The 72089-nt window shown below is 44.9% G+C and overlaps 2 protein-coding genes across 2 annotated transcripts; both read left to right on the top strand.

Moving 5' to 3' along the window:
- The first annotated feature begins 18989 nt into the window (after window positions 1-18989).
- LOC102403381 (cytochrome P450 2G1) lies at window positions 18990-31833 on the top strand. Its single transcript, XM_006046064.4, has 9 exons — window positions 18990-19465; window positions 20281-20443; window positions 22173-22322; window positions 24184-24344; window positions 24595-24771; window positions 27262-27403; window positions 29401-29588; window positions 29717-29858; window positions 31450-31833. The coding sequence occupies exons 1-9, from the start codon at window positions 19286-19288 to the stop codon at window positions 31629-31631; spliced, it is 1485 nt and encodes a 494-aa protein (XP_006046126.3). The 5' UTR covers window positions 18990-19285; the 3' UTR covers window positions 31632-31833.
- A 24810-nt stretch (window positions 31834-56643) lies between these two features.
- LOC102401344 (cytochrome P450 2A13) lies at window positions 56644-64542 on the top strand. The gene is made up of 9 exons (XM_006045081.4): window positions 56644-56857; window positions 57371-57533; window positions 58623-58772; window positions 59006-59166; window positions 60498-60674; window positions 61919-62060; window positions 62753-62940; window positions 63595-63736; window positions 64253-64542. Exons 1-9 carry the CDS (start codon window positions 56678-56680, stop codon window positions 64432-64434), a joined length of 1485 nt encoding a protein of 494 aa, XP_006045143.3. The 5' UTR covers window positions 56644-56677; the 3' UTR covers window positions 64435-64542.
- Window positions 64543-72089: the final 7547 nt, after the last annotated feature.

Raw genomic sequence — 72089 nt, 5'->3', positions numbered from 1 at the left:
GAGGGTGAAGGCAATGCATGTTTTTCACCAAGAACGGATCACACCTAGGGAGTAAATCTAATAATACCATGCAGCACATTTCCTCCTCATTGGCTTAAATGTTTTTGATCCTAAATAAGTCCTTGGCTTTCCTTTTACAAACCTGAAGCCTCTGCTGAAGCTTCCCTCCCACCCCTCAAGAGAAGAGAGAGAGGAAAGGAGGGAGAGAGGGCTGGGGAAGGTGAGAGGCTCAAAGATGAGAGAGACAGCCCCTGATCCTAAGAGTCTGAGATCGAGTATGGGTCTTCTAGAACGTTCTAGAACAGGTCAGCTAAGATGGTAGCCCCTCTTCAGGGCAATACTTTGGCCACCTGATGCAAAGAGCTGACTCATTGGAAAAGACCTTGATGCTGGGAAAGATTGAAGGCAGGAGGAGAAGGGGACGACAGAGGATGAGATGGTTGGATGGCATCACCGACTCAATGGACATGAATTTGGGTAAACTCCGGGAGTTGGTGATGGACAGGGAGGCCTGGCCTGCTGTGGTTCATGGGGTCTCAAAGAGTCGGACACGACTGAGCGACTGAACTGAACTGAACTTCAGAGCTAATCGTGACAGCCATAGAGGCGCAGAAAGGCCGGAAGGCTGTGTCTGGAGCCCCGCCCTCTCACCCCTACCCCCGCGCGCCCCAGGTCCCTCATCTGCCGCCAGCCAGCCTTGCAGTTGCAGCCCTTGTCCCGCAGGGAGCACCGGCCCCAAAGGTGACCAGCTCCGGGAGCAGAGCCACGCGCTATCAATTCACGCACTAGGCACTGGCGAGACCTGTCCGACCGGGTCACCACACTACCACCTGAGAATCAGCTCTCTCCTGCCAATGCCAGATCTGTGGGTGGATGGGTGGGTGGATGATGAAGGGGCCGGCCTCGCCAAGGTTAGCATTTGTTTTGTTTCCAAAAGAAACACTTTCAACAGCAGGAACCAAAACTGAGGTTATGCAATCAGAGGTCTGGCCAAGTGGGGAATGGGTGAAGGTGGTGGGATGGAGAACGGGAGGGAGTAGGGAGGAGAGCAGAGAAAGGGAGGAGGGGGAAGGAAGAGGACGCTGCTTTCAGCCCTGAACTTTTCTCCAGCCCCAATTCTGGCCTCTCCCCCAGAAGGCTTCCCTAGCCTGTTGTCTTTTTAATTGTCTTTGAGTATTTATTGACTCACCTCTCAAGGGGTGGGGACACTTCAAAGACTGAGACGGTTCAGTGGGAGCAGCACCTGCCTGGGAACAGTGACAGTCAAGAATCATTTCCCAGCTCTAAATCCACCCAAGGGCCAGGCACCAGACAACCAGGACAGCCCCCATGACCCAAAGCCCAGTCCTACACTGCTGACTCTGTCCTGCCTCTCCCAGTGAAGACCCAGGTCTGCACGTTCCTCTCATTCCTTTCTGCCTCTCTACCAGCGCTGCTGCCTTTTCCTGTGGCCCTGTGCGCAGGGCCTCACGTTCCTGGGGATGTAGCCAACATTCAGTTTTTCTAGTATGGCATTGAGCTCTCTGTGTTATCCCTCAGTCACCTCCATCAGTTGGAATCCTGTGAGTACAAATGAGACAACCCCCAGAGGCTGGGGAATCTTGTCACAGTGCTGAGCCTGGTCCATCACTCCAGGCCTGGGGGTGGGGGACAGGAACACACAGGCTCAGGTGATCTGCGGGGCAGAGCGGTGAGCAGCAGGGACTGAGCCACAGAGGTGAGTTTGATCATGACCCTGCCATCATCCAGCACTGTGAATTTGAACAAGTTTCTTAAGCTCTCTGTCCCACTTTCTCCATCCAGAAGCCTTTAAGTGAGTTAATATATGGAGCATGGGGCGTCTAGTGGCCTGTGGGGAGTGTGATACATGGGTGAGGTGTCATAACTGATCGACAGGGGTTTAGTGAGCACATACGTATTAGTCGCTCAGTCATGTCCAACTCTTTGCAGCCCCATGGACTATAGCCTGCAAGGCTCCTCTGTCCATGGAATTCTCCAGGCAAGAATACTGGAGTGGGTTGCCATTCCCTTCTCCAGTGGATCTTCCTGAAGGGATCAAACCCAGGTCTCCTGCCTTGCAGGCAGATTCTTTACCGTCTTTACCTTCCCAGGGAAGTTTAGTGAGCACATGTGACATGTTAACATAGGCGCAAGGGCTCTAGCAAATAACACGAAAATCCAAGTCTCTCTCTCTCCTCAGGGAATTGTTAACTTCTAGACTGACTTAAGCAGACAGCATATGGAATAGACAAGAGGACCTCTGCCAGTGATAAATGGCACAAAGCAAATTAAATGAGGAAACAGGATCAATAGTGACTGGCAGGGGCTGCTTCACACTGGGTGATCAGAGAGGGCTTCTTGGAGGAGGTGACTTCTGAGAGTCGGCCATGGGAAGCTGTGGGGGGATGTGCTCCTAGCAGAGGGAGTGGCAGAAACAATGGCATTGAGGTGAGAGCAAGCTTGACAAACTCCAGGAGCTATCAGACGTTGCCTCTGACAATGAGTCCTCCTACCCAAGGGACAGCTCTGAGAGGAGAGGGACTCACTGATTTTGTTGTTGTTGTTGTTATTGTGATTATTGGCTTTGTTTCCCATGGATCCTTCATCCTCCAGAACTGCCTGGCACATAATAGGGTTCATAATAACCATGCATGCATGCTCTTCCATCATGTCCGACTCTTTGTGACCGTATGGACTATAACCTGCCAGGTTCCTCTGTCTATGAGATTCTGCAGGCAAGAATACTGGAGTGGGTCGCCATGCCCTCCTCCTGCAGGGGATCTTCCCAACCCAGGGATTGAGCCTGCATCTTTTATGTCTCCTGCATTGGCAGGTGGGTTCTTTACCACCAGCGCTACGTGGGAAACCCTCATAATAACCACGTGTGAAATAAATAAGAATTGGCGGTCCAGTGGTTAAGACTCCCTGCTTCATTGCAGGTGGCATCATTTCGAACCCTGGTCCAGGAACTAAGATCCCATGTGCCTAAAAAAAATACACACACACACACACACACACACAGCTGTATCTTCCAGGGATCCATAATACTTGCGCATCATTTCTCCAGGTGGGCATGAGGTCCACGTTGCACAATCATTTCAGGGCATCCATGGTCTCTTGCTATCAATCTTTGGATTCCAGGTAAAGAACCCCCTCTTTTCTCCGAATTTGGAGGGCCCACATCCTTAGGGACTTCCCAAGTGGTGCTAGTGGTAAAGAACCCGCCTGCCAATGCAGGAGACATAAGAGATGCAGGTTTGATCCCTGGGTTGGGAAGATCCCCTAGAAGAGGGCATGGCAACCCACTCCAGTAGTCTTGCCTAGAGAATTCCATGGACAGAAGAGCCTGGAGGGCTACAGTTCGCAGGGTCGCACAGAGTCAGACACGACTGAAGCGACTTAGCATGCACGCGAGCCAGTCCTTAGAGTCCCCAGCTATTTCTCTCTTGGGAGTGGAGGTATTGAAACAAGGGTCTGGAGCCAGGTTGCCTGGGCGCTGCCTCCTGGCTACTAGCTGGTAACCCTGAGAAGTGACTTTATGCCTCTGCATGCCCTCATCTCCCCGTCCATAAAATGGAGATAATATCTGCACTTACCACATAGGGTTGTTATGAGACCAGGTGAGAAATGTGCAAAGGATTAAGAACATGCATGGGAGATAGTACAAAGTATTAGCTGAAGTCATCATCAGGGCTCATTACTGGGATTAAAAGATTAGGTGTGTCAGAGCCTGATACCCAAGACAGGCTAGAAAAATACTGACTGAGCTGGCTGCTCACAAGGCTTGGTCAGGTCGCCTACCTTTTTGATTAGTTTGTATCTCTCCTCTCTGTTGTGCCTGTTTCTACCTCAGGCAGATCTGTGTCCTTCATTGGACTGTTTCTCCTTTTCTTTCTGTCTCTCTGTCCCTCTCTCAGACTTTGAATCCCAGTCCTTCTGTATTTCTCTGGCTTTCTTCTCTGAATCTCTGTTTCTTCCTTCTCTACATCCCTCCTGTCCTTTCTGTCTTTACCTCTGTCTACAACGGTCTTCGTCCCTGTCTACACATCTCTGAGTATGTGTCTCTCTCCAGCTCTAACTCTTCTCTTCTCTGTGTGTCTCTCTCCATCTCCGGCTCTGTCCTCTCCCTCTGTGTCTTGTGTCATCTTCTGATGCTTCTTTTCGTGTGTCCCTGCGTGCATGTGCGCTCAGTTGTGTCTGACTCTTTGCCACCCCATAGGCTGTAGCCCTTCAGGCTTCTCTGTCCATGGGATTCTCCAGGCAGGAATACTGGAGTGGATTGCCAAGTCCTCCTCCAGGGGATCTTCCCGACCCAGGGATTGAACTCGCATCTCCTGTGGCTCCTGCATTGGCAGGTGGATACTTTACCACTGTGCTATCATGTTTCTCTGTATCCTAATCATTCGCTCCCACCTCCCTGCCTCATCCCCCACCCCCACTTCTCTCTTTTCATCTCTCTGACACTTTACTCTTTCTCTCGCTCTTCTTGGCTCTTTTACTCTCTCTCATCCTCTCGCTCCCTCACTGTCCCCTCTCTGCCCATTGCCCCTCTTTCTTTCTCTTGCCTTCTGTCGCTCTGAAATCGCTCTCACTGCCTTCTTAATTACGCGTGGGTTTTTTTGTTTGTTTGTTTTTGTATTTTTGCCCAGCTAAACCCCCATCTGGCTCACTTCCTACAGGAGGGAATAAGATGGAGCTGATTATGTAACCATTCGTTATGAATTCAAAGGGCTGAGGGAGGAGGAGGTGGCTGGGAAGGAACATTTTTTTCCTTCTCACCTTTCTTAGCCCGCTCCTTTGTCCTCAACCCATCAACCTGGCCTCAGACACGCCTCTCCCAGCTCCACAGAAATCAGATTACTGGCCCCCTCACCTGGAGACAACCAGAGACTAAACAGTACACAGACTGGAGGGAGTGGAGTGTGGGGGAGACTCTGAGGCTGCAGGCGAAAGAGTTTCCCACGAAAGACGGGCAGGCACTCAGGCGCTCCTCTGGCCCCTAGGAAAGGTACAAAGTCACAGAAACAAGGTGTAGATGGAAATTTGGGGGAACCATCCAGTGCAGCTGGCTGAGATCTGAGACATCCAGTTTCTGAGACCAGAGACCGAGACCTCTGAGGACAGAAGGAGGGAGGCCTGGCTCCTCCCCACCCCACTGGTTTGGGGCTTCAACAAGGGAGAAAATGCTTTGCTATTTACCCCCTTCTTGGGCTTCCCTGGTGGCCTAGCCAGTAAAGAATCTGCCAACAATGCAGGAGACCTGGGTTCAATCCCTGGGTCAGAAAGATCCCATGGAGAAGGAAATGGCAACCCACTCCAGTAGTCCTGCCTGGAGAATCCCATGGACCGAGGAGCGTGGTGGGCTACAGCCCATGAGGTTGCAAGAGTCGGACACAACTGAGCAACTAACACACTGGAGATTCTTGGCCAGCAGGGTGCTGCTGAAAATTCTGGAGGTCACTGCTACCACCCACCAGAGGAATATATCAGGCACCTTATCCTCCCAACAACTACGCCTAAGCAAGCACCTCACTCACAATCACTACTTCTTGCCCCTTGTGATACACACCATCTGGCCCCATCCGTTTCCCTCCATGCCCAGTGCAGCCCAGGGAAAGGAGCCCTAGGCAAGTCGCCGGTGGAAGAGACTTCCTGAGGACCAAACTGGTGCGCTAACCCTAACCCTGCCCCTTGAGAGCCCAGGGACCTTGGGCGAGTCTCAGTTTGTTTGAGTGTGTAATGGGGATGACTGCAAAGACGTGAAGATCCATGGGACTGTGAAAGTAAAAACTTGGCACGGAGGCTTCCCTGGCAGTCCAGGGGTTAAGAATCCGCCTTGCAATGCAGGGGATGCAGGTTCGATCCCTGGTCAGGGAATTGAGATCTCACATGCCTCACAGTGACTAAACCCATGAGCTGCAACTACTGAGGCCCTCACTGCAACTAGAGTCCACGTGCTGCAGGGAAATTTTCCGCACGGCACAACAAAGATCCTGCATGCCACAACTAAGATGCAATGTAACCAAATCAATCAATAAATAAAAAAAATTAGCACAAATCTGGCGCTGAGAACAGGCTCAGGAACATGCCATGTCCCACTCTTCTTTTCTGCCTCCCCTGCTGGTCCAGCACCCAACTGACAGTCCATGCTGTTGTCTGTCCACTACCTGCCATCAGCCCCAGTCTATGCTCAGCCCTGCTCTAGCCATCAGCCCCACTTATGGCAAATTCCTCCCCGAGGACAGATTTGAAAGTGCTGAGGATAGGTTGCTGAGTGATAGTTAGGACACCATGCTCATGGTGTCATAGATTTCAGTACATTTAATCCATACAACAACTTTTTGAGGGAGGTTTTATTTATTTATTTTTTTTAATGGCTGCACCACTTGTCTTGTGGGATCTTAATTCCCCGACCAGGGATCGAACCCAGACCCCAGCAAGAGCCAATTCCAAGACCACCAGGGAAGTCTCAGGGAGGTACTTTTATTGGTATTCTCATTTTTCAGAAACGAAAAGAGATACAAAGAAATGAGGTGTCTTGTTCAAGATCACATGCACCAGGAAAGTTGCAGAGATGGGACTTCCTTGGCTGTCCAGTGTTTAAGATTCTGCCCTTCCAAAGTAGGAAGCGTGGGTTCAATCCCTGGTCAAAGAACTAAGATCCCATATGCCTTGTGGCACAGCAAAGAAAAGAAAGAAAGAATGTTGTAGAGGCCGGACTTGAACCTGGTTCTTCCTGACTTTACAAAGATCCTGGGACTCAGCTTCCAAAACTCAGACTGTTCTAAAACCTAGAAGAGTGAAAGTGTCAGTCTTTCGGTCATGTCTGAATTTTTGTGACCCGAATGGATTGTAGCCTGCCAGGCTCCTCTGACTATGGGATTCTCCAGGCAAGAATACTAGAGTGGATTGCCATTCCCTCCTCCAAGGGATCTTCCCAACTCAGGGATCGAACCTGGGTCTCTCGCATCACAGACAGATTTTTTACTGTCTGAGCCATGAGGGAAGCCCTCCATGCTCTCATCCATCTCAAAGAATAAAGTTGGAGTGTGTGGACATGAATAAGGAGGGGACTGAAGGGACAAAGTGGAGAGAATTGCCTCATGAGCTCGGCACTCAATGATCATTCAGAGGAAGGACTAGAAGTTATATAAACTCCGCAGCATGGCAAGCTCCCAAGTGAGATCCAACCCCCAGGAAATTTAATCTGAAAGTGTTCAGGTTACCAAAGAAGCTGAGTCCCAGGATCTTTGTAGCCAGGGCCCATGGCCAAGGTCAATTCCTTCTTCCTGGTTACATGGAGATCTGAGAGGGCTACACCCTCTTCCTGTTTGCCACATGTCCATCCTGGTGACCTTTATATTCTGGAAGCACAAGAACAAAAGTGTCAAGATACCCAAAAGTATCTGTCTCTGCTATATCTGGCATTGGGACCCCACTCCCCATCCCAGTCTTTCATAATGAGGAGTGCATTAGCTAGATATCAACTCTGCTCTTTGCAGAGTGTTTTCCTTTTGTTTCATTATCAGCCTGGAGTCAGTCCCTATGGTAGACACTGTTAGTTGTTCCTCTAATTTCTTCCCTCCTTTCTTTGGTGATAGAACATTAAATCTGATCATCCAAAATGTGCATTTCTCTGGTGTCCAATGGTTAAGACTCCACCCTGCCAATGCAGAGGGTGTGTGTTTGATCCCTGGTCTAGGGACTAAGATCCCATATACTGTACAGTGTGACCAAAAAATTTAAAAAAACCTTCTTATCTTTTAGGACTTCCCTGGTGGTCCAGTGGTTAAGACTCCAAGCTCCTAATGCAAAGGCTTGGGCTCGATGCCCTAAGATCCCACTTGCCACTTGGCCAAAGGAAAGAAATGAAAAGAAAAAAGATCATCCAAAATAAAGACTATGTTTCCCAGACTCCATTGCAGCTAGGCAGACACTGAGACTGGGAGCAAATAAGATCTGAGGGCAAGCCATGTCTACCACTTCCAGGTTGTGCCTTCCATTCCAGTACAGTGTCCCATCACCCCACTGGTTGGAACACAGACCCAGCACATGAGCTGGTAAGCCATCTTCAACCATGAGGACCAGGGCAATGCACTGGGAAACCATGCCGCTAAAGCAGAAGAGATCTGCGTTCTTGGTACTGGAACTGCCATATCAACCTCTGAATGCTTGGACTCAGATAGACACTTTGGAGACAAACTGTTATTTTTCTGAAGCCACTGTTGTTTTGAGGTCTCTGATACAATCAGATACAACATCCTTTCCTCTTATGACTTCCTAATTGAACACTCCTCCCAACCAAAAGTCTATAGGAACTAACCTCACAGAGACTTGCCAGTCTCAAATTCATCACCAACTACCCATGTATCAATTTCAAAAAGCCCTCTCTCTCCATGGTGGTTCAATCAACCTTTCCTTCTGCAGTCTATCATTCAGTCATTCTTTAAACTATTCACATCCAACCAGGCAATTATCTCAAATTCTAGTTATGTATCCTTCCAAAAGCACCCATCCTTTAATCCTTTGTCCTCTGATACATTCATCCATCCCTCGTTCCTACCGTGCATCCATTTAACCATCCATTCACTCTTCCATCACTGTGTCCTCTCATCCACTTATCAATACAGTTATTTATTCATCCTTAATTCACTAGCACATTCAACCTTTCACCCATTTGCCTTCTTCCCATTTATTTATCCATTGACCCATTCTCATCCAATGATTCCTCTTTCTGTTTGTCCACCCATGCAGCTATTTATCTATCCTCCCATCTATTAATTTTTCTTTCCATCATTCTATCATGCCTCCTTCCATTCAGTTCTTACTTTCATCCATATTTACCAGTTTCAGTTCAGTTCAGCTCAGACACTCAGTTGTGTCCGACTCTTTGCAACCCCATGAATCGCAGCACACCAGGCCTCCCTGTCCATCACCAACTCCCAGAGTTTACTCAGACTCACGTCCATCGAGTCAGTGATTCCATCCAGCCATCTCATCCTCTGCCATCCCCTTCTCCTCCTGCCCCCAATCCCTCCCAGCATCAGAGTCTTTTCCAATGAGTCAACTCTTCTTCGCATGAGGTGGCCAAAGTACTGGAGTTTCACCTTCAGCATCATTCTCTCCAAAGAAATCCCAGGGTTGATCTCCTTTAGGATGGACTGGCTGGATCTCCTTGCAGTCCAAGGGATTCTCAAGAGTCTTCTCCAACACCACAGTTCAAAAGCATCAATTCTTCGGTGCTCAGCCTTCTTCACAGTCCAACTCTCACATCCATACATGACCACTGGAAAAACCATAGCCTTGACTAGACGGACCTTTGTTGGCAAAGTAATGTCTCTGCTTTTCAATATGCTATCTAGGTTGGTCATAACTTTTCTTCCAAGGAGTAAGCGTCTTTTAATTTCATGGCTGCAGTCACCATCTGCAGTGATTTTGGAGCCCAAAAAAATAAAGTCTGACACTGTTTCCCCATCTATTTCCCATGAAATGATGGGACCAGATGCCATGATCTTCATTTTCTGAATGTTGAGCTTTAAGCCAACCAGTTTGGACCCTTCTAAACATCCACTTCCCCTCTATCCATGTCATCCTCATCAGGAAATTCCACACTGGTTCATGCATTTTCACTTCCTCCTAGTATAACTTTTTCAATACCTGCTCTATTAATTTTTTTTCAGGAAACGAGAGGTTGGGATCTGGTCTCCTTGTCCAACTTAAGAAGAAAAGGGGAAAGGAGGAGAGAAGAGTAACTGGGCCCTTATGGGGAAAGAAAATAGCAGGAAGCCTCAGGAATGGACTTCCATGCAGTTCCAGATTTTGTTATATTTAGAATTGAGTACTTACATTTTCTGGGTGCTAACTTACATATTATTTAAAATTTTTTGAGATTCCAATTTTTCATTATTGTTATATAAAAATACATTTGACTTTTGTATGTTGACATTATAGTCTGTGACCTTGCAAAATACACTTATTAGCTCCAGTTTTTTGCATAGTTGAGGGTTTTCTACAGAGACATTCATATCATCTGTAAATAAGGATAGTTGTATTTCTTCCTTTTTAATCTATATGATTTTTTTCTTGCCTTATTGCACAAAGTAGACAACAGGTACGTGAAAAGATGCTCAGCACCACTAATCATCAGAGAAATGCATATCAAAATCACAATGAGATATCACATTACATCTGTCAGAATGACTATCATCAAAAAGTCTACAAATAACAAATGTTAGAGGGGATGTGAAGAAAAGAGAACCCTTGTACACTGTTGGTGGGAAAACAGTGTGGACGTTCCTAAAAAACCTGAAAAATAGAAATACTATAAGGCCCAGCAGTCCCACTCCACGGGCATGCATTGAAAGAAGATGAAAATATTCATTTGAAAAGACATATGCATCCCAGTGTTCACAGCAGCATTATTTATAATAGCCAAGAGATGTAAGCAACCTAAGTGGCCATCAACAGATGAATGGATAAAGAAGATGTGGCATATATACACAATGGAATATTACTGAGCCTTAAAAAGAATGAAATTCTGCCATTTCAACAATATAAATGGACCTAGAAGGTATTATACTTAGTGAAGTAAGTCAAAAACAAACACTCTTTGATATCACTTTTATGTGAAATCTAAACATAAAACAAATGAATAAGTATAGCAAAACACAAACAGACTCACAGATACAGAGAACAGAGTAGTAGTTACCAGAGAAGGAAGAGGGTGGGGCAAAGTAGGGGTAAGGGATTAAGAAATACAAACCACTATGTATAAAGTAAAGAAACAACAAGGATATATTATATAGCACAGGGAAATATAGCTATTATTATGTAATAACTGTAAATGTAGTATAATCTATACAAATATTGAATCACTATTGTATTTCTGAAACTAATATAATATTGTAAACCAAATACACTTTAATTTAAAAAGAGAGAAAGAAAAAGCAAACAAGAAAGAGATATGACTGGACTAAGCCACAGATAGAGGAGACCTTCAATTTAGAAAGGAGTTGGGACCTCCCTGGTGATCCAGGAGTTAAGACTCTGTGCTTCCTCAGCAGGGGCCATGGGTTGATCCTTGGTCCGGTAACTAAGATCCCACATGTCATGTGGTATGGCTAAAAAAAATGTTAAAGCGAGGAGTCCCTAATGATTGCTGTGCTGTGCTTAGTCACCCAGTCATGTTTGATTCTTTGTGACCCCATGGACTGTAGTCTGCCAGGCTCCTCTGTCCTTGGGAATGCTCCAGGCAAGAATACTGGAATGGGTTGCCATGCCCTCCTCCGGGAATCTTCCCAACGCAGGGATCAAACCCAGGTTTGATCAGCAGCAGATTCTTTACCATCTGAGCCACTAGGGAAGCCCAAGAATACTGGAGTGGGTAGCCTATCCCTTCTCCAGGGGAACTTCCTGACCCAGGAGTCAAACCAAGGTTTCCTGCATTGCAAGCAGATTCTTTACCAGCTGAGCTACCGGGGAAGCCCCCCTAATGATTAGCAATGCAAACATATTCACACATTTTTTGACATGGAGCTGATAATCAAATTATCAAGCTTATCTGTATTGGAGATGATCATAATAGAATGCCAGATAATTTTGAGAGCCATAAACACATTTGTGACACTGTAACAACAGACTGGTTCCAAATAGGAAAAGGAGTACGTCAAGGCTGTATTTTGTCACCCTCTTATTTAACTTATATGCAGAGTACATCATGAGAAACGCTGGGCAGGAAGAAGCACAAGATGGAATCAAGATTGCGGGGAGAAATATCAATAACCTCACTTATGCAGATGACACCACCCTTATGGCAGAAAGTGAAGAGGAACTCAAAAGCCTCTTGATGAAAGTGAAAGTGGAGAGTGAAAAAGTTGGCTTAAAGCTCAACATTCAGAAAACGAAGATCATGGCATCCGGTCCCATCACTTCATGGGAAATAGATGGGGAAACAGTGGAAACAGTGTCAGGCTTTATTTTGGGGGGCTCCAAAATCACTGCAGATGGTGACTGTAGCCATGAAATTAAAAGATGCTTACTCCTTGGAAGAAAAGTTATGACTAACCTAGATAGCATATTCAAAAGCAGAGACATTCCTTTGCCAACAAAAGTCCATCTAGTCAAGGCTATGGTTTTTCCTGTGGTCATGTATGGATGTGAGAGTTGGACTGTGAAGAAGGCTGAGCACCGAAGACCTGATGCTTTTGAAGTGTGGTGTTGGAGAAGACTCTTGGGAGTCCCTTGGACTGCAAGGAGATCCAGCCAGTCCATTCTGAAGGAGATCAGCCCTGGGATTTCTTTGGAAGGAATGATGCTAAAGCTGAAACTCCAGTACTTTGGCCACCTCATGCGAAGAGTTGACTCATTGGAAAAGACTCTGAGGCTGGGAGGGATTGGGGGCAGGAGGAGAAGGGGATGACAGAGGATGAGATGGCTGGATGGCATCACTGACTCAATGGACGTGAGTCTGGGTGAACTCTGGGAGTTGGTGATGGACAGGGAGGCCTGGCGTGCTGCAATTCATGGGGTTGCAAAGAGTCGGACACGACTGAGTGACTGAACTGAACTGAACTGAACTAGACCTGTTCAGATCTTAATCATGTACTGTGACAAATGTAGCCTTGGAAAGGGAAGATATTTGGAGTTCTCTGGGATTAGTAGATGTGATGAAATGTTGTGGGAATATGATAATTAAGTTCCTGTGTATATATTGAAACATGGGTCTTACAGATCTGTGAGACTGAGTAGGGGAGATAGGTGAATGTTCAGTAGATGGAGGTTCTCCTGTGTCAGGAGTATCTGTGTCAGGAGAGTCTGGGCATGGGGACCAACTATGGGAAAATACTGAAAGGAGAATAGTTGTAATTAGAGAAAGAGGGTCTCTGATCATTGATGTGTGAGGGCATATCCAGGTAATACATAGACTCAGTATTTTCCCTTCAAGAAAAGCATGCTTAGGAATTTGAAATTCAGAGAATACAGATCTAAGTTTAAATTTTAGCTGTGTCATTTTATAGCCAAGTTGTTTTTTTATTTTAATAAAGATGTCTGAACCTAAAAAGCAAACAAAAAATTCTTGTAAAATTTGTTTTGTGAAGCTGAACTCCTTAACTTTTGCTTATCTGTAAAATGTTTGCTCTCTCCATAAAATCTGAATGAAAGTCTTGCTGGGCGGAGTATTCTCGGCTGTAGGTTTTTCCTTTTCATCACTTTAAATATATCATGCCTCTCCCTTCTGTCCTGCAGGCTTTCTGCCAAAAAGTCAGCTGATAGCTTTACAAGAGTTCCTTGTAATTTGTTGCTTTTCCTTTGCTGCTTTTAATATTCTATCTTTGTTTTTAATTTTTACCATTTTAATTAGAATGTGTCTTGTTGTGGTCCTATCTGGGTTAATCCTGTTTAGGATTCTCTGTGTTTCCTGGATCTGGATATCTGTTTCCTTATCCAGGTTAGGAAATTTTCTGTCCTCAAATATGTTCTCTGCCCCTTTCTCACTCATTTCTTCTGGGACCCTTATAATGCAAATATTAGTACACTTGATGTTGTCCTAGAGGTCTCTTAAACTGTCCTCAATTTTTAAAATTATTTTTTCTGTTCAGCTTCAGTGATTTCCACTCCTCTGTCTTCCAATTTGCTGATCTGTTCCTCTGTATCATAGTCTACTGTTGACTCCTTTTAGTGAATTTTTAACTTCAGTTATTGCACTATTCAGCTCTGTTTGGCTTTTTAAATATTTCCTAATTCTGTTAAAAATTTCTAGCTTCTCACTCTGTTCATCTAGTCTTCTCTTGAGTTCTTTGACCACCTTTATCATCATTGACATAAACACTTCATTGGTAGATTACTTATCTCTGCTTCACTTAGTTCTTCTAGGATTTTATCTTGTTTCTTCATTTGGAGTATATTCCTCTCTCACCTCATTTTGCCTAACATGCTGTTTTTTATTTCAATGTACTTGGTAGGTAGGTTATATTTCCCAACCTTGGAAAAGTGGTCTTTTGTGGGAGACAACCTATGCATCCCAGCAGGATACTCCCCCTCTGGTCACAAGTACTGTATGATCTAGGGTGCTGGCAAGTGCCATTTTGAAATCCTCTCTCTAGTTTATTAGCTTCAGGACCCAGATCTGCCTCCTGCCCATCGGACTTTAGGCACCATTACTGGGACTTCCCACATGACACAAATAACTGGGTGGGGAAACAGCCCACTACTTTGAAGAATCCTTTTCAGCCATTATTTCTACTAATATTTCCACTGTCCCACCATCTCTTTCTTCTTCCTCTGGTATTCCACTCATGCACGTTATGCCATTTGATAGTAGCATAACTCTATCTTAGCGTAACCACTAAGAAGATTCTTCTATCCCTATGGAAGAAAGGAGAGGATAAAGAAGGAAGGAGGAGAGAGGAAAAAGAAAAGTAGTGGTAGGGGGAGATGAGAGGGAGAGATGAAGGAAGAAAAAAGGAAGACATTGAAGGGAGAATCTTTGAAAGAGGGAAGTGAGGGGAAGAGAGAGAAAGGGAATATAGAGAGAAACAGATGAGGAGAGAAGAGAAGGGGCATGGAAGGGGGGCGGAAAGGTGAAGGGAGTTAGAAAAGAAAGAAGAGGAGGGAAATTTTTAAAAGATGATTCTCAAAATGATTAAAAACCTAGTTCTCAAAATATGTGCTGCACATGTGTCAAGATTATTTAATTCATTAATGAGGGAACTAGGTGTAAAGAAAGCTAGTCCATCTAGAGAAGGAAATGGCCACCCACTCCAGTATTCTTGCCTGCAAAATTCCATGGACAGAGGAACCTGACGGGCTACTGTTCATGGCGTCACAAAGAGTCGGGTACGACTGAGCAACCAAGCATGCATGCATATCCCACAGATACACTTACATACATGCTTTGCAAATGTTTGGCATTGTTTGCAACAGTAAAAAATAGAAAACAAAACTGCCTACCAACAGAGAACTGGTTTAATAGACTATATATCTACACAGTATAGTATGCAGATATAGTATGCAGATATAATGAAAAGTAAGGAAGATTTCCTTATTGAAATGGCAATATTAATATCCCCAAGACATATTATTAAATGAAAAATGCAAGGTGAAGAACAATATGTGTGTGTGTATATATAAATATAAATTTTGTAAAAATATATAATGAATTTTATGTAAGGAGAATGAGAATAACCATATTTGCTTATATTTGCATAATGTCACACTGGAAGGATAAAAAAACAGTTGTCTGGGGGAATACAGGTGAAAGTGAGGCTTTTCTGTGTTTTTCTTCTTTTTTGCATTTTTAAGAGTTTTGTTTTGAACATTCTACCTATTTTTAAAATAATGCTGAATAATACCCAATGTTGTGTTAGCATTTATTGATATCATAAAATTTGTTTCTCTATTAATTATTTTAATAAAATGTATTATATGTTAAAAAAAAAAAAAAAAGAAAGCTAGTCCCCAAGACAAATGAAACACTAGGATTTTTATAGTCCAAAAAGATGGGAAAGAAATACTGAGTTAACTACAAAACTAGCTAATGTCTAATTTTATTGCATTTTTTAAAATCTGGGGGAAATGTCACCTTCTCTAACAAACAGAAAAAGATAGTCATCATGAGTTAACAGTTTTGTAGAACAGTAAAATGCTTAGACTTCGATCAACTATGTAAACAAAATGACATCCTATTTTGAAATGAGATTATCTTTAAATAGACCTGTAAGAAAATGAAAAAGACCCATAATTACTTTTTTTAAATTTCCATGTTTTGGATAATTTTTCTCGGTGGAAGGGAAGAAATTCAGAGGCCCCATTCACTGTCCTTTTCACTCTTCAATAGAAGAATGACCCCTATATCAAACTCAGTCCCTAGATTTTGGTTCCCTTAAGTTTGGAGGGGTTTTGGTTTTGTTTGTTTGGTTGGTTGGTTTGGTTTTGGAACTGGGAGAAACAGCTATGCACTACTGGCTGTACCTTCCTATTCCCACTAAAAACATCTAGGAGGAGGTAAAAGACTGAAGGCAGGAGAAGGGGACGACAGAGGATGAGGTGGTTGGATGGCACCACTGACTCAATGAACATGAGTTTGAGCAAGCTCCGTGAGATGGTGAAGGACAGGGAAGCCTGGCATGCTGCAGTCCATGGGATCACAGAGTCAGGCATGACTGAGTGACTGAACTGAACTGAAAGGACATTCTGCCCTTCTCCCCATAGCTCCCAACTTTCTTAATGCTGATCCCCACTCTCCACTGGAAGAATCCATAGAGCACTGAAAACTTGTGTGTATTAGTCACTCATCATATCTGACTCTTTGCAACCCCACGGACTGTATAGCCCGCCAGGCTTCTCTGTCCATGGGATTCTCCAGGCAAGAATAATGGAGTGGGTTGCCGTTTCCTCCACGGGATCTTTCTGACCCAGGGATTGAACCTGGATCTCCTGCATTGCAGGCAGATTCTTTACCATCTGAGGCGGCTCAGATTGAAAATTTAAAATTATAGAATTCTGGAATCCTCAAACATTACAGATTTGGAGAACCACAGAATCTTAAAAAAATGACAGCTTGGAGAAGCCATTTAGCTCAGTCTTGCAACTCAGTCTTTAGCTCACCCTTCACGGTATAAAACACCTTTTATAATGAGTCTTCTTAGACTGTGCACAAAGATCTCCCAGACTCATTCATCTTGCCTCCCTAGGGAAAAAAAAAAAAAAAAAAAAAAAAACACAATTCTAGCTATCCTCCCTTCTGCTGAAGCCAGAATAATACTTTCTCTCTCCAACCTGTCTGAAGGGGAGGACCAAACTCACAACCGTCACCATTACAGATGATTAAGAGTCTAGGGACTTCCCTGGTGGTCCAGTGGTTAAGACTCCATGTTCCCAGTGCAGGGGTTCTGGGTTTGACCCTGGCCAGGAGACTAGATCCCACATGCTGCAACTAAAGATCCTGCAGCTCTTGCTGCAAATAAGACCCAGTGCAGCCAAATAATTTTTTTTTTTTTTTTAGTATCTAATCCTGAATGAGTATAAATGTGTGCATTGGGAGGTGGTCAGAATGGAAAAAAGAGGCAAAAGATGTGAGAGTTGAAAGAAGCAGCCTAGAGCTTACTCTTATTCCATGAAAGCCATTCTAGCAGCAGATCCAAGATGGAGAAGGTGGTGCTGTGTGAATCGCTCAGTTTTCCCAGAGTTCCTACCATTGTGATCACAGGACACCTCAGCCTAGACGGCCAAGCCTTAATCCAAGTCTACAGGCTTCCTAGGAGATTCAATTCCCAAGCCTGAGAATCAACACACAGGAGAAGGGCTTTTGAGTTGTGTTTAATAACATGTGTAGGTAGACTAAAATTCCCAGGAATTTTGTTTCAGGTCAGTAAAGAAGGTTTACAAATATTTGGTGCAAAAAAGGATGGAAAATCATTATGTAGAGTATTACAAAGAGCAATCACTCAGTCATGTCTCTAGAGATGATGAGACTGGGGCTCAGAGGTGGTTCCTACATCTCAAACTTGGAAAAGGAATACACACACACACACACACACCCCAATAAAGTTCTGATAAAGTAACACAGGTAAACTTTGGTTATTATTATTTAATATTATCTTGAGTAAAAACAGTAGAAGTTGTTGAATTAAACCCTTTCAACTGAGTTGTTTCTCTTACGGTTCTAAATCTTCATCTTTCTCTCTCTCTTTTTTTTTTTTTTTAAGGAGACAATCTTCAAAATGTTTATTACAAAATACAGTACAGGCTCGCCAAATGTTTTCCAACGTTCTCCAATACATACACTGTGGGATGAAGCACTGCAGATACCTGGCAGGCGCCCATGTGAATCTAAGGACGTCTATAATGATTTGAATCTCCTTAGAGGTACAGACGGAGAAGGTGATGGCACCCCACTCCAGTACTCTTGCCTGGAAAATCCCATGGACAGAGGAGCCTGGTGGGCTGCAGTCCATGGGGTCGCTAAGAGTCGGACACAACTGAGCGACTTCACTTTCCCTTCTCACTTTCATGCATTGGAGAAGGAAATGGCAACCCATTCCAGTGTTCTTGCCTGGAGAATCCCAGGGACGGGGGAGCCTAGTGGGCTGCCATCTATGGGGTCGCACAGAGTCGGACACGACTGAAGTGACTTAGCAGCAGCAGCAGAGGTACAGACGAAACCTGTAACCGGCAGTGGAATGGAGACGGACAGTCACTGCGACCACCGGGCTCCTGCCTGCCAAAGAACGACATCGTTTTCTCCAGAGGTTGAAATCCACATCCAGGGCTGACAACCTACTGAAAGCTGGGGCCCAAGTTCGTACAGAGACGAGGCAGAATGGAGAGAAAACTCCAGACAACCCACAGGTCTCCAGACACTACATCTTATTCCTGGGTTTTAGCTCTTCAGCTGCGTTGGACATCTATGCGGTTAATGGAATTGCGTTCCATCCTGCCCATGGCACCCTTGCCACTGTGGGATCTGATGGTAGATTCAGCTTTTGGGACAAAGATGCCAGAACAAAACTAAAGACTTCAGAACAGTTAATCAGCCAATATTGGCCTGCTGCTTCAATCTCTCTTTAAAAAAAAAAAATTAATTAGGGTCTAGCAAAGAGAGAGGGGGCTTCCCTGGTGGCTCAGATGGTAAAGAATCTGCTGCAATGTGGAAGACCTAGGTTCGGTCCTTGGATTGGGAAGATTCCCTGGAGGAGGGCATGGCAACACACTCCAATATTCTTGCCTGGAGAATCCCCATGGACAGAGGAGCCTGGTGGGCTACAGTCCATGGGGTGGCAGAGTTGGACACAACTGAGTGACTAAGCACACAGAGAGAGGAGCCATCTCTGTTTTTTATCAAGACTTTCTAAAACCGTATGCTTACCCTATTTGACAGATAGGGAAACTGAGCCCAAGAGAGTTATGTGACTCACCTAATGAAGAAAAGATGGAACTCAGATTGTATGATCCCTAAATGAAATAGCCTTAAAAATGATGTTCAACTGCTTCTCATGTCCTACCAAGACAAGCTTAAAGCTGAGCTGAGAGAGAACTGAGAGACTGGAAATATGAAGAAAGGGGAATGTCCCCAGTAGATTCCCCTGGGTGAATTCGATCCACCTTTTTACAGGTGGGAGATTATAGATTATATAACCACCCCCCCAGATAAAGCAATCTCTTCCCTCATGACATCTGTACCCGGAAAACTTGAATCCCAGGGTGTTCAGATTTCTACACAGTTGATTTCCCAGAAGGTATTTAGGTAGGATCTGGTGCCCTGGGTGCAATCCTTCAACCTGGCACCATGGAGCTGGGAGGGGCCTTCACCATCTTTCTGGCACTCTGTTTGTCTTGTCTTCTCATCCTCATCGCCTGGAAACGGATGAGCAAAGGGGGAAAGCTGCCGCCTGGTCCCACACCAATACCTTTCCTAGGGAACGTGTTGCAAGTTCGTACTGATGCCACTTTTCAGTCTTTCATGAAGGTGAGTCTGTCTACTTTCGCACAGCTGGAAGCAACTAATTCTATAGATAGATAGTGTAGACATTTCTGAATTCTATAACAAAGGCTCTTGGAAACATAACTGTAGATTTCTGGAATTCCAGAATCTTAAACTCTTGTAAACACAGACTCCTAGCACATTGAAACTTAAGACCTTCAGGACTTTGGAATAACAGTACCTTCTTCTTTAAAAAGAAAAATATGTTGCATTGCACTACTTGTTAAAGATTTTTTTTTAATGTGGACCATTTTTAAAGTCATTGTTGAATTTATTATAATATTGATTCTGTTTTTCTGTTTTGGTTTTCTGGCCACAAGGCATGTGGGATCCTAGTTCCCTGAACAGGGATCAAACCCCCACCCCTTGCATTGGAAGGTAAAGTCTTAACCACGGGGCCTCCAGGGCAGTGCCTGGAATAAACCAGTTACCTTCTATCCTTAGATACAAGAACTCTTGCACTCTGTTGGTCTTCAAACTTTGACTCGGTATCATGAAATCTTAGGATTCTAGAAAGTTAGCAGTTCACAGCGAGACACATGTATCTTGGAATTCCATCTCATCTAGGTCCACCGTTTTACAGATGCAGAAACCAAGGCTTGTAGCAGCATTGGGGGATCTTGCCCAGGATCACAGAAGCCAAGACTTCTGTGTTTCTTTATCAGCAGTCTTTCCAAGCCCAGGACTCAATTTTATCTGTTATTCCCATGCTCCTTGAGATCGCCATCTCCTAAAATCCTTGACCGGTTGTTACTTGATGCTACACTCAGCCCCCTCCTCTTATGTCTTCCTTCACTCAGCTCAAGGAGAAATACGGTCCAGTCTTCACCGTGTACATGGGGCCCCGGCCAGTGGTTGTTTTATGTGGACATGAAGCAGTGAAGGAGGCCCTGGTAGACCGAGCAGATGAGTTCAGTGGCCGTGGAGAACTGGCTTCAGTAGAGCGAAACTTCCAAGGTCATGGTAGGTAACAGCAACAAAAATAAAAGCAAAATGTAATCACAAAGTGTAATGTACTTCTATGTCCCAGGTTCTTTGATAAGTACTCTAAACGAATTACTGATGTGAATTCTCTGAGAGCTATTAATGTCTTCCTAATTTTGCAAATGAAGAATTTGAGAATGAGAAACGTTAGTAGTAACAGTCAGTGGTAGAATCATTTTACTTTGAACCCAAACCGTCTGACTCTAGAGGATCGTCTGTGTTACTTGTGTTATTATTTTTGATGGAGGAGTGGCACTCTTGTAATTCACTAAGCTCTCATAGCCAGGCTTACTGTTTATCTTCCTATATACACACACAGACCCAACCCATAGGTCTCTGCATCCTCCACAGATATCTTTTTAATGTTCCCTACACATCAATCTCTAATGGCCTGGAGGCAGAATTCCAGAATTCTTGCCTGGAGAATCCATGGACAGAGGAGCCTGGCAGGCTACCGTCCGTAGGATTACAAAGAGTCAGACACAACTGAAGCAACTTAGCATGCACACATATCTCATGCACTGCCCACATCATTCAATTCCAAGCAGCCTCACACCATTTTTTGATACTTTCACTCACCCACCTATCCCTATGCCTTTCCTTCCATCCATCCATTTTTCCATTGACCCATGCAGCCACCAAAAATATCCATTAGACTTTCTATACAAATATCAGTATCTTTCCAACAAATTGATCTGTACATCATCTATTAATTAACTTCTCATTTACCCATATAGTCTCATGTCATCTATCCATTCATTTTTCCTTCCATCATTCATCCACCTATTAATCATTCAGTCATCCATACATCCTTCCAACCATTTAGCCATACATCTCCAACCATCCATCCATTAGCCCTTTACCCATCCAGAAGTCTTTAATCCATCCATTCGTCAGTCATACCAGTCACAAACACTTCCTTCCATTCAGTAATCTATCAAAATCATTTCATCAAATTTCCAAACATTAATTCACTGATGCATGCACATCCGGGAACTTCTAAATACTGTTTACTACATGGTAACTCCTTTTGTGTGGGTATATTAGTGTACAGATATGATCTTCTGTGAACACTTACAGGTATGTCTAGAGAATACAAGTAGAACATAGAATATAGAAGAAGTCTCCCCATTCCAACGTACTCTATATGACATTCTATCTATGCTTGTATACTAAATTGCTTCAGTCATGTCCAGCTCTTTGCAATCCTATGGACCCTAGCCCACCAGGCTCCTCTGTCCATGGGATTCTCCAGGCAAGAATACTGGAATGTGTTGCCATGCTGTCCTCTAGGGGATCTTTCTGACCCAGGGACAGAATTCGCATCTCCCGAGCTCCTGCATTGCACGCAGATTCTTTACCACTGGGCCACCAGGGAAGCCCATTCTATCTATATCTCCCCCCATATTCCTAGGCATCCATCCATTATATGCATTTATCCAGTTCCAGGTCTCTAGCCTGTAAGAAACTCTCCTTAATCTCCCACAGTCATTATTAGCCTGATTTCTTTTCCTTCATCTCAGTCCTGGGCTGTTTTGGGGAGTCCAGTAGGGAGGGAACTTTAGTTTCCCCATTAAGCCTGGAAGGTTGAAAGAGGCATCCCCAAGGGGAAAGTTTACAGCTGTCATATCCTGGCACTCTCCCAGTCCAGCACAGAGCTGGGCACAAACAAGAGGGGAGACAGGAGCCTGACCTGAAATCCCGGCAGGTGTAGCTCTGGCTAACGGAGAACGATGGAGGATCCTCCGACGCTTCTCCCTGACCATTCTTCGGGACTTCGGGATGGGAAAGAGGAGCATTGAGGAGCGGATCCAGGAGGAGGCTGGCTTCCTACTAGTGGAATTACGCAAGACCAAAGGTATATGTGACACTGGTCGGGAGGGCTACAAGGGGATTTGGTTGGGGGGGTGCGGGGTTGTGTGTAGACAGCTCAGTCATGAGAAGATGGACTTTAGTGGGAGAAAGTTTGGGAATGGGAAAGGATGAAGAAGATGAAAGATTTACTGAGATTTCTAGCCAGATTCCATGTTAAAAGTTAACATGAAAGACCCTTAGAGATCCCTTGTCCAGAGACTTGAGTCAGTGGATCTTAAGGAGTTTTTGAGCTCTTCGTATCCTGTACAGACTTTGGCAATATGAGTTTATGCCTTTTTGTGGCGGTAGGTTTAAATTTATATAACGAGGTATACATTCACACATGCACATACAAAAACACGTAATTTGGGTAAAAACCATATAATGCAAAAATTTGCCACTCTAACTATTTCTGAGGGCATGAGAGGATGAAATGGTTGCATGGCATCACCAATGCAATGGACATGAACGTGGGCCAAGTCCAGGAGATGATGAGGGACAGGAAGGCCTGGTGTGCTGCAGTCCATGGGGTCCCAAAAAGTGGGACATGACTGGTGACTCAACAACAACAAACTGTTCTAAGTGTACAGTTCAGTTGTGTTACATATATTTACATTGTTGTGAAAGATTTTTAAAACTTTTTCAACTTGGGAATCTGAAATATTACACCATTTCATTACATTTTTAAAGAGATCCATGATGCACCCAAAAATAAGATCTGGAATGTCTGGGGTCTAATGAAAAAAAAAAACACAGAGGCTGAGAAATACAGAGATGAATAGATTAAAAACAGAGACAAATTTCTCTACATTAGACTCCTCCCTTGGGCTCCATGGATGCCAAATGGTCTGCATAAAGACTCTGTATACTCAGGTACCCCTAGAAATTATTTGCAAAGCTAACTGTGATTATATACATTGCTTTAGGGAAATTGTTCCCATATCCACTGGCCTGACCAGCATCTCGTTTTATAGATGGTGCAGCTGAGACCAGGGGAAGAATTTTATTTTAAATAGTGCAGATGGAATCATTGGTAGAGATAGACCGAATCTAGCCATTCTTTTCTATTTTTTAATGCACCCCTTACCTCCACTTCTTTCCAAAGTCTGTGACTCTCCAGGACAGTTAGCTTCTTTTTTTTCTTCTTTTTTGAATATTTTTGGCTGCACTGGTTCTTCATTTCTGTGCAGGCTGTCTCTAGTTGCAGCGAGCAGGGATCACTCTTTGTTGTGGTGTGCAGGCTTCTCATTGCAGAGCACAGGCTCTTGACGAGCGGGCTTCAGTAGTTGCAGCGCACAGGATCAGTGGTTGCAGCTCTCAGGCGCTAGAGCACTCAGGCTCAGTAGTTGTGGTGCTCTGGCTTAGTGGCTCCTCAGCACATGGAATCTTCCCAGACCAGGGATCGAACCTGTGTCCCCTGCACTGGTAGGCAGATTCTTATCCACTGTACCACAAGGGAAGTCCCAATTAACTTCTAATACAATTAACTTCTAATAACAAAAAATAAGGATTCAGCTCCACCAGCATCTCTCACATGTTTATTACATGTCAGGCACTGTGCTAAGTATTTTACATGGATAATTAACATTGAATTTTCATGAGCCGATGAGGTGGCTATTTTTTTAATCTTCACATATTTTTATGTATTTATTTGGCTGCACCGGGTCTTAGCTGAAGCACACAGGATCTTTAGTGGCAGCATGTGGGATCCAGTTCCCAAACCAGGAATTGAACTCAGGCCCCCTGCACTGGGAGCGTGGAGTCTCAGCCACTGGACCACCAGGGAAGTCCCTCAGGTGCTTATTAAATCAACCTGATGTCACATTCCATGTTCCTACTCATGGCCTCCAACTTCCATTATTCAGGGGCTCGCATCGAACCTACTTTCTTCCTGAGCCGCACTGTCTCCAACGTCATCAGTTCCGTCGTCTTTGGAAGCCGCTTTGACTATGAGGACAAGCAGTTCCTGAAGTTGCTGCAAATGATCAACCAGAGTTTCATAGAAATGAGCACATCCTGGGCCCAGGTGCCCATCAGTCACATCTCTGTCCACCCCCCAACCTCTGTTAACTAAGCCCCTGCCTTTTCCTCACTAACTCCTCCCCACAATCTTGGGAGGCAAGAATCAAGATGCCCTGGGTCTCCAAGAAGCAAATAGCCTCATGCATTCTCAGACCCCGTGCTGGATGCTAAGCCCAGCTGTTGGATTCCAGACTCAGCCCAGGCTGGCCTCTGGTGCACATTGCTAACAAACATCCTTTGCTTATTCCCCACAGTTATATGACATGTATTCTGGAATCATGCAATATTTGCCAGGAAGACACAATCGCATCTACTACTTGATAGAGGAGCTCAAGGACTTCATTGCCTCCAAGGTCAAGATCAACGAAGCATCGCTTGACTCCCAGAACCCTCGGGACTTCATTGATTGCTTCCTCATCAAGATGCACCAGGTGCCTCTTCCTGTGCCCCCAGTCCTTTCCTCTCATCTCCCCAATCCTTAGCGCCTACAACTTTAGACTCATCTGTAAACATATTGGTGACAGTATGTCAAGGGCCAAGCATTGTTTCACCAGGTTGACTCATTTATAGATGAGATATAGAAACTGTTAAGGTATAAACTCTTACACAAACTTTGAAGCTAAAACTTCTAAGAACATGGAAACTTAAAATCGTACACCTTTCTAATCCGATACACCAGAAACTTGCAAATACAGAAAAGTAGAATGCATTTTTAGAGTCTTAGAATTTGCCGAGCTGAAACATTTAAAGTCTAAGCTTTGGAGTTTAAACTTTAAAATTAAAAGTTTAATGTCTTCCCAGCTTCCAATGCAGGGGGTGTGGTTTCTACCCCTGGTTGGGGAACTAAGATTCCATATGCCAAGTGGTGTGGCTAAGAAATCAATTTTCACCTTTTTCTGAAGTGTACATGGAACCTTCTCCAGGATAGATCACATTCTGAGCCATAAATCTAGCCTTGGTAAATTAAAAAAAATTGAAATCATTCCAAGCATCTTTTCTGACCACAATGCAGTAAGATTAGATCTCAATTACAGGAGAAAAACTATTAAAATTCCAAATATGGAGGCTGAACAACACACTGCTGAATAACCAACAAAGCACAAAAGAAATCAAAATATGCATAGAAATGAATGAAAATGAAAACACAACAACCCAAAACCTATGGGACACTGTAAAAGCAGTGCTAAGGGGAAGGTTCATAGCAATACAGGCTTACCTCAAGAAACAAGAAAAAAGTCAAATAAATAACCTAACTCTACATCTAAAGCAACTAGAAAAGGGAGAAATGAAGAACCCCAGGTTAGTAGAAGGAAAGAAATCATAAAAATTAAGGCAGAAATAAATGCAAAAGAAACAAAAGAGACCATAGCAAAAATCAACAAAGCTAAAAGCTGGTTCTTTGAGAAGTTAAATAAAATTGTCAAACCATTAGCCAGACTCATCAAGAAACAAAGGGAGAAAAATCAAATCAACAAAATTAGAAATGAAAATAGAGAGATTACAACAGACAACACAGAAATACAAAGGATCATAAGAGACTACTATCAGCAATTATATGCTAATAAAATGGACAACTTGGAAGAACTGGACAAATTCTTAGAAAAGTACAACTTTCCAAAACTGAACCAGGAAGAAATGGAAAATCTTAACAGACACATCACAAGCATGGAAATTGAAACTGTAATCAGAAATCTTTCAGCAAACAAAAGCCCAGGACCAGATGGCTTCATGGATGAATTCTACCAAAAATATAGAGAAGAGCTAACACCTATTCTGCTCAAACTCTTCCAGAAAATTGCAGAGGAAGGTAAACTTTCAAACTCATTCTATGAGGCCACCATCACCCTAATACCAAAACCTGACAAAGATGCCACAAAAAAAGAAAACTACAGGCCAATATCACTGATGAACATAGATGCAAAAATCCTTAACAAAATTCTAGCAAACAGAATCCAACAACATATTAAAAAGATCATACATCATGACCAAGTGGGCTTTATCCCAGGGATGAAAGGATTTTTCAATATCTGCAAATCAATCAATGTAATACACCACATTAACAAATTGAAAAATAAAAACCATATGATTATCTTAATAGATGCAGAGAAAGCCTTTGACAAAATTCAACATCCATTTATGATAAAAACCCTCCAGAAAGCAGGAATAGAAGGAATATACCTCAACATAATAAAAGCTATATATGACAAACCCACAGAAAACATTATCCTCAATGGTGAAAAAATTTTTTTTCAAAAATTTTTAAATAAAGTCTTAGAGATATGGCGATTTAGAAGCTTAGTAACTCTGCATCATGGATTCTTAGGATTTTATAAAGTTACAAATTTCTATTTTTCTACTGTAGACCCTCTGTACTCAGCAGGTTTTGTGTGTTTTTTTTTTTTTTTTGGACAGATATTTGATTGAAATTTGACCTTTATTTATTTTTTATTCATTGGTTTGGCTGTGTTGGGTCTTAACTGCAGCATGTGCACGAGAGCTCAGTAGCTCCAAGGCACTTGGGATCTTACTTCCCCGACCAGGGATAAACCTGCAACCCCTGAATTGCAAGGCAGATTCCTCACCACTGGACCACCAGGGAAGTCCTTCAGCAGTTTGAAATCATGTACCCTAATGTCTTAGAACTTTCAAATCTGACAAGGCAATCTCCACTTCCCTCTCCCTCATTCTCCCCATTGTTCACTACACTCCAGCTATCCTGACAGCTACACTGGCCTCCTCTTTGTCGTTCCTCACCAGACACACCTCTGGCTCAGGACCTTTGCTCTGACTGTTTCCTCTCCCAGATACTCACCTGGGTCACCCATCTGTTGTGCTTTCACAAAGCCCTACCTTATACACAGGGAGAAAACGAGATGAAGGCAGAAGATGGTGAGTCTATTTATCATCTCTCTCATTTTCAGGATAAAAACAACCCCCACACAGAATTCAACCTCAAGAATTTGGTCCTGACAACCCTCAACCTCTTTTTCGCTGGCACTGAGACAGTGAGCTCTACACTCCGCTATGGACTGCTGCTCATGATGAAGCATCCTGAGGTGGAAGGTGAGTGTCCACCTGGGCCACTTACCTGGCAGACCTCATTCCCCACAGGAAAGAAGACATCATCCTGAAACTTTAGAATCCCACAGCTTTCAACTCTTCACACTTTAGAACCTCAAGATGTGGAATCTTAGAATCTCCGGCTTGGAAAGTCATTTAATTTCATCTTCTGCTTGGTGCCTGTCATGGTGTCTTATCCAATACTTTGGCCACCTGATGCAAAGACCCTGATGCTGGGAAAGATAGAAGGCAAAAAGAGAAGGGGGCGGCAGAGGATGAGATGGTTATAGATAGCATCACTGACACAATGGACACAAATCTGAGCAAACTCTGGGAGACGGTGAAGGACAGGGAAGCCTGGCGTGTTATAGTCCATGAGGTCACAAAGAGTCAGACACGACTTAGTGACTGAATTACAACAACAAGATAGTTTCTTATGTGGTGAGTTATGAGAAACTTAGTAGCTTAAAGCCACAATAATCTATTATCTTACAGTTCTGGACTTCAGAAGTTCAAATAGGCTTTCACCGGGTCAAACCAGGGTTGATCTGACTCCTTGCCTTTTCCAACCTTTAGAAATGTATTTCTTGCATCCCTGGGCTCCATTTCCAAAGCCAGCAGCATTGCATCTTCAAATCTCTCTTTGTATCCATTGTCACATCTCCTTCTCTGACTCTGACCTTTCTGCCTCCTTCTTATACAAACACTTGTGGTTACTTTTAGAGCCAATATGGATTATTCAGAATAATCTCCCCATCTCAAAACCCTTAAGTTAATTATATCTGCCAGGAGTCCTTGGTCATGTAAGGTAACATCCCCAGGTTCCAGGGATTAGGAGGTAGTATCTTTGATGGCCATTATTTGGCCAACTGTAGTGGCAGAATCAAATAGAATCCATCCCCAGTAAACTGTAATCTGGTCTTGTTGGGTAACTCCAGTAGTGAGAACTCATTTACTACCAAAGGAAAATTCCCAGTTTTGGCCCCTGTCCCTTTTAATGTGGCTTCCCCAGTGAATCAGCAGTAAAGAATCTGCCTGCAATGCAGGAGATGCAAGTTCGATCCCTGAGTCAGGAAGATCCCCTGGAGGAGGGAATGGCAACCCACCTTAGTATTCTTGGCTGGAGAATCCCATGGACAGAGGAGCCTGGCAGACTATATAGTCCACAGGGTCACAAAGAGTTGGACACAAGTGAGGACCTGAGCACACCTTCTAATGTAATTCAAAACAAACAGATTTCTCTTGCTACAGAAAATGGGAGAGACTAACATTTCCATTCAGACTCATCTAGTTTCTCCTTCATTGTCTGAGTTGTCTTTTACTAATCTAAATCATCCAATATCTAATGGATACCTCAATTACTTGCATACTGGATTACATGTGCAATTTACAACTCCATGGGCTTTATGAATTGTTGTTGTTTTTCAGTCACTAAGTCGTGTCTGACTCTTTGCAACCCCATGGACTGCAGCGCACCAGGTTTCTCTGTCCTTCAGTATCTCCAGATACGTCTTTCCAGAGTTTACTCAAATTCATCATTGAGTCAGTGATGCAATCCAACCATCTCATCCTCTGTTGCCCCCTTCTCCTGCCTTCAGTCTTTCCCAGCATCAGGGTCTTTTCCAATGAATCAGCTCTTTGCATCAGGTGGCCAAAGTATCAGAGCTTCAGCATCAGTTCTTCCAATGAATATGCAGGGTTGGTCTCCTTTAGGAATGACTGGTTTGATCTTCTTGCTGTCCAAGGGACTCTCAAGAGTCTTCAGCACCACAATTCAAAAGCATCAATTCTTTGGCACTAAGCCTTCTTTATGGTCCAACTCTCACATCCGTATGTGACTACTGGAAAGAGTGTTTATCAGCCCCACCAATGTGTCAGGAATTAAGAATAAAGAGACAGTCCAAATACATATGGAGCTGAAGACACAAACCTATGACCCAATCCTGGCCTCCAGAAATACCTCCTGCGTCTTTGTCTGCTGTGTGTTCTGTTTTTTCCAGCCAAGATCCACGAAGAGATTGACCAGGTGATTGGACCACACCGGATCCCAAGTGTCGATGACCGGGCCAAGATGCCCTACACAGATGCCGTGATCCATGAGATCCAGAGACTCACAGATATCGTGCCCATGGGCGTCCCCCATAATGTCATCCGGGACACTCATTTCCGAGGCTACCTTCTGCCCAAGGTGAAGCTGCACCTCCGTTCTCATCCCTCCCTCCTCCTGTACCCCACTGTACCCCACTCCTCCTGGGTCCCTACCATTTTCCATACTCCAACGCTGATTTCTCCTAACTGAGCCCATCTTCACCCCAGGGCACCGACGTCTTTCCTCTTCTTGGCTCTGTCCTCAAAGACCCCAAGTACTTCCGCTACCCAGATGCCTTCTATCCACAACACTTCCTGGACGAGCAGGGCCACTTCAAGAAGAATGAAGCCTTTGTGCCTTTTTCCTCTGGTAGGTGTCTATGGTCTGAGTCCCCCACCCCCACCAGCTCTGCAGAAACACGCTAGATATGTCCCCCAATCATTGGTCTGTATTTGACATTCAGGTTTGAATGGGAAGCTGGGTGCTATTTCATAGACTCATACAATACTAGAATCCCAGGATTCCAGAATGATGGAATATCAGGACCATGGACTCTGATAATAAGAAAAGTAATTGCACTAAAGAGAGGCCAGCATACTTTCTGTAAGGGCCAAAATATAAAATATTTTAGGTTTTGCTGGTCTTTGTGTGAACTATGCAGTCTACACCATTGTGCTGTGAAAGCACCCACAGACATTCATAAACAATGATGCTGATACTGAGTTGTGTCTGACTCTGCAACCCCATGAGCTGTTGCCCACCAGGCTCATCTGTCTGTGGAATTTTCCAGGCCGGAATACTGGAATGGGTTTCCATTTCCTCCTCCAGGGGATCTTTCCATCCCAGGGATTGAACCCATGTCACCTGTGTCGCAGGCAGTTTCTTTACCTGCTGAGCCATCTTGGAGAATTCCCTGGTGATCCAGTTGTTAGGACTCCAAGCTTCCACAGCATGGGGCCAGGTTCAATCCCTGGTGGGGGATAGAAGATCTTGAAAGCCGCATGGCATGGCAAAAAAAAAAAAAAAAAAAAACAATAAAAAGAAAAAAGCATGTCTGTGTTGGATGCAAAATTTTAAAAACTATGCACATCAACACTTGAATTTTAATTTTCACATGTCACAAAATATTATTTTTCTCCTGATTTTTTAACCACTTAAAAATGTTAAAAGATTCTTATTTTTCAGACAGTATAAAACAGGTAGCAGGAAAGATTTACCCAATAATCAGCAGCTTGGTTAACTCATAACACAATATCTTTGAAAAATCGTATTTTAAGTGTAAGCTATATTGAACCTGGTATCAGTGCAGCACACTCCACCACTTAAAACACCATCAGTAGGGCCATGAATGAGTTACTTCAGCTCCCTGTCTGTAAAATGGAGATTAATCTCTCCAAAGCATTGGAAGAGTGATTGACAAACAGCCAGCACTTTTTTAAAAAAATCTGTATTGGAGTATAGTTGATTTACAAGGTAGTGTTAGTATTTGCTGTACAGCAAAGTGAATCAGTTACACATATATATACACATACACCTCTTATTTTTTGTAGATCCAGCACTATTTAAGTGTGAGTTTTTGTTTTCCCTCACTAGTGTCTGGCACCTTGCAGGCACTTCCTAAACCTTTAAAAGAATCAGAAATGAAAAGACTTTAAATGCATGGATCCTTTTACAACCGTTCTGTCTTAGAATCTGTTGGAATTTGCGCCATCAGAGAAGTAGCTTCCACGTGTTCAGTCCCCTATACATGGAAGATCCTAGCAGAGCATTAACTGTAGAAACCCACTGCATCTTTATAACCTTACAAAGTGGGTGTTATCATGACCCCAGAGATGCAGAGGAGGCAGCTGAGGCTGAGCGGTGGTGAGACCGGAATCCTCTCCATGCTTCTGTTAACCCGTGCGGGTCCGCTTCTCCCCACTATTCCCCCACCCACTTTCTCCCCTCTCTGTGCCCACAGGAAAGCGCATCTGCCTGGGGGAGGCCATGGCCCGCATGGAACTCTTCCTCTACTTCACCTCCATCCTTCAGAACTTCTCCCTACGCTCTCTGGTGCCACCTGCTGACATCGACATCACGCCCAAGGTCTCAGGCTTTGGCAACATCCCTCCGACCTACGAGGTTTGCTTCATGGTTCGCTGAGCGCCTCCTATTGGACGTGGAAGGAACCGTCGGAGAACAGAGCTTTGCTCAAGTGTCCAGGCGCACCCAACCTCTTCATCCCCCTTCAGTTCTCAAAACAATCCTAAGAGAAGACACCATTACACTGTCACGGGACACAGGTCAGCAGGGGTCACCCCAAAATATGGAGCTGTGTATCTTCTACATCCAGCAGAAAAGCAATGCCCTGGCCAAGACTTTGGCAAAAGCTTGCAGATTTTAAGTTCATTTGTTCACCTCCACCTAGGCTTCTATCTGTACCAAATTCTTATTGTAGACGTCCATGTCTTTATGCTGTTCCGTTGACCTTTCCCCGGTAATGACTAAAGGTAGATAATGAAGAATAAACATAATAAAATTTTTAAATGGTGTGGTGCATTAGAAAAGCAAAGTAGGGATTTCCCTGGTAGTCCAATGGCTAAGACTCTGAGCTCCCAGTGCAGGGGAGCTGGGTTCAATCTCTGACCAGGGAACTAAATCCCACAAGCTACAACTAAGAGCTTGCGTGCCGCAACTAAGACCTGGTGCAGCCAAATAAATAATTTCTCAAAAAAAGGGAGAAAAGAAAAAGAATTCCAGAATTGGAATTTTAAATCGGTGGCATGGGTGGTTTCACAAGGCCATAAGGAGCAAGCTGTTCAGGTATCTGAGGAGGGAATGTTCCTGGCAGAACAATTAAAAAAGGGGAGAGCCGTAAGGCAAAAGACTGGGTGTGTGCTGATGAACCCACAAGCAGACAGGTATGGCTGGAGTAGAGGAGGAAGGTAGAGCATAGGAGTGAGTGAAATGAGGGCAAAGGGTTAAAAGGCCAGATTATGTGGGGCCTCGGTGAGGATTTGAGTGCAATGGAGGTCTTTGGGAAGGCTGGGGAACATAGGATGGCATGTATTGACATGTTTTAAATGGCTTGTGCTAGCTGTTATTCAATGAATAAACTGAGGGAGGGAGTAAGGACAAGAGCAAGGACCAACTAGGAAGCTATGACAAGCAGCAATGTTGACTCAGATGCAGTAGAACCAGTGGAGGTGGGAAGATGACAGATTTGGAATTTCTTATGGTGCACCAGACTGCAGGAGCTTCCCAGATGGCTCAGTGATAAAGAATCCACCTACCAACACAGGAGACACAAGAGACACAGATTCAATCCCTGGGTCAGGAAGATGCCCTGGAGGAGGGCACAGCAACACACTTCAGTGTTCTTGCCTGGAGAATCCCATGGACAGAGGAGCCTGGAGGGCTACAGTCCATGGGGTTGCAAAGAGTCAGACACGACTGAGAGATTAAACAACAAAAACATGAGAGTTCGTTTGCTGCTGTATTGAAGGTAGGGCATGAGAGAAAGAGGGGGTTCGAGTATCACTCTACGGATAACAGCTCATCCTTTACAACTTCCTTCTCACCATGACACCCCCCGCCAGAGACTCCCAAGTCCCCTAACAGCCAAGGTTCCTATTTTTAATCAACATCAAATGTCATTGGCTATTTTAAGTAGAAAAGTCTGCTGGCTACTGGAAGATGATTGGTTCGCTCACAAAATCTATGTGAATTCTGGAAAGCCAGGCTAAGAATATAAGTAGCAAAAAACAAAAACAAAAAACAGCTGGGTCAAGAGAGCATTACCCAAAGGAATGGCCAGAATCATCTGGCGAGGGGCTGCTGTTGCCATTGCCACCCACCCAGCCCCCGGGCACTGAACTGCCTTGGAACTCTTGACCCATTGAAACCACTGTGGACAACTTCCTAATTGTGTCTGTGTTTCTGTGTCACTTCCTCCAGCAAGAGTCAAAGTTCCCAGCAGGATGATCCAGTTAGCCAAGCCACAGTCAGGATGTGGCGAGGAAGAATTCATGGTACCCATTCAGCTGCTGTGGTGGGAGACAAAGACTTTCCTCTGATAAAGAGGCATCCAATAGGGGGTTTTCTCAAAACTGGAAGAGAGTTTTGAGACAGGGTATAGGCTTCCCAGGTGGCACCAGTGGTAAAGAACCCGTCTGCCAATGCAGGAGACAAAAAAGACATAAGTTCGATTCCTGGGTCAGGAAGATCCCCTGGAGGAGGGCACAGCAACCTGCTCCAGTATTCTTGCCTGGGAAATCCCATGGACAGAGGAGCCTGGAGGGCTACAGTCCATGGGGTTGCAAAGAGTCAGACATGACTGAAGCGACTTAGCACGCATGCACACCCACATGACAGAGAACAAAGGCCGTGATGGACAGGAGGTAAACTGAGTCCTCTGGGAAAACAGAGGTTTAGACACAGCTGCATCATTTTATTGGAGGGCAATGTGTGTGAAAGACAAAAGAGGAAGAAAGTAGAATGGGTCAGGAAAAGTCTTCAGACCAGGATATAGATCTGACATCTATGAAAGGAAAGATGGGAGGAAGAAGAGCTGGGCAGTAAGAGACTAAACCATCAGTTACCGGAAGGGTAACTTTGCTCCACGTTGCTCCGAGACAAGGTGGATCCTGAAGGTGCTGCAGCTGGAGGCAGTCAGCTCACTGCACTCCTTGCAGCTAAATGGCAAGTTCTTTCTTGAAGGGACATCTTAATGGCTCATCTCCATGACCACCACAGACACAGACACACAAACACACATCATTAAAGCTTTGGTACATCTTTGATGAACATAGAACTTCAAAGCTACAAATACCCTTATAAGTGTATGGGCCAGTGGTCATCTAACATTTTTAGTTGTGAAAAATCTTGCTCAACTTATCTTATGTACAAGTTTAATACATGAAGCAGGGCAGAGAATTGCTGGACTTTCTCTGGGAAGAACTCAAGACCCTCAAGAGAGCCTTCATTTATTGGTGAGGAGAGTCAAATTAGAAACTTCCTAGAAATTCCAAGGGCTATTCATTCAACATTCAACACACATCCCTATTCTAAATAGGCCCCTGTAGAAGGACCTGATTACATAATGATGACAAGGTTACATTCACTCAGTGACCACACAGGGCTCACAGTCCAGTTAGACAGACTGACTTATTTCGGGACAATAACAGCCAGAGTGGCCAGGACTCTGACGAAAGGACAGGATAGTGTCAAAGGCTATGATATAAGAAGAGAAGCCCAAGGGTTTGAGGTGACACCAGGTAGTATGAATAAGGTTTGAGAAGGGACGTCCCTGGCAATCCAATAGTTAGGTCATGCTTCCAATACAGGGGGCGAGGATTCCATCCCTGGTCACGGAACTAAGATCCCATATGCCAAACGGTATCGGTTCAGTTCAGTCACAAATGGCAAACCACTTCAGTATTTTTGTCTTGCCTTGAGAACCCCATGAACAGTGTGAAAAGGCCAAGCGGTATGGCTAAAATTAAAAAAAAAAAAAAAGATTGGAGAATTGATGTATCTTTTTATTTCCTTGGAGTAAATTCTTCTCAGAAACTAGGTGAATCAATTGTCTTTATATGTCACTGGTAGGAAGAATCAATCAGGATATATGACTCAGAGCAAACATTTTCTTTGCTATTTTTTTTGGGGGGGGGGTCTGAGAAGTTTTTTTTTTCTTCTTTTATAATTTATTTTTGGTTGTGCTGGGTCTTCAATGCTGTGAGTGGGCTTTCTCTAGTTGTGCTGAGCAGGAACCAGTCTTCATCGAGGTGCGTGGGCTTCTCACTGCAGTGGCCTGTTTCGTCCTAGAGCACAGCCTCTAGGCACACAGGCTTGCAGTTGCACCTTGTGGGCTCAGCAGCTGCAGCTTGAGGGTGCTAGAGCTTGGGCTCAGTAGTTGTGGCGCATGGGCTTAGTTGCCCTGTGGCCTGTGAAATCTTTCCAGACCAGGGATGGAAACTTCATCCCCTGCTTTGGCAGGCAGATTCTTATCCACTGTACCACTTCCCTAGTCCTGAAAGGTTTTACTGAGATATTCACAGGTCATAAAAATCCACCCACTTAAAGTGCACAATTAAATGTTCTTTGATACATTCATAGATAGATGCAATCATCACCACAGTCGATTTTAGAACATTTTCATCACCTCAAAAATAAGGAACTCCCTGCTGGTCCACTGGTTAATACTCTGTGCTTCCACTGCAGGGGGTACAGTTTCGATCCCTAGTCTGGAAACTTAAGATCCCACATGCCTGCCTCACAATGTGGCAAAATAATAATAAACTTCATACCTTCTAGATGTCACTCCTCTATTCTGTCACTCCACTCCCCATCCTAAGCAACAATTAATCTACTTTCTATCTCTGCTGCTACTGTTGCTGCTAAGTTGCTTCAGTCACGCCCAACTCTGTGCGACCCCATAGATGGCAGCCCACCAGGCTCCCCCATCCCTGGGATTCTCCAGGCAAGAACACTGGAGTGGGTTGCCATCTCCTTCTCCAATGCATGAAAGTGAAAAGTGAAAGTGAAGTTGCTCAGTCATGTCCGACTCTCAGCGACCCCATGGACTGCAGCCCACCAGGCTCCCCCGTCCCTGGGATTTTCCAGGCAAGAGTACTGGAGTGGGGTGCCATCACCTTCTCCGACTTTCTATCTCTACAGGTTCTCTATTCTTGACTTTCATGTAAATGGAATCATACACTCATGTGATCGTTTGTGTGACTGGCTTCTTTTGCCTAGCGTAATGTTTTCAAGTTTCCTGCTAGTGATAGCATGGAACAGTACTTTATTCCTTTTTGTGGCTGAATAAAATTCAATTGTATGGATATACCATATTTTTATTATCCATTTTTCTGTTAATGGATGTATTAACTTGCTAAGCCTGGTAGCTTCCTAGTGTAAACAGAGTTGGTCCCTCAGCTGTGTCCAACTCTTTTGACCCCATGGACTGTAGCCCACCTGGCTCCTCTATTCATGGAATTCTCCAGGGAAGAATAGTGGAGCAGTTGGCCATTCCTTCTTCAGGGGATCTTTCCAACTCAGGGCTTGAACCCAGGTCTCCTGCATTGCAGGCAGATTCTTTATTGTCTGAGCCACCAGGGAAGCCCAAAGAACCAATGGAAAAGCTTCCTAGGTACCAAGTCAAAGTATCACAAACTGGGTGGCTTAAAAAAGAAACCCAGAAACTTTGGCCATGGCTCATGACTTGAAGTAACCTCCACTGGCCTTCAAAGTCAAACATTCTGGGGACTCATCTTCCTGCTGCTGGACTTCCTAGTTGGGGAGTTTGAGGTTTGGAACCCCTTGGTCCTTGGTAAGCATCTCTACAATTGTAATTATCCTCCTGTTTGTGGGTTGCCCACCTGGGGGTATAGGTCTTGACTACACTACATTTCTGCCTCTCCTACCCACCTCATTGTGGTTCCTTCTTTATACTTGTAGCTGAAGATCTTTTCTGCTAGTCTTCAGGCCTTTCTTATCAATTGTTGCTCTGTAAATAGTTGTAATGTTGGTGTGTCTGTAGAAGAAGGTGTGCTCAGGGTCTTCCTGCTCTGCCATCCTGGCCACTTCCGCAGGTGTTCTATGAACAGTTGGTTAATAAATGAACCTTTTGTCCAAATTTTCTCTCCATTTCCCAGTCCTACACCAAATAGTCTCTCAAGAGCACAGCTCTTTTTCCTAATACTCTCTCCAATGCAAGTTACTCATTCAACCACTATCAAAGAGTCTCAGGATCAGAATTATAGTCAATACCTCTTGTATCTCAACACCATTTTGACATCCTTGAGCATAAGACATAACCGGTGTTTTTTTAAGTTTTGTCTGCTAAACTCCAAAATTAGGGTCATGCTAGGGTTGTTCTCCATCAATTGCCTTTTCTCTTGAGTATGGTTATATATATATATATATATATATATATATATTTTTTTTTTTTTTTTTTTGACAATGGAGTGCAGTTTATTACACCGGTGGGCCCAAGGCAGAGTCTCCTCTCAGCCAAGGACCCTGACCAGCATTTGTGAAAATCTTTTATACCCCATGTGTACGTGTCTGAACCCACCACTCCAAATTCCTTGAGACTTACATAAACCAAGGAAAATACAATCCCAATAACCCCATCATTCACGTGCTATGTGCTCATGTGTTCAAACAGTCAAACAATTAGCCAATAATCAATACACCCAAGGTTACACTCCGATAGATACAGAAAAATTTATGGCCTGTCTGGAGGAAGGGGTGATTAGTGTATGTTTTCTCTTAGGCGATAAGTAACCTAGATATGATCTTCAAGGTTCCCCGGTTTGGAAGGGGTCTTATCCTTCTGTTGTTTTCAGAGGCACTAAACACAGAGTTCAGAGTCCATTGGAAAGGTGGCCGAGCATGATCAGCATGAACAGGCCTAAGATGGAGTCCAGGCCCTATGAATTCCTTCTTCATTCCCCTCTCTTGATGCTCTTAACTCATATTATGAGCATCATTCACAGGGATATATTGCACCCTGGCTCTCCAACCGCCAATTTGGAAGAATGACATCAACCTTCGAGTTCATGGTGCTGCTAAGTCACTTCAGTCATGTCTGACTCTGTGCGACCCCATAGACGGAAGCCCACCAGGCTCCCCCGTCCTTGGGATTCTCCAGGCAAGAACACTAGAGTGGGTTGCCATTTCCTTCTCCGAGTATGGTTATATTTTCCTATATCTTCATATACCTAGTAATTTTGGATTTTATCCTGAATGCTGCAAATGATACATTGTAGAGACTCTGGGTTCTGTGATGTTCTGTTGAAGAATATTGATTTGTTTCATTTTCAGGGAGCAGTTACCTTGGCTGAGTTCAAATGTTCAGCTCTGAATCTTATTTCAGTTCTTTTAGTCTTAGCTGACACCACTTGGAATTTTCCAGCACATAAACAGTTCAAAAAGCAGTCAGAAATTTGGACAGTGTTTATACATAGAATTTGGGGCTCCCCTTCTCTGTCTCTCTCCTCTTACATTATTTTGCCATCACTACCATCAGATGTTATAATTACCCTAAACTCTGTTCCTTGGTCCTTCAAGTCAGAAAAATTCCAATGTTTCTATCTGGGTTTTATCTGCCTCCATGGCACCTTCCAGAGCACCTGCTTTCAGGCCCATAAGTGTGTGTGTGTGTGTGTGTGTATATATATATATATATATATATATACACACACACAAAAAAAAAAACAACACATGAAATTATCTTCCTCTGGCCCCCTTCAGTATCTGCCTGCTTTATTCACTATCCAGAAATTTCAGGGAATTGGGTTTTTTAAGTATTTTATTTTGAATTTATAGTTGTTATTTTCAGGATGCTTGATCTTATGTGTGTGCTCAGTCACTCAGTCATGCCCAACCAGGCAGCCCACCGGGCTCCTCTGTCCATGGAATTCTCCAGGCATGGATACTGGAGTGGGTTGCCATTTTCTTCTCCAGAGGATCTTCCCAACCCAGGCATTAAACCCACCTCTCTTGTGTCTCCTGCAGTGGCAGGTAGGTTCTTTACCACTAGCGTCACCTGGGAAGCCCTGTTTGACCCCATAGAAGCTATTCAACCATTACCAGAATCAGAAACTCCTCAGAGCACTTCCAAAGTATGACCACTCAATCCAGTTGTAAATTTTGTTTTTCTTTTTTCAAGTCTGCCTCCTTCATCCCTGTTGTCATCTAGCAAACTTTTCCCCTCTCTCTACTCCAAGACCTGCTATTCTTTTGGGAAGGAGGCATTTCGGTGGCCATAGGTGTGAGCTGTCCAAACAAACAAAAAAAACCTTGACTTTCTTTGACCTTCTCTTGCACTGCATTCCAACCAACACTCCTGTCCAACCCACCCTAATTCCTATCATCACTGAAATCTGAAACACAAACATTTCACTCCCTGACCAAAGCCTCTTATTCTCCAGGCTCACTTACCATTTCACTGCCCATGACTTGGATGGTAACAACTGGTTGACCAAGTCTTTGGTTAATGTTCCAAAGAATGCAAACTTGATAGAACATTAAGTATCCTTCCTATCAAGATACCTTTTAAACATATTTTTTAACATTTTTTTCAACCTTAGGGGAAGTTTTTTAAAAATGACAGGCTATCAGGGGCAGTTTTTTGATCATTCATAAGGAAAAAAAGGTAGGATTTGGCAGTCTAGAGTGGTGGTGAAGAGTATGAAATTTAGAATCACACAAGACCATGTCCAGATCTATCTTTATTGGCGATAACACCCAAAGGAATTCACTTCCAACTCTGGGTCTTACTTAGCTCATTTGCAAAATGGAAATGACAAAACCAACACCATAGGCTTGCTATGAGGACTGTAATAAGATTAGACTCATTAAAAATTTCATACATTAAGATGATAAGTTCAATGAATGATATCATTATCACAGTACTAATATATAAAGTTTAAAACAAGAAGGCTCACTTAAGCTTCTTTTGGGGGAACTCCCTGGCGGTCCAGTGCTTAGGATTCCGTTCTTTCACTGCTGAGGGTGCAGGTTTGATCCCTGGTCAGGGAACTAAAATCCCATAGGCCACATGGAGCAGCCCCAAAAGAGAAGAAAAAACAAAACAAGACTCTCATTTGCAACTCATTAGAAGCAGTGGTTTCTCAATCCTGTGACTGTCCCAAGTGCCGTTGAACTGTTTGCTTTAAAGGGTTCATTTTATGTTCTGCATATTTCACTTCAACTTTAAAAAAAGACTCCCTTGTGGGCATGAGCCAGGTTTTTCCTAAGAGTTTTGGGTCAGGCTAGCAGGTAGAGGATGGAAAGTTGATGGATACGGTTGGGAGAAAGAGCAAGAGGGGTGTTGCTGTGAAATACATCTGTTTTGCTCCATCTATCTCATACGTCCAAGACCTGGCTTGGACCACCCAGCTTCCGCTTGGACCACCTGGCTCTCTTCCCTTATTGTGAACTCATCCCACAATACCCAGTTTAAATGACACCTCCTCTACCAAGCTTTCCCAATCCTCAAACCTAAGTAGCAATTTATTACTAAAAATTACTAACTAATCCTAATGGCATCATTGAGGACTTTAATTTATCCAGGTCTGCTCTGCCACTAGTCTTAAGAAATCCCTAAGCACAGGGACTATGCCATGGTTCACCATTCCAAAGTTGAGCTCATTTTTCTTTTGCCTCAGACCTGTTCTTGACCTGTCTCCCCAAACCAATAAATGACACTACCATCTCTCCCCCACACTAGATTCTTCCCTCAGCCTCACCCCAGTACAGCCAACACAGAATCAAGGAAGAAATAGTTCTTCCTTCTGTATCTTTCTCCACCCCATTCCTCTCTCTCCATCCTCATAGTCCTGTCCTCTCTCACCTGGTTGCCTGTATGAGTGACTTCCTCATCTCCAAAAATTTGAAAAATCTTTCTAAAACACAAATCTGACTATTTTGTTCCTCTGCTTAAAAGCCTCTGTGACCCCCTGTAGCTTCAGGACAGAGTCCAAACTTCCCACCCCCACACCCCATCCCCAGATTCGACTCCTGCTCATGGCTCCAGACTCATCAGTGAACACGGCCCCGGATCTCTGTGCTCGTAACAGCTCTCATCCACACTTCATAGGCCTCTGGCCTTTATACAAGCTGACTCTGCCAGCAACTCTCCCCTCCCCACTCTTCCTATCCTCCCATTGAAAAGTCCCTACTGAGGCCTCTAGTGGCTAATCCAGAACCTACAAGGTTGAATCAAATGCCATTTCTGGACTCCGACAGACACTTCTGCCTCCTTCGTCCAAGCCCTGACTCCTCTGCCTGTGTTTCCATCTTGACCTTAACTCCTCTGCCTATGTCCCCCCATCTCGACCTTGACCCCTCTGCCTGAGTCCCCCTTTCGTGGCCTTGACCCCTCTAGCTGTTCCTCCTCCTCCCAGCACTATCCATTCTGGGCTGTCAGTGTCTAGCGACTGATCTGTCTTCCCCTCTGGAGAAAAAGCTCCATGAAGGCAGGTCCCAGGGCTGTCTTGGCCGCCCCCGTGCCCTGAGCATCACCCAGCATAGGCTGGCATGAAGCAGTGGGTTCTGTGAACACCGGTCAAATGCCTCTATTAAAAGGCTTATTAGGAGCCTGGGGATAATACCGTGGGAAGGAGAATTTCCTGAGAAGCTGATCCAATGGGAGTAACCTACCTCAGAATGATCTCAGGACACACACCTGTCCTATGGAGGCTTTTTCTACCCAATTTGATACTTAAAAACTGAAGGAAGTAATATCCTGAAAAATAAGGGAAATGTTTGTTTGTTTTTTAAGAAGAGAAATGGAGCTGGGCCAGGGCTCTTGGAATCCAAACACAGAGAAGCACAAGCAGAGCTGACATTTCCATGTTTGCAACGTGGTTCACATGCTTACATACACCAGAATACACACACACACAAATCCATACACTCATGTATGGTCATGAGTTCTACAAGCACAGATGTGCACACACAGTCAAACATCAAGCTGAACCCAGAGACACACATGTAAATATCCCCTATCAGACATATCCCAAAGCAGGCACTCATGTTACCCATAGACAGATGCAGAGACGGGCGTGCATTCAGCCATACTGGCAATAGACATGTGCACACCCCGTCATGCACTCACACACATAAACACGTACGGATACTCACTTATGCACAAACACACACTCCACAAAGATGTATAAAGTCATACATCAATTCGGACACACTGAAACATACATGCACACACATGCACAGACACCTCAAGCATGCACCCAGAAGTACACACACATTCAGATGTATAAATAAGGAGACATCAGAAAAGCTCCATAGAACATTCTACAATATATCTGACCAGTCCTCATTTAAATTACCAAGGGCATCAAAAACAAAGAAACCAGAAATGTCTGAGAAACTTACAACCAAAAAGAGCTGAAGGAGACATGATAATCAAATATAATGTGGTATCCTAGAGGATAAAAGGGGCATTAGGTAAAGGAAGGAAATCTGAATAAAGCATGGACTTTAATAATAATAATGTATTGGTTTATACTTTTAATACAAAACATACTAACCAGACTTCCCAGGTGGCTCAGTGATAAAGAATCCGCCTGCCTTGCAGGAGACGCGGGTTAGATCCCTGGGTTGGGAAGATCCCCTGGAGAAGGAAATGGCAACCCACTCCAGTACTCTGGCCTGGGAAATCCCATGGACAGAGGAGCCTGGAGGGCTACATTCCATGGGGTCACAAAAAGAGTTGGACATTGCCGGGGACCAGCCCCGGCTGATCCAGGGTATTCGAAGGAGAGACGGCTAGGCGAGGGTCAGGGAATAACTGCTTAATTACACTTTAATTAAGGATACAAAGAGTAATAGAATAAGGATAGCTCAGTGAGGAAATTCAGTGGAGAAAAGAAGCTGAGTGGCTTGGTTTACGCGGAAAATCAATATAACCCGTGACACCAGGTTAGCTCTGACCACGGAGGCCGCAGGCGCCCTCTCGAATAGCGGAAGGTGCCCCACCTTAGACACCTTCTCGAGTGGGTCTTAGAAGCCCAGGCAAATAAATGGTCGCAGAGGACATCCGCGCTCCAGATGGACGCTCAGCTGGAATTTGGGAGAAAGAGTGACATGGGGAGACCAAGTTTCAGTGAACAAGGCCCGCACTTTATTTTCCAAAGTAGTTTTTATACCTTAAGGTATGCATAGAGGATAATGGGGGAAGGGGTAGAGTCATGCAACAAGCCAGGCTTTCTTCCTGCAAACTTATCATATGCAAAAGTTCAGGTGATTGACATCTTCTGGCCCGGAGGCCTGTTAACATTTTAAGAAACTTATCTTTCTCTAAAGGTGATTATTCCAAAGTCAGGCGCCAGCCTTCCAAAAAGCACTGGACAAAGCGGCATTTTACATTTCTATACACCCATTATATCAATCAATACACTGCCAAGGACACAGTAGGTAAGGAGTATGGAGACTTAGCAGCAAACATTGGCCCAACAAGTGAAAAACCCTTCACCAATACATTTTCTAATCAATCTTTTAACTACTCAAAGGAATCTGTGTTTAGGCAGTTTAGAACATCTCCTGCCTCTCACAGTTGGGAGGCTCTGAACAATCACATGTGGCCAGAAAAACCTATTCAGGCAGGCTAGAGGATTTCCAAAGGAGTTTGTAGGTTAAACACTGTCACATCCAAGAATTATTAACTGGAGCTATAAGCTAACTCTTTTTTCAGAGAGAGGTAGTGGGAGACAGCCCCCCGTAAAGTCAGAGGTGTAGGTGAAAGCACAAAGCAGAAAGTAGGCAGACTCTGGTTTTGGGGGTAGATGCTCGAGAATTTCCAGGGGGACTCCTGAGGCTCGATCCCGCCTTTGCGTATGCCGAGCCTCCTTCCTCATGACCTTTGTCATGGGTGGAGTGCCTCACGCTGGCTCTCAGCAGTGATAGAATTCCAGTTGAGCTATTCCAGATCCTCACTCAATATGCAATATGCCGGCTCCCAGCATCTCCCCCTTTTTTATTTCTTAAAAACAGCCAGATGCAGCTCAGTCGCGAGCTTCTGAATGTTCTGCCGAAGAATCCTGACAATACAAGGAAGAATGAATATGAGAAGCAAAATTAAAGCACCAGCAGCGATGTATCCAAGGATATTAGACAGAATGTTTTTTCTTGAAATGAAAGTTAGAGAAGGTGTGAAAAAAGTCATTAGCTGCGGTAAAATCCAGTCAAGAGTGTTTCAGGGTCTGTATTTGATTATGAAGTTTCCCTAAGTCCAGGCCAATGTCAGAGCTGTTCCAAACACCTGAGATATGATTTTTGATTTTTTTCCATTCATAATCTGTCTCATTTACCTTTAAAGATGTCACGCATATCCACCGGTAATCAGCGTGGCAAGACAAAGCCATTTTCACTTTTAAAGCCTGTAAATCAGTCCCAATATGCATTATTGCCTCTTCTAAGGCGTCTACTCTCATCTCTAATTTCCTATCTATAGCTTCCTGTGTTGTTAGAGTTAGTGAAACATTTTTAGACATGGTATCAACATATTGGGCAGTATGCACTTGTTGAGTCAATGATATTGCTGCCACAGTAACAGAAGTAATTGCGGTTATTAAAGCTGATATTCCTAAAATAAGTAAGCCCACAAATCGTCGCAATCGCATTAAATCCTGAAGTTGTTGTAATACAGCAAGACTATAGTTATATCAATAAGTGGTTACATTATAAGATAAGGTGGACGTTGTAACACTACAAAGGAGCAAACATTATATTGAGGGTTTAAACAAGATGAGAGCATACATTATTCACAGGTCACTACATTGGGTCCACCAGTTTAAAGTCACATGTACATTAAGTTTTCCAGAATCGTTGGTAAAGAGAAAAACATAAGGAGAGGGTAGACAAGCCAAATCAGAATAAGTAGAATTATTTTCTGGTTGGAGTTCGCGCTGCAGCAGCCCCGTCGGTCCCGCCGGGATCTCGATGTTTATCTTGCCTCCCCTTCTGGCGGGCTCCTCTTTTGTGATCGAAGCAATGGGTGAACTGGATGTCTGGGGGTCTGCAACATGGTGAATCAGCCTGTCTAAATTGGAGAATCTGCATCCTGTGGAAAAATATAAGCACATCCTCGACCGATAGTTAATAATGGGTCAGGACCCTTCCATTGTCCTGAGAGGGCCTTCAATTTGACTAATGGTTTTGCATTTAATTGCTCCAGGCACCAATGACGAAGCATTGCAATAGTTCTGGCTGAAATCAGTATTTAAAATATTTATTACGAAAAGAGCATGTTGCAAGATTTGATGGGGAGAACTATACTTAAACTCCCCTTCTTTTAGTTTTTGAATTTGGATTTTTAATGTTTGATGCGTTTTTTCAACAATGGCTTGTCCCTGTGGGTAATAAGGGATGCCTGTATTATGTTTAATTTGAAACTTTATACAAAATTTCTGAAAAGACTTAGAAGTGTAAGCAGGAGCATTGTCAGTTTTCAGAGCTTTTGGCAGGCCCAAATATGAAAAACAAGTAAAGAGATGTTGTATCACATCTTTACCTGCCTCTCTGGTACGAGCAGTTGCAATAATAACGTGAGAAAAGGTATCTACAGTTACATGAACAAAGGACAGTTTTCCAAATGAAGAAACATGAGTTACATCTGTCTGCCAGAGTACGTTAGGTTTGAGACCATGAGGATTAACTCCCATAGGTAGATTATTATAAACAGTGGGGCAGTGTAAGCAAGAACGCACAATCTCTCGAGCAGTCTCTCTGGGAATTTGGAATTGATGTCTTAAAGCAGTAGCGTATTGATGATGAAGTGAGTGAGAGGCTCTGGCCTCCTCAATCACAGTAGCCACTGTATTTCTGGTTAACAAGTCAGCCAAATCATTAAAGGCATTTAAAGGGCCAGGCAATCTGGAATGAGCCCGAATGTGTCCAATGAAAAATATTTTTTTTTCCAAATTTGTTGCTGTAACTTAGTTAACAAATGAAATATGGTAGTTTTATTTTCAGGCAAAACCGCAGTTTCAATGTGTGGAATCAGCCTGACCACATACTGAGAATCAGAGTAAAGATTAAATTCCTCATCTGTAAACATAGCAAAAGCCTCTATGACTGCTGTTAGTTCAGCTCTTTGAGCTGAAGTTTCCTGTGTTTCTAAAACCTTTTGGTGATTTTTAGTAACTATGGAGGCTTTACCATTTGCTGACCTGTCAGTAAAGGCTATCTGAGCATTTGGAATAGGAGACTGTTTACATCTGACAGGAAAAATAACTGGATGTCTGGATATAAAATTCAGCAAAACATGTGAAGGAAAATGATGCAAAAATTTTGACCAAAATAGTTTCTTATAGTAATCTGCCAATTTTCAAACATTAGAAGCACATCAAGTTGTTTTTTATTATATGGAATTACAATTTCTGATGGCTCTTTACCAAATAATTCAATGTTCCGCTTTTTTCTTTTAATATCAAAGTAGCTATTAATCCTAGATAAGAAGCCACTACTTTTTTAGTTTGAGCGGGAAGATGGACCCACTCTAGGGAGCCGTTTTGCCATAAAACCAATTTTTTGCCTGGCTTCCCCAATTACACCTATGGGGGTTTTATGGCAAAGGAATTGTCAAGCAGTTGTCAATTTAATTTTTTAATTTTTAAAATTTACATTTTAACAACATGAATTTAAAGATATGTTAATTTAGGTCTAATGTTTAGTTTAGGTCTTTGTATAAATTTAAAAAATAAATGTATAACCTCCTTATCTCATTTTAGTATACAGATATACCTAAATGTAAAATGTATTTATATAGTTTATACTTGTTACCATATAATATATATAAATCGATATACTTGAATTAATCTTTATAATTAATATATTAATATATATATTACAGCAATACAATACGTACACAGCTAATACCAACCAACACAAACCAATGTACTGCAATAATACATGTCACACATATATAATTATACGGTATATAGAACATATATCATCACAGCACATCAATCTATACCAATTAATATCAGCCACTCACACATTATATTACTGCAATACATATTTAATTATACAGTATATATATAATATGCATATATGGCATACATATTTATATACAAATTAATCAAGTATAGATCTATAAATAGAATTAGGTATACCTTTATTATATTTTATTTATACCCATACCTAACTAGGCAAACTGTAATTATGTAAATATATTTATATTATGTATTTATAACAACATATAAAGTATTGTTAATTGTACCGCCTGTTGACAACTAAGAAATTGAGAAAACCCTTCTCTGAGTATCTCCTATTTGAGACAGCACGTCCCTCCCCCATAGGGTAAAGGGGAGCATAGGAACTACATAGGGTTGGAAAGTTTCACAGGTATCCTCAAACTTCCAATCTAACATTTTTGAACTTTTAACTACTGTGGGGGCTTGAGGGCAAATGAAACAAAATTTGACTCTTGAAATCTATCAGGGCAACTTGCCAATCATCACTATTTTGTAAAAGACTTGCAGTTGATCCTTATTGAGTGAAATTATTATATTTGTTACTTTTTTTCTAAAAAGTTTTACACTTCTTTTTTCTTCCTTTTATAATTAATTGTGTCACCAGGCTGGGAAAAGATAAAACTATTTTTCTTGGGGTCACTGATAGATGGAACCAATGGGCCTTTTTGTCACAAGCGCCTTGTAGGTGTATGTTTTGTGGCAAGAATAATTTAATCTCATCTTTTGGTAATATTAATCCTAATTAACTGATCATTTAAAGTCTCATCTACTTTAACAAGAGCTGACTGTCTCATTTAGTCAACTTTCTCTTAGAACTGGAATTAGGATTGCTTTTTAAGTAATCAAAGGCTTTAAATCTGCAGTAGTCAGTTTTAAATGTGGGCGTATCCAATTAATGTCCCCTAATAATTTTTGGAAATCATTTAAAGTTAGTAAACAATCTTCAAATGGGCATTATCAATTTTTAAAACTTTTGGCACCTAAATATGAGAAGCAAGTAAAGAGGTGTTACACAACATCTTTATAAGCTTCTCCAATTATCATTTTGTAAACTAAATCTGGTCTATAGCTTTTTATATGACAAGTAACCATCTAATCTTTGCTTGAATACTTCCAGCAACGGGGAACTCACTACTCTTCAAGGCTTTAAACGCTTTCTCACCTTTTTCTCTATAGCATTCCCACTCTGCTTTTTCTAATCCCACCAACTCATTTTCAGTAGTATGTGTTGGCCAGGAGCTGGGTCAGTCTTTCCCAGAAATGTTAAGAGACGTCTGTTCCTGTGTCTAATAGCCCTGAGATTTTACTTTTTTGAATTAAAAGATCTTTTAAAGGCCTTGGAGCTGTAATTTTCTGCACCCAAAAAGCTAGATCACTAAATCCAAATATTCTGTGGCTCTTAGCTTGAGAAGTCAAGTTTTTTCCTGTCTGATAAGGTAAAAGCAAAAACTGTGTTATTCTTTGACCTTTATTAATTTGCAGTTTTGGTAGGCTGCGAGATCAAAACTAATTTCTCCAATATAATCAGAATCTACTACACCATGTACCACCGAATTTTTTTTTTTTTTTTTTTTTTTAAGAAAGCGAGCTTCGCCCTAGCACAAGTCCTACAATGCCCTCAGGCAGGGGGCCAGCCACTCCCATTGGAATTGGAGTAACCAGCTAGTCAAGGGTTAATATTGTTGTTAAATCCCCTTACGGTTTTTCTCTTAGCCTGGGTGAGACCCCCCTGAGGGGGTTTTCTCCAAGGAGCACGCTCTGCATATCGTGCAGGCAGTCTGTTTTAAAAGCTCCACTGTTTAAAAAACTTTTTTTTTTTTTTTTTTTCTCAGGCTTAGGTAACACTTTGAGAGGCTTTGGGGGCAAAGTGGGGAACTCTTGAGCCCTGAAAGGCGCAAACGGAGGCGGCGGCGATGGCCTTAAATCAGAAAGTGGTGGATAAGTTTTTTGTTTTTTAAAGGTTTGCGCAGAGCGGGAGGGAGCTCGCCAGGGCACCTGGTCACAGCGTCTCTTACTGTCTTTCTCTCTCTCTTCCTGCCTTTCTCACTTTTTTTTCACCCTTCTTTTTTCGCTACCCTTCTTTCCTTCGTTTCTTTCTCTTTATCTTCTTCTCTTCCTTAATTTTTTTTCTTTTTATCTTTTTCTGTTATCTCTTTTTTTTTAACTTCTTTTCTCTATCTTGATGCGTTCCCTGATTCCTTCCTTCTCCGTTCCTCTCTTTTTCAGTCTTTAGCTCTTTCTCTATCTTTACATCTTTCTCTACTTTTTTTCCTTTTTTACTTTTTTTTTTTGTTTTGTTTTTATTTTTGCTTGGGTGAGGCCCCCCCCCCCAGGGGTTTTTCTGCAATGAGCAGGCTCTGTATATTGTGTATTCTTTAAAAGCTCCTTTGTTTAAAAGAATTTTTTTTTTTTTTAATCTTTTTTAGCCTTAGGCAATGCTCTGGGAGGCTTGGATGTAAACTGGGGAATTCCTAGGCCCTGGGAGGTGCAAGCGGAGGTGGGGTAGCTGCCTTAAATCAGAAATTGTTGGATAAATTTTTAAAGGTTTGTGTAGAGGGGGAGGGGGCTCGCCAGGGCGCCCGGCCGCAGCGTCCTGTAAGCCCTCTCCTTTGTCGGGAGGTAGAGCACAGTCTCCCTCCTTTTTTTTTTTTGTCAATGGCAGAAAATATGATCTGCGCAGAAGGTGGAGACCCACTACCATCCACCGCTATAGCCTCTCCCATAGGCTATCCCACAGCCTCATGACGAGGGTCCAGAACATTTTTAATCATATTTATAGCATAAGTTTTTAGTTGTTTTTTACCTTCACCCAAGTATCTAAATTAACAGTAGCCTCTTTATCAGTTTGAAGATTACTTGTATAAAGAGTTGCCATTGTTAGTTTCAGTGTTACCCATGTCAGAAAATTAAGTATAATAGAAGATAAAGCTTTTAGCTTTTAAAAGATCAGGCTTTTCTTTGGCCTTTTAACTTCAGAAACCGTTTTCTCTAAGTCTTCAACACTTTCAACACTTCCCACTCCTCAGCCCTGTCTATCCTACAGGGGGGTCCGCGGCACCCTTGAGTGGGGTCCTAGCCGTCCCGAACATTGGAAGGACAATAGGGGCTGATGACCCAGATTGTCCCGGGGGGGAAACAGAAGGCTGATGACCCAAACTGTTTCGAGGGGGGAGCAGTAGAGCTGATGACCCAAACTGCTCCGTGGGGGAACAAGAGAACTGATGACCCAGTTGTTCCGAGAACGGGGGAGCAAAAAGGGCTGATGACCCTAATTGCAGGGAGCTTACCTTCGAAGTCCCTGTCTCGGGCGCCACCTGCCGGGGACCAGCCCCGGCTGATCCAGGGTATTCGAAGGAGAGACGGCTAGGCGAGGGTCAGGGAATAACTGCTTAATTACACTTTAATTAAGGATACAAAGAGTAATAGAATAAGGATAGCTCAGTGAGGAAATTCAGTGGAGAAAAGAAGCTGAGTGGCTTGGTTTACGCGGAAAATCAATATAACCCGTGACACCAGGTTAGCTCTGACCACGGAGGCCGCAGGCGCCCTCTTGAATAGCGGAAGGTGCCCCACCTTAGACACCTTCTCGAGTGGGTCTTAGAAGCCCAGGCAAATAAATGGTCGCAGAGGACATCCGCGCTCCAGATGGACGCTCAGCTGGAGTTTGGGAGAGAGAGTGACATGGGGAGACCAAGTTTCAGTGAACAAGGCCCGCACTTTATTTTCCAAAGTAGTTTTTATACCTTAAGGTATGCATAGAGGATAATGGGGGAAGGGGTAGAGTCATGCAGCAAGCCAGGCTTTCTTCCTGCAAACTTATCATATGCAAAAGTTCAGGTGATTGACATCATCTTCTGGCCCGGAGGCCTGTTAACATTTTAAGAAACTTATCTTTCTCTAAAGGTGATTATTCCAAAGTCAGGCGCCAGCCTTCCAAAAAGCATTGGACAAAGCGGCATTTTACATTTCTATACACCCATTATATCAACCAATACACTGCCAAAGACACAGTAGGTAAGGAGTATGGAGACTTAGCAGCAAACATTGGCCCAACAAGTGAAAAACCCTTCACCAATACATTTTCTAATCAATCTTTTAACTACTCAAAGGAATCTGTGTTTAGGCAGTTTAGAACATCTCCTGCCTCTCACAGTTGGGAGGCTCTGAACAATCACATGTGGCCAGAAAAACCTATTCAGGCAGGCTAGAGGATTTCCAAAGGAGTTTGTAGGTTAAACACTGTCACATCCAAGAATTATTAACTGGAGCTGTAAGCTAACTCTTTTTTCAGAGAGAGGTAATGGGAGACAGCCCCCCGTAAAGTCAGAGGTGTAGGTGAAAGCACAAAGCAGAAAGTAGGCAGACTCTGGTTTTGGGGGTAGATGCTCGAGAATTTCCAGGGGGACTCCTGAGGCTCGATCCCGCCTTTGCGTATGCCGAGCCTCCTTCCTCATGACCTTTGTCATGGGTGGAGTGCCTCACGCTGGCTCTCAGCAGTGATAGAATTCCAGTTGAGCTATTCCAGATCCTCACTCAATATGCAATATGCCGGCTCCCAGCAGGACATGACTTAGCAACTAAACAGCAACAACCATACTAACCATACTAATGTAAAATATTCAATAATTGGAGAAACTGTGTATTGGGGGAAGGTGTAACATGGGAATGCTCAATTTTTCTGTGATATAAAATTCTTTAAAATAGTCTTTAACTTTTTTTCAGTGCTTTTTTATCTTTTTATATAATACAAAACTTTACCAACCACTCAATACTTTTACCAAAAGAGGATGGAAATGGCCTGGCCTTGACTTACAGAATTCTTTCCATCGTAGTACAATGTAACTAATTAATCTCACCTTCCATCTAGACTGAGGATCCCAACTGCCTGCATCTCAGAGGTACAAAATGAAAGTCTATTAATTCAACTAAAAGATATGTCTCTAAATAAATAAAGAAGAAGAAAAATGACTGAGGCATCTAGGAAAACCCACTGGGCAAAAATGACACAAATATAAACAGATCCAGAAGCACACAAGAGAGTTGAAGGGCAGGCTGACCTGCAAGGGAGGAGAAAGAGCAAGACACACAGAAAGTCAGACACGGGGGGACAAAGACAAAGCACAACGCTGGGCAAAGCCCTGGGCAGAGTTCCACGCCTGTCCAGAGAGTCTAATCCTGGCCCACTGCCTAACCACCATCCCTCCAGGAGGTGCCTAAGAGATCCACTTCCCAGCACAGCTCTAGGAAGTACAGTTTTCCTTTGCTTGTTTTTAAGAAGAGACGTCTTTATTTTATCTTATTGTTTTGGTGATGCCGGATCTTAGCTGCTGCGCGGGCTTTCTCTAGTTGCGGTGCGCGGGGGCCACTCTTCGCGGCAGTGCACGGGCTTCTCATTATGGCGGCCTCTCTTGCCGCAGAGCACGGGCTCTAGGCACGTGGGCTTCCGTAGCTGTCGCTCTCAGGCTCAAGAGCGCAGGCTCAGTAGTTGTGGCGCACCGGCTTGGTTGCCCTGCAGCGGGTGGGACCTTCTTAGACCCCAGGGATCGACCCTGTGGCTCCTGCATTGGTAGGCGGATTCTTTACCACTGAGCCACCAGGGACGTCCAGGGAATACAGTTCTGCTGTCCGGAGGAAGAAATGGGGAGGGAGGTTCCCGCAAAACTTTCTCTTTCTCCTTTTCCAAAGGAAAAACTTTAGAGACTTTGTGCTGGACAATGTAAAATACAGAGGAATGCTTACAGAACCTCTTATCTGTGGCCTTCATTGCATGGATTAAAGGTAAGAACGGATAATACTGACTGAGTGCTTACTGCCATGCAGCTCAAACCTACTGCAGCCATGCATTAACCTACTAATTCCTTACCAAAAGAGACTAAGAGGTGGGTACCATCATTGGCCCTATAAGGTCCAGAGAGGTGAGGTGAGGTTATCTGTTCAAAGTGACCCAACCACAGAGGGGATTCCAATCTATGTCTTCATCTTGCTCTTAACCACTGTTCCATTGTCCTAACAGGGACACTGAGACCCAGCAAGGAGAAAGGATTTTCCCGGGTTCACCACTAGCTACTCTTTAAACTGTTTGTTGTTGTTGTTTTTATCTTTTTTCAGTGCTTTTTATTTTTTTATATTATACAAAACTTTACCAACCACTCAATATTTTACCAACCACTCAATATTTTACCAAAAGAGGATGGAAATGGCCTGGCCTCACCTTACAGACTTTTTTTCCATTGTAGTAAAATGGAACTAATTAACCTCACTTTCCATCTGGACTGACGATCCCAACTGTCTGCATCTCAGATATACAAAAATAAAGTCTATTAATTGATTACAGGCTATTACTCTAGAAGCCCACATCCAGGCCACCACAGGCTAGCACGTGTCCTGCCTGCCTCCGGGAGATACAACACGTGATGATGCACAGTAACCTCTTGCTCCATGTTCCAGGGCCAACATCAAAGTCAAATTCACTTGACCTCACTGTCCCCCAAGTGCTTCTCCTCCCCACCCAGCTCACAGCAGCCTGTTTGAACACTCAGTGAGTGCCCTCGCTGGTGCCAATCGCATTGAAAAACAAACTCCCCAAATTTCTACCTCCCTCCTTTTCATGGAATAAGGGGGAAGAGGCGGACGCAGGCATGGGGCCAGCCCAGGTGCAGCTGACAATCAGGATTAGGGAGACCGATACCTGTGAAGCCGGAGCTAATCCTCTTGTCCTCCTCTTCCCCCTCCAAAACCAACAAACAACTTTCATCTCTTTGCTTTGTTCTCTGCCCTTTGTCCCCTCCCCGAAGGACTCAGAGCTAAGCAGCCTAGAATGATCTAGCAAGATGCCAGCGCCAGGAGTATCAGCCTAACCCACCTGCTCTTGTCCAAGGTTAGAGGTGGCACCTGAGCAGGGTTGTCCGACTGTCAGAGCCTGTCCAGGATCCATCCGGGGCCCCCTCTCAGGCCCACAGAGGATCCATCTCAGCACCCACGGGATGTTCATATCAGAACCCACTGGGACCAACCTCTGGATCTCTATGGTGACGCCCTTATGCTGTCCTGAAGGTAGCCCCTGTGCCTACCCGCAGAGCCCTCTTGATACCACAAGTGGCTCTATTACTGTTTTCCTGGCATCAGGTTCAATGTCAACTTGTGTTTAATCCTAGTGTCTACCCGGGGGCAGGCTCAGTGCCAACAGGATACCCTGCCTCCCCAGGGCTACCTGATGCCAAAAGCAGAACCTAATGTAATCCCTGTGTCCAAGGCTGATGCCAACGTCAACACTCACCTGCCTCCAGCCTTGACTCTCACGTGGCCCCGAGGGTGGGCTAGGCTAGTCCATGGAAGGAGAACCAGGAGAGAGTTCCAGTTCCAGCTTCCTCACCTACTACCTGTGTGACCTCCAGCAAGTGGCTTTATAGAGTCCCAGGCTTCTCAACTGCCAAGTGAAGACAATAATGAACCAGCCCTGCTGTTACAGGGAGTCAATAAGATCATGAGGATGTGGACGTAATCTTCACATTTAGTACTGTGATGGGGTTAAATGTAATTATGAAGGAAAAATGTCAGTGAAGGGGGCACATGGGACCACTCCTCCTTTCTCTTCCCCCACTTTCAGAATCCCAGGATTTCTCTCTGTTCCTGACACTGGAGTTTACCCAAATCTCTCCTGACATAGTCTCCTCTGCCTGCTAACAGAAGCCCTGACACACCAGGAATCACCTCTAAAGGGGACTTCACACACCCTCCAGTACAACCTTCTCTTCCAAATACTCCCTTTGCACTGGTGTGTGTGTGCTAAGTCCCTTCAGTCGTGTCCAACTCTGTGTGACCCTATGGACTGTAGCCCTCCAGGCTCCTCTGTCCATGGGATTCTCCGGTCAAGAATACTGGAGTGGGTTGCCATGCCCTCCAGGGGGTCGAATCTGCATCTCTTACATCTCCTACATTGGCAGGCGGGTTCTTTACCACTGGCACCTTCTGGGAAGTTCAGTTCAGTTCAGTTCAGTTCAGTCACTCAGTCATGTCCAACTCTTTGCGACCCTGTGAATCGCAGCACGCCAGGTCTCCCTGTCCATCACCAACTCCCAGAGTTCACTCAAACTCACATCCGTCGAGTCGGTGATACCATCCAGCCATCTCATCCTCTGTCATCCCCTTCTCTTCCTACCCCAATCCCTCCCAGCATCAGTCTTTTCCAGTGAGTCAACTCTTCACATGAGGTGGCCAAAGTACTGGAGTTTCAGCTTTAGCATCATTCCTTCCAAACAACACCCAGGGCTGATCTCCTTCAGAATGGACTGGTTGGATCTCCTTGCAGTCCAAGGGACTCTCAAGAGTCTTCTCCAACACCACAGTTCAAAAGCATCAATTCTTCAGCACTCAGCTCTCTTCACAGTCCAACTCTCACATCCAAAGTGGGGAAACCCAATTCCAGAAAGAGGAAATAAGTGTCAAGCAGGAAACAGAGGGGTCACATGCGTGCCTCTTGCCCACTCTCTCTCTTCTGTCCTCATTATACTCACATGTAAAATGCGAAACATTAACAATAACAGAAACAATATAGTCAACATAGTGGACTTCCCTAAGGATCTGGGTAGGGAACCAGTGGGATGCTGTGTGAATTCTAATCCTTGAAACATTTGGGATTTTTTTTTTTTTTCGGTATCAGATTGATGGTTATTACTACTTCTCAAGCCCTGGCCAGTTCCTCTACCAGTTGAGATTGTGAGTTACTATTCTCCAGTTCTGTGGAAAGTTCCACAGATGCATAGCTCTGGTCTTCACCTCTTGTCCAACCACAGATGGTCAGTTCTATGACCCCCACTGTGACCTCGCTTTGAGGTTCCGATGAAGCTTCTGGCCATTTAGAGTGAGCAACATGTCCAAAATAAAAGCAAGTCAACATCTGGGATCAGATGCTGAGTCCAGATCGAGCTGGACTCTGCTCTCAGGAACCCCACACCCACAGCAGGGGAACTTTCTCACCTCAAGACCCTCGAATCCATTCCCTGGAATTCCTCCCGCCACCATGAGACCCTTCAACCTACATCCCTCCTCACCAAAAGACCCCCAAATCCACATCCTGTCCATTCTAATACCCTTACATCCAGATCTGTGATTTTCACTTTCCCAAGACCTCCAAATCCCTTCCCACTCTGAGGGGCTTCCCTGGTGGCTCAGAGGTTAAAGCATCTGCCTCCAATGTGGGAGACCCGGGTTCGATCCCTGGGTCGGGAAGATCCCCTGGAGAAGGAAATGGTAACCCACTCCAGTATTCTTGCCTGGAGAATCCCAGGGACGGAGAAGCCTGGTAGGCGAGTCCACAGGGTCGCAAAGAGTTGGACACAACTGAACGACTTCACCTTCACCTTCTCACTCTGAGATCCCAAGTCCAAAGCTCAGGGGCTCCCCAAAATCTTCAGTTCTGGAATGTATCTACTGTCTCCTCCAAAGTCCAGAGCCCTACAGCAGTCTCTCCCCACAGACCACAAATTCCATGTTGGGGCCCTCTCCTTGTTAACCTTACCTGAGGTCCACCCGCTCTTTCCTGGTTGGCTGGGTCCCAAGCTAGGCAGGGAGCATAGTGGGGAGTGTACATGAGAGGTAAAACAAGACAATTACATAATCAGGACCAAAGTCTGTCCTGCTTTTCCAGATAGTATAAAGCCAACCATCTCAGACATCACCACCTGGCCATCACTCCCAGTTGCCACCATGCTGGCCTCAGGGCTGCTCCTCGTGGCTTTGCTGGCCTGTCTGACTATCATGGTCTTGATGTCTGTCTGGCGGCAAAGGAACCTCAAAGGGAAATTGCCTCCAGGGCCCACTCCTCTGCCCTTCATCGGGAACTACCTGCAGCTGAACACCGAGCAGATGTACAACTCCCTCATGAAGGTGTCATGGGGCAGAGATGGGTGGAATGGGATGAAGGGGGGCGGCCTGGCCAGTTCGTCTGGGGCTTTATGGCAGGGGGTGGGCAATGTTGGGCAAGAGTCCTAGGAAAGAAGAAGGGAATTTTAAGGATCCAATACCAGGGTCCTGGGGCTTCCCTGGTGGCCTGAAGATAAAGAACCCATCTGCCAATACAGGAGACCCGGGTTTGATCCCTGCACTGGGAAGATGCCCCAGAGAAGGGAATAGCAACCCACTCCAGTATTCTTGCATGGGAAATCCCATGGACATAGAAGCCTGGCAGGCTACAGTCCATAGGGTCACAAAGAGACAGACATGACTGAGCAACTCAACAACAACAATCGGGGTCCTAGCCAGGAAAGACACCTTGAGATGTCCAGCTCCTTGATAGTCAGAACCTGTGAGGAAATGCATCCCAGTATGTGAGGTCTGGGTACAGGGCCAGTTCAGAATAGGGGCTACTCCCACTAACTAACTCCCACTCATCTCTATCAGATCAGCGAGCGCTATGGCCCTGTGTTCACGGTCCACCTGGGGACCCGGCAGATTGTGGTGCTGTGTGGCTATGATGCTGTGAAGGAGGCTCTGGTGGACCAGGCTGAAGAATTCAGTGGGCGAGGCGAACAGGCTACCTTTGACTGGCTCTTCAAAGGCCATGGTGAGGGAGACTGAGGGGAAGGGAGCATGGTCAGACAGACTTCGGGGTCCCCAGCTTTTTTCTCCTGACTGCCTCTGCTATTCCTGTCTCCACTCCTGTGCATTGCTGCCTGCCCCTGCTCTATCTTGTCTTAGCGTCTGCATCTCTGTTTCTCCCTGCTTCTCTCTGCCCCTGTTCCCTTTCACTCGATATCTCTTCTTTCTCTGCATCTCTTAGAGCCTCTTGGGATTTCTGCTTTGGAACCCTGGTCCTCTATCTCCATATGCCTTTTGGTCTTTTTTTTCTTTTCAGCTTCTGGGCTTCCCCCGGTTTCTCTCTCCTTCTCTCTCTCTTTCATCTTCCTTTGTCTTAGAATCTCCCATCATCTCTGCCTCAAAATCTCCATGCCCCCATCTCTTAGTAACAGTCTCTCTTTCCTCCCAGGGCCTCTCTGTTTCTTTCTCCCTGTTTTTCTCTCGTCTCTTTGTGTGTGTCTGTTAGTCGCTCAGTTGTGTCCAACTCTTTGTGACCCCATGGACTGTACCCAGCTGGGATCCTCTGTCCATGGGATTCTCCAGGCAAGAATACTGGAGTGGGTTGCCATTTCCTCCTCCAGGGATCTTCCCAACCCAGGGATCGAAACCAGGTCATCTGCATTGCAGGTAGATTCTTTACCATCTGAGCCACCAGGGAAGTCCTTTAGAATTTGCCATGGTTATGTCTAACTCCCAGATCTCCATGCATCTTACTTCCCCTCCTTCCCTCCTCTGTCTCCTCTTCCCCTTAGTGTCTCTGTGTCTCTTGGCATATCTGTCTTGCCTCATTCTTTCCGATTCTGTTCTTTGCACTAGGTCTCTCTTTCTGCATTTCTCTGACTCTGCGTTGTTTGTCTCGGTCTGTCTCTTTACCCGCCTTCCCTCCCTCTCCCCTTGCTCTCGCCCACCCTCTATCCCTCCTTCCCCTCTGCACCCTACTCTGGCTCTCTACCCTCCTTTTCCCCCCCTTGCTCTCTCTGTCCACCCCTTCTCTCTCTAGGGAGCCCGGGAGCCCGGGGCTGGTCTGGGCCCTGCCTCGCTCTGCCCTCATCCACCTCCCCCGCTGCCTCCGCAGGCGTGGCGTTCAGCAACGGGGAGCGCGCCAAGCAGCTCCGGCGCTTCTCCATTACAACTCTGCGGGACTTCGGCGTGGGCAAGCGCGGCATCGAAGAGCGCATCCAGGAGGAGGCGGGCTTCCTCATCGAGGCCTTCCGGGGCACTCGCGGTGAGCCGGGGGGACCCTGGAGTGTGCGAGAAGGAGGGAAACACCCGACGCGGCCACAGCGTTCTGGCCCGGGAAGGAGGGGCCACGCTGGGGGAAGGGTTTAGGGTCCGGTGCTGGAAGTTTAGTTCAGCACTGTCGTGCCCTCCTTCACTTCTCAGACCGCATCAGACCGCCGAGCTGACTCTCCGCTAAATCCCTGTCTCCCCCAACCCCCTCCGCTCTCATCCCCCCAGGCGCCTTCATCGATCCCACCTTCTTCCTGAGCCGAACGGTCTCCAATGTCATCAGCTCCATTGTCTTCGGGGACCGCTTTGACTACGAGGACAAAGAGTTCTTGTCACTACTGCGAATGATGCTGGGAAGCTTCCAGTTCACCGCTACGTCTACCGGGCAGGTAACCCGAGTCGACCTGGCTCTACCCTGCCCCTACGGCAACCTGCCGACTCCCCCGCCCCCACCCCGCACACACACACATGAGACAGGTGCCCCAAACTCCCATCCTCCCCCAGACAGGGTCCCCTCAAAACCAGACCACCACTCTTGGACAACTCAACAGTTGCACCAGAGCCCAATACTCATTCTCCAAGGACACCTGGATATCTCAAAAGATGCACCCTCCACCAAAAAAGAAGAAAGAAGAAAAAAACCCTGAAGAAAAGTTACATGTCCTCAACCCAGCTTTCTTACAAGACAGGTGTCCTCATCCCAGCTTATCTTACTGTATAACAAGTGGTCCCTTTTTAGACACTCCATCTCAAAAAAGGGGAGGGGACCTCTTGGTGGTCCAGTGGTTCCGACTCTGCGCTTCCAATGCAGGAGGCATGGGTTCGATCCCTGGTTGGGGAACTAAGATCCCGCATGCTACTTGGCGTGGCAAAAAAAAGAAAAGATATTTTCTTTCCATCTGAATTTCTTAACACCTGGCAAGTGGTCACCTCAGCCTACTTCCTGACTACCTGGACACCTGGTGCTTCAAAATTCAGCCCACCAAAATCATTGGTTATCCACACAGATGTCCCAAACCAGCCCACTGGAATCTCCAGAGAGTGCCTCTTCCCCAGTTCACTTAAATAGCTGAACATGTAGACAGGTACCCCAACCAAGACCCCTAAATGCATAAACACCTAGGTAGATTGTTCCCCACACACCCAAATAAGTGTCCCCTGATCCAGCTCATTTCCAGCACCTACAGAAGTGCCCTCCATTGGCCCATTTGAATATCTGAACACCTAAACAGGTATCTCCCCACCTTAACACCTGCACCCCAGCTCCACTTTAGTACCTCAACACTTGCACAGAAACCCCAACCCAGACCCCCTAAACATCTGGACAGTTGTGTCCAACTGAGACCACACCAATGCCTAAACACTTAGGCAGGTGACCAACCCCCATACAAATCCCGCCTAAATTGCTAAACACCTGGACAGGTGTCTCCCAATCCAACCTCATCTGAATATATGAACCCCGGGTGTGTTTCTCCAATCCAACATCATCTGAATATCTGAATATGCATCCCAGTCCATCTCCCTTTAATCCTTGGACAGGGGCCCTCACACGTAACTCATTGTGAAAACACATGCCCATCCAGCTTCATCAAAATATGTAAACATCTGGGCAGGTGCCTGTAACCCAGTACCTGCCTTGCCCTGAGACAGGGCCCACTCCCACCAGGTCCTGCACACTGACAGCCGTCCTTCCCTCCCCTTCTCCCCTCCCCATCCTCAGCTCTACGAGATGTTCTACTCAGTGATGAAATATCTGCCAGGGCCACAGCAACAGGCCTTTAAGGAGCTGCAGGGACTGGAGGACTTCATAGCCAAGAAGGTGGAACAAAACCAGCGCACGCTGGACCCCAACTCCCCACGGGACTTCATCGACTCCTTCCTCATCCGCATGCAGGAGGTACACCCTCACAGCCAGGATGAAGAAGTCCAGAGCCAGGCAGAGGGAAATCAGGCTGGGGGTGGAGGAGAACAGAGACCCATTGAAATCACCCCTCCCTCAACCTAATAATAACTCACCGACTCTATGGACGGTTTGAGTAAGCCCCAGGAGTTGGCAATGGACAGGGAAGTCTTGCATGTGGCCATCCATGCGGTCACAGAGTTGGACATGACTGAGCCACTGAACTGAACTAACCTAATAATCTTCACAATCCCAGTGATAATTAACCATCACTCTTCCACTACTGGAGTTCCCAGGTGGCACTAGTGGCAAAGAACCCACCTGCCAATGCAAGAGACATAAGAGATGCGAGTTTCATCCCTGGGTCAGGAAGATCCACTAGAGGAGAACATGGCAACCTACTCCAGTATTCTTGCCTGGAGAATCCCATGGACAGAGGAGCCTGGCGGGCTACAGTCCATGGGGTCGCATGGAGTCAGACATGACTGAAGTGACTTAGCACAGCACACATTCCACCTATTAAGCCGTTCTGCCCACAGGCAGGGCTTATGAATGCGAATCGTGATAGCAAACATTTCTGTAAAACAACCGTGCACCAGGTTTCCAGGTTGCACAAGTGGTAAAGAACCCAACTGCCAATGCAGGAGACAGAAGAGATGCGGGTTTGATCTCTGGGTTGGGAAGATCTCCTGAAAGAATGTATAGCAATCCAGTATTCCTGCCTGGAGAATCCCATGGACAGAGGAGCCTGGTGGGCTACAGCCCATGGAGTCACAAAGAGGTAGACACCACTGAAGTGACTTAGCACGCAGGCCCCAGTGGTTAGGACTCTGCATTCTCACTGCCAAGGGCCCAGGGTTTAATCCCTGGTCAGGGAAGATCCTGCAAGTCACATGGCACAGCCCCCCCAAAAAAGGAGGGGTTTAATTTGAAAAGGTAATAAAATAGTGTTGTTACTTGCTCAGTCGTGTCTGACGGTTTGTGACCCCATGGACGGTAGCCCACCAAGCTCCTCAGTTCATGCACAGGATTCTCCAGGCAGGAATACTGGAGTGGATAACTATTCCTTTCTCCAGGGGATCTTCCTGATCCAGGGATTGAACCCGAGTCTTGTGCATTGCAGGCAGATTCTGTCTGAGCCACCGGGGAAGCCCCTATAAAATAAAGAGACAGGTCCAAAGGGAAAACCCCCAGAAGAGCCCTGAGAGCATAGGGCTTCACGAAGCCCTCCATCCATGCAGGAGAAGGAGAATCCCAACACGGAGTTCTACAGGAAGAACCTGGTGCTGACGACACTGAACCTCTTCTTTGCGGGCACCGAGACGGTCAGCACGACCATGCGGTATGGCTTCCTGCTGCTCATGAAGCACCCAGATGTGGAGGGTAAGGCTGGAGAGGGCAGGGAAGCGGGCACCATGGACCCCTCCCCCAAATTCCTCTGAGCCTGCTGCAGTGGTCCTATCTCTCACGGGTCCATGGACCCTCAGACACGCTCTGCTCTCTAGAGACTAGGTGATGTTTGGCTGATAAGCACCAGCCAAGTCTCACCAGCTGTTAAAATACTGAAAATATCTGAACTGATTGGTATATAGTTCCTGCGGCTGACCCAACCAAGTGCCCACCGCCCCCTCCTCCAGATATTCCCCAGAACTCTTCCTTTGCACCTCCCCTGTGATTTCCATAGGACCAGGTGAACAAGGTGGGCTTCCCTGGTGGCTCAGTGGTAAAGAACCTGCCTGCCAGTGCAGGAGATGCAGGTTCAATCTCTGGGTCAGGAAGATCCCCTGGAGAAGGAAATGGCAACCCACTCCAGTATTTCTGCCTGGGAAATCCCGTGGACAGAGGAGCCCGGCAGGCTACAGTCCATGGGGTCACAAACAGTCAGACACGACTGAAGCAACTAAACAACAACAAAGTGAACAAGACCCTGCACCAACAGTGTCTACAGCCGACGTCTGATCTGAGTGGTCTGCATCCACATCACACATGGGTGTCATGCATGTTGTACATATTTGGATTTTCATTCCTGCCCCGAGTCCCCTCAAGAGCTAAATACGTTCTCCCCACTCCCCTAGCCAAAATCCATGAGGAGATTGACCGCGTGATCGGCAAGAACCGTCATCCCAAGTTTGAGGACCGAGCCAAGATGCCCTACACAGAGGCTGTGATCCATGAGATCCAGAGATTTGGAGACATGATCCCCATGGGCTTGGCCCGCAGAGTCACCAAGGATACCAAGTTTCGAGACTTCCTCCTCCCCAAGGTGCTGCCCCACCCAGCCCGCTCCCTGTGACCCTAAACCCCGTTCCCCTTAGAACCGTCCCAGCCCATGACCCACGGGACCCACTCCCCTAATCAAAGACTTTCCCCACTACCGTGTCCCTGCCACCTTCCCCCTTGGAGACTCCTGAATTCCAGACCTCCCCAAGACCTCTTGCCTCAAGGAATATGAACCCTATGTGTCCCCCAAATTCCTGTCTCAAGAGAAATGAACCTCATTTCCCCTAGACCTTCAAGGACATGATCTCATGTCCCCCAAGCATCCTGCCTAGAGGGACACGAACCCCATGTCTCCCAAGATTCCTTTCTCAGTGAACATGACCCTCCCACCCCCTCAACCTCCTGCCATGGGAAGCATGAACTATGTGTCCCCAAAACCATCTGCTCCAGGAGACACAGAACCCGTGCTCTTCAAACTTCCCTTCTCAGGGGACATAAGCCCCATGTCAGCCAAACTTCCTGTCTCAAGGACATGAATCTCGTGTACCCCAAAGCACCTCCTTCAGAGGACCCCAATTCCCATGCCTTCCCTTGTCCTCACCTAGGGCACCCAAATTCCCCCTCTGCCCACAATGTGCTTTCGTCATACCCATCCCCTACTCCACCTTATCAAAGTCCCATCCCTCCTCTCAACCAGGGCACTGAAGTGTTCCCTATGCTGGGCTCTGTGCTGAGAGACCCCAAGTTCTTCTCCAACCCCCGAGATTTCAATCCCCAGCACTTCCTGGACGAGAAGGGGCAATTTAAGAAGAGTGATGCTTTTGTGCCCTTCTCCATCGGTAAGAGACACTGCCAAGTCAACACCCACAGGGGCCTCCTTCATCTCTAAGGCTTAACCTAGCTTCTTTCTCCAGCTTGGAAGTCCTTCTTACCATATACCCTGGGGCCAATCAGCAATCCCCATAACTACCAAGAGCCCTGGCCAAAGCGAAAGAAAAGGAATGATCGTACCCCTTTCAAAGATGGGGAAAATCAAGGCCCAGAGTGAGAAATTTAAGTCCAAGGTCATTTAAATCCTTCAGATTCTTAGAAAGGCAATGACAGCAGTAGCCATATTTGAGTGTGTATTTAAGGGTAAGGGGCATCCAAAGTTCCAATTGCTACAGTCTAGGCTCATCCCACCAAAAGTTCTAGGGAAACAGGCTCAGAGAGGAGTAGCAACTTCTCTGCAAGTCTCTCCAGCCTCGATATTCCAGCCCTTCTTCCCTGAGAGGACGCAGCTGGGGGTTGGTAGCCGGGGTCGGGCAACAGTGAGAACAGGCCTCACCTCCCCGCCTCCCACTCTGGTCCTTCAGGAAAGCGGTACTGTTTCGGAGAAGGCCTCGCCAGAATGGAGCTCTTCCTCTTCTTCACCACCATCATGCAGAACTTCCGCTTCAAGTCCCCACAATCGCCCCAGGACATCAACGTGTCCCCCAAACTCGTGGGCTTTGCCACTATCCCTCCAAACTACACCATGAGCTTCCTGCCCCGTTGAGTCAGGGCTGTGCCCGGTTGGGGCTGGTGGGAGGAGCAAATTGGGGAGGGAAAGGCCTGGGCGGGGTTAATAGGGAGGGGAGGGGCTAAGGATGGGGAAAGGAGGGGTATGGGAGCGGAGGGGAGGGGCTAGGGGTGGGGGTAGGGAAGGGGCGGGGCTGTGGATGGGGAATGGGGGAAGGTGGGGAGGAAAGGGCAAGGTAGTTAGAGAAAGAAGAAACGACGACTCTTCGTTCAGCTTGCTAGAGATGAGATGAGAGGAAAAGAAACCTTATGTTATACTTTGAATAGTAACAATAGCAGACATTATTTATTGAGCAAGTATTCTGTGTCAGTTCTATGCTTAAAGTGTCTTAAACTCACCTCACTTAATGCTCATAAACCTACGATGATAGGGAACAGTATCTGTGCCCATTTTACAGATAACAAAGATGAGGCCCAGAAAGTTTACATCTATCTGAGGTCCCACAGAACACAAGTCAGTCAGTACTCAGCAAGTACATGAATACAGATGGCCATACTTAACCCACAGTCCTTGGATAGCATCCCCCCCTCAAGTGAAAACACAGAAACTTACTGTATTATTACACAACCTGAACTGCTCTGTCCAGGGGACTTTTCCAGAGTCCTGATAGGCAGCTCACCTGGCTTCACTACGCACTTGCCTACGCTCTTCCCAACTTGGGCACACTTTGGATGACAGAGAGTATTTTGTGCCTACCACCAGATAAGGCTACTGTGTCCTACGGGAGTCAGACTGTTGTTGGTGTTGTTTTTCTGGATGTGCTAGGTCTTCATTGCTGCATGCAGGCTTTTCTCTAGTTGCAGCAAGAAGGGGCTACTCTTCATTGCAGAGCTTCGACTTCTCATTTTGGTGGCTTCCCTTGTAGTGGAGCACGGGCTCTAGGGGCACGGGTTTCAGTAGTTGTGATGCACTGCTTCAGTTGCCCCATAGCAAATGCGATCTTCCCGGACCAGGCATGGAACCTGTATCTCCTGCATTGCAAGACAGATTCTTAGCTACTGGACTACCAGGGAAGCCCTAGAAGTCAGACTTCTTAATAAAATGGATGGGAAAGAGAAGCTCTTTCAGAGAAATGCCAGAAGTTTGGTAGCGGCGCAGCCATGTCTCTGTGTGTGCATGTGTGTGGATGCACACGGGCAAGTATATGATCGCCTGTTCTCCAGAGTATATGCAGGAAGTCATATTTCCTATGAGTTTCTGAAGGTGGGGCTCTCTCTGATGGATCTGAGATCTGTGGTGCATCTCTGAATCACCTGCTTACTCTCAGATAAGTTTGTGTATGTCCCCTTGGAAGTGGCATCCTTCAGCACTGCACAGCCTGAAAATTCATAACACACCTGTTGCCCTAATGGTCCGGGAGTGAGCAACGAGAATGAAGACAGAACACGAAATCTGGTGCAATGGGTCAGGGGACCTGCAGCCTCTGTGGGACTGAGGGGCAGAGTCCACTCTGAGTCCCGCTTTTATTCCTAATTGCAGACTACAAGACTTTCTCAGATCTTATCCTTCTCAAGACACGTGCTGTGTTAACCACGTACTCCTAAATGTCATGGACCACACTGACAGAGTCCAGATCTCCTTGTCTTTACCCCAGGCTGTTTCCTCCTGGGCTAGTCTCGGGAACAGTCAGCAAGTGCACAGGCAGCCTTCATGTCTGACGCCAACCTGGTGTTCCAAGGTCCATGCTTTCATGATCCCAGTCATACTCCCTTCTGGGTCGGGCCTTGGGGTTTGTAAAAAGGTGATTATTCTTAAGAAAAACACGCAATATAATCATTAACACAGTTTCTTAATATATGCTGTTTTTCCAGGTGTTATTTCTGTGGAATTTCACAAGGTTGTGAAAGTACAGTATTAGAAATTCCCACTACACACATCAGCTTTAGATCTTTGTATTAGACCACTGGTTAGTTCTAACCTTAGATCTAAATGCTACACAGGTGTTGCCTCCACAAAACTTGCCACACTTGAAGGACCAGTGATTTGAGATCGAGTGAAAGGAAATCTGGTCCTTTGAACCCTGCAAGTTTCCTAACAGGCTGATTCTCAGGATTTTCAATTTCCATTGTCTTCGTTTGACCACTTGGGTTCCATGAATTGGCTGCTTCATACTCATTGGGAGGAGCTAAGAATCCACAGTGTCACATTCTTTATTATTACAAGCACGCTATTTAACAATTCAGTGAAGTGAAAAGTGAAAGTGTTAGTCATGTCCAATTCTGTGCGACCCCATAGACTGTAACCCGCCAGGCTCCTCTGTCCATGGGATATCCCAGGCAAGAATACTGGAGTGGATTGCCATTTCCTTCTCCAGGGGATCTTCCTGACCCAGGGATCAAACCCAGGTCTCCTGCCTTACAAGCAGATTGTTTACCACTTGAGCCACAAGGGAAGTCCCTAACAATCCAGAGTCAGAATCAAACCTTATCCATCCATATACGTGTCACTTTAAGAGGCTTCCAGAAACCACACCTGGGAGAAATCTCAGAATCGTGGCTTAACTAAACTATTGAATCTTGGAACTGCAGAATCCACAATCGTAATCGTGGGATCTCAGGTTCCCACAACCTTAGACTCAGAACGTTTGAATTACTGATGCTTGGAATTCTTGAAGCACAGAATTTTAGCATCAGAGTCTCCCCTGCCCACATCCTTGGGAACTGCATTCTTAGTCCCTCTGGTGGCAAATGTCCATTCTCCAAGTTGAAAGTTCCTTCTGAGAAAGTTAAGAGAGAAAAGGAAGGGCTGGAGCTAGCTGGGTTCTGACAATGAGGCACATCTCCAGGGAAAGGTAGAGTGGCTAGTAGGTCTTTGTCTAGCAAGAAGGGAGACGAGAGGGAAGAGAGAACAAATGTCAATCTCCAGAATCTCAAACTTACACTTGAAAAGGGAAAAGCGGGAATTGATCAAGGCATCACCAAAGGTGCCAGGAGAAGTCACATTCTAACCCCCAGTGCATCCATGTCACCTGTCCAGAGAGATGCTCCCAGCTTTGTCGCTCTGGAAGGGCCAGTGACCCAACCCAGCAAAGAGACAGTGCTGCGGTGGAGGTGTGAACAGAGGCCCTGGATTCTGGTCCAAGCTTTGTTGCTATTAATAAGTCGTTGGGTCTTCCTGAGCCTCTCTCTGGCCTCTTTCTCATCTGACTCCTTCGTCACAAGAATTACTTGAAGATTGAAATATGGTGTAGTGCTGAACTTTAAAACTCAAAGGCTGCAGGGATGAGAGGATGAGAGTAGTGATGTTTCTGTGTAGCTTGGTTTTCACTATTGTCTTCTGCCGAGCCAAGAATCCTTAGACATCTGTTGTTGCCATAATGACAACCACAAGTAGCATGTGTTGAGTGCCTGCTATGTGCCAAGCTCTGTGCTGAGCCCCTTGTATGAGCATCATAAGCTGGGCTTACATCAACAGAAATATATCATCTCACAGTTCTGCAACCTAAACCCCAAATCAAGGTCAGCCAGATCATACCCACTCTGAAACCACTGGGGAGTCCTTCCTTGCCTCTTCTTAGTTTTCAGTGGCTTGCAACAGTCTTTGGAGTTGCTTGGCTCGCAGTTGTATAATTGCAAAATCTGCCTTTGTCATGACATGGTATCTTCCCTGTGTTTGTCTCTCTTCACATGGCCATCTTTTTGTAAGGATACCAGTCATACTCCAGGATGACTTTATCTTTACTGATTCTATCTTCAGTGATTCTTTTTCCAAATAAGATCACACTCTTAGGTACTGGGAGTTCAGACTTCAGCATAGCTTCTTGACACAGTTTAATCCATAACACCACTTACGCATGCACTCATTCAAACCAGACATCTTACAAGTGTCTGCAAGGTGAGACTAGAATGATCTCACGTTACAAATGAGCAGAGGGACTTAGAGGAAGTTTAAAGAATCTGCCCAGGGACTTCCCTAGCAGTCCAGTGGGACCAATGCAAGGGATGTGGGTTTGATCCCTGGTCTGGGAACTGAGATCTCACATGCTGAGGAGGGACTAAGCCCGCACACCTCAACTAGAGAATTTGTGTGATACCATGAAAGATCCCACGTGACACAGCAAAGATCCTGAGTGCCGCAGCTAAGGATTGACAGAACCAAATAAATAAATAATTTTTTTTTTTTTAAAAAAAGAAGCTGCATAAAGTAACACAGGACACGACAAAGGCAGACAGCTGGGTTCCAGTGCGCCTCTCTGGAGGTTCCAATGATGATTCGGGTGGACCTCCTGCCCTCAGAGGAATTCTGAAAGAGGGGAATGGTGCTTGGAAGAAATGTTTTGAAGAAAGGAGGTAGAGGGATGAAAATGCAGATGTCATATCACCCCTGACTCAGATGCCTAATGTGCCATGTGTGGCTGTTCCCAGGACGCGGGCAAACCTGTATAAACATGTGCACAGAGATACCTGTATAACTGAACCAGTGCTTTTCTTACTCATGAGAGGCATGCTGATATTTTGTATTGTCTTCTGTCTTAATTTTTTTAATGCCGGTGACAACCCCTCAAGCTGCTTTTATGAATCATCAGTTTGATTCAAACTGCAGTTTGAAGAGAGAAGGCTTAAAAGATAAATTCCAAACTTGCTGAGTTAGTCTCCAAGATCCTTTCCAGTCTGGGTTCTGCCCTCCTCTCCCAGTCTCATTTCATGACATCCATCCCATGACACTAAACAGATCCTATTCCCCAAGCTCACCAAACTTCTGTTACTGTGAGTGGATTCGTCACATCTGCAAGCATTTGAATTGACTGTTCCCTGCCTAGAATGCCATTCCTGCCCTCTCTGCTGAAGGGAAGGACTATTGTGGTGATATTGGCTGGAATAACAAGCCAACAGGAAAGAAAGAATCCTTTCTTCTACCAGGGACATTCCATTTTCCTCTTAATGGTCCAGTGGGACCCGCAGGAAAAGGAGAGAAAAAAATGGTTCCCAGGATTTCCAAAGAAGTACCACAAAGGAAAGTATCAAAACACGGCTTTGACGTGTTATTTTTCTGACAGTGTTGGTTATGATGGCTACTTAGCATCCTTCTCCACAATCTCTTGCAGAAAACAGAAAACAAGGAAATACTTCTCAACTTATTTAAGGAGGCCAATATTCCCCTGATGCCAAAGTGAGACAATGATAGTACAAAACAGGAAGTTACAGACCAATATCCCTCATAAATACAGATACAAAAATTGCCAATAAAATATTAGCAAATCAAACCCATCAACATTTTTTTTTTAAAAGAGCAATATAGCCAGTGAGGTTTATTCCCAGGGTAAAGGCTGGATCAACATTCAAAAATGAATGTTGACCAAGGAACAGATGCAATTCAACCAAGAAAGTATATTCTTTTCAACAAATGATGCCAGAACAGTTGAATATCCACATGGATAAAAGAAATGAATCTAGACACAGCCCTGACACTGTCTACAAAAATCAATTCAAAATGGATCAAGGATCTAAATGTAGAATGGAAAAGAAAACTTTTAGAAGATAACATAGAAAATCTAGGTGTCCTCGGGTCTGACAATGACTTCTGAGACACAACACCAATTGATAAATGGACTACAGTAAAAATAAAAACTTCTGTTCTGCAAAGGACAGTTAAGAGAATGAAAAATACAAGCTATAGACTGGGAGCAAATTCTTGCAAAGCACATATCTGATAAATGACTTGTATCTAAAATATACCAAAATAAAAAGACATAAAATTGGACAGTAAGATAAAAACAACCCAGGGACTTTCCTAGTGGTCCAGTGGCCAAGACTCCATGCTCCCAATGAAAAGCACATGTTCCGTCCCTGGTCAGGGAACTAGATTCCACATGCTGCAATTTAAAAAGATCCTTCATGGTGCAACTAAGATCCAGCACAGCTAAATAAATAAATGTTTCTTGAAAAAAAAAAAGAAAAATGAAAAAGCAAGGCAAAAATTCTGAACAGACACCACACCAAAGAAGATGTGCAAGTATTGTAAGAAACAATAGTTGACATCACATTTCATTAGGGAATCAACAAATCTTAAAAATACTGAGCTATCCGGGATACACATCTACTGAACGGCTAAAATCCAAAACACTGACAAGACCAAGTGCTGGCAAGGCTGTGGCACAACAGGTATGCTCACAGATTGCTGGTGGGAATGCAAAATGGTTCAGCCACTTTGGAAGACAATTTGGCAGCTTCTTACAAAGCTAAACATTGTCTGTCATATGACCCAGCAAATGTGCTCTTTGGTATTTACACAAATGGGTTAATGAATTCCTATTCTTAAATTTCCTTGAAGTCAAGTCCCAGCTCCTTTTTGTTTAATATCCCTTTCCTCAATTTATCTCTGCCCACTCTCATTTTACTATAAGCAGTAAGAAGAAAAAGAAGAGAAAGTCGTTCAGTCTTGTCTGACTCTGAGACCCCGTGGACTACAGCTCACCAGGCTCCTCTGTCCATGGGATTCTCCAGGCAGGAATACTGGATTGCTATGCCTTCTTTCAGGAGATCTTCCCAACCCAGAGATCAAACCCAAGTCTTCCAGCCTCTACTCCTTATACAACTCCAAAGTCACCCACATTTTCGGTATTTGTTACAGTGGCACCCCACTTTTTTAGCATTCTACTTCACAGGCTTCCCAGGTGGTGCAGTAGTAAAAAAATCTGCCTGCCAATGCAGGAGATGCAAGAGATGCAAGTTCAATCTCTGAGTGGGGGAAGATCCTCTGGAATAGGAAATGGCAACCCATTCCAGTGTTCTTGCCTGGAAAATTCCATGGACAGAGGAGCCTGGTGGGCTACAATCCATGGGGTTACAAACAGTCAGACATGACTGAAGCAACTTGGCAGGCACACATGGCGGAAGAAATGTATAAATATGATCAGATTAGAGTTAACTACCCCTTCCTCTGAAGTATATCCAATGATGAAAGAAAAAAAGAAGGAAGGAAGAGAAGGAATGAGGGGGGAGAGAGAGGGGGGATGCCAGGGAAGAGAGAGAAAGCAAGCTCTGGATACAGGAAGAGAAAACAAAAACTGGAGGGACTTCCCTGGTGGTCCAGTGGCTAAGATACCATGCTTCCAATGCAGGGGGCGTGGGTTCAATCCCTGATCAGGGAACAAGATCCCTCATGCCACAACTAAAGATCTCACATGCCCCCAACGAACATGGAAGATTCCATGTGTTGCAACTAAGCCCCAGAGCAGCTAAATAAATAAATAAATAAACTGGAAAAAAAAATTCCAATTTGATCTAAGTGGAAGACCAAGATTTATAGAGAGAATTTGTACATTCAAAAGATAAAAGGGCATAGACACTCAAATATAACAATTATACACTAACAAATTGAATAACCTAAATAAAGTAGACAAATTCCTAGAAACATTCAACCTACCTAGAGAGACTGAATTATGAAGAAACAGAAATACGAACAGATCTACATCTAATAAGGAAATTGGTCATCAAAAATGTCCCATTAAAGAGAAGCCCAGGACCAGATTGCTTCATTGGTGAATTCTATGAAACATTTAAAGAAGAATTAATGCCAATCTTTCTTAAACTCTTCCCAAAAAATTGAAGAGGAATTTTTCACAGTGTTTTGAACATCAGTCTTAGCAATATCTTTCTGGATATGTCTCCTCAAGCAAGGGAAGCAAAAGA

The sequence above is a fragment of the Bubalus bubalis genome, chromosome 18, assembly GCF_019923935.1.
Source record: "Bubalus bubalis isolate 160015118507 breed Murrah chromosome 18, NDDB_SH_1, whole genome shotgun sequence".
Taxonomy (NCBI): Eukaryota; Metazoa; Chordata; class Mammalia; order Artiodactyla; family Bovidae; genus Bubalus; species Bubalus bubalis.
The sequence above is the reverse complement of the archived record's forward strand: the minus strand, read 5'-3'. Positions and strand labels throughout refer to the sequence as shown.

Bases quoted from the DNA above. Each gene is read 5' to 3' on its own strand.
- LOC102403381 (XM_006046064.4), top strand. From the start codon at position 19,286: ATGGAGCTGGGAGGGGCCTTCACCATCTTTCTGGCACTCTGTTTGTCT. The intron at 19,466-20,280 runs GTGAGTCTGTCT...TCCTTCACTCAG, and splicing joins CTTTTCAGTCTTTCATGAAG to CTCAAGGAGAAATACGGTCC. The intron at 22,323-24,183 runs GTATATGTGACA...TCCATTATTCAG, and splicing joins GGAATTACGCAAGACCAAAG to GGGCTCGCATCGAACCTACT.
- LOC102401344 (XM_006045081.4), top strand. From the start codon at position 56,678: ATGCTGGCCTCAGGGCTGCTCCTCGTGGCTTTGCTGGCCTGTCTGACT. The intron at 62,941-63,594 runs GTGCTGCCCCAC...CCTCTCAACCAG, and splicing joins GAGACTTCCTCCTCCCCAAG to GGCACTGAAGTGTTCCCTAT. The intron at 63,737-64,252 runs GTAAGAGACACT...CTGGTCCTTCAG, and splicing joins TTTTGTGCCCTTCTCCATCG to GAAAGCGGTACTGTTTCGGA.